The 72,089-nt window shown below is 41.5% G+C and overlaps 1 protein-coding gene across 1 annotated transcript; it reads right to left on the bottom strand.

Annotated features, from left to right (window-relative positions):
• Positions 1 to 26,888: 26,888 nt before the first annotated feature.
• Positions 26,889 to 57,242, bottom strand: LOC309585307 (3'-5' RNA helicase YTHDC2-like). Its single transcript, XM_082301967.1, has 30 exons — positions 57,054 to 57,242; positions 56,712 to 56,802; positions 55,003 to 55,199; positions 53,065 to 53,264; positions 52,234 to 52,400; positions 49,279 to 49,381; positions 47,916 to 48,072; positions 46,017 to 46,124; positions 44,772 to 44,920; positions 44,249 to 44,384; positions 43,735 to 43,861; positions 43,410 to 43,475; positions 42,319 to 42,497; positions 42,048 to 42,144; positions 41,879 to 41,966; positions 41,707 to 41,787; positions 40,700 to 40,782; positions 39,612 to 39,717; positions 39,357 to 39,476; positions 38,720 to 38,992; positions 38,147 to 38,273; positions 36,955 to 37,160; positions 36,339 to 36,534; positions 35,112 to 35,221; positions 32,864 to 33,153; positions 32,282 to 32,459; positions 31,166 to 31,366; positions 29,109 to 29,291; positions 27,801 to 27,904; positions 26,889 to 27,662 (listed from the first exon to the last, which is right to left on the bottom strand). Exons 1-29 carry the CDS (start codon positions 57,232 to 57,234, stop codon positions 27,824 to 27,826), a joined length of 4,281 nt encoding a protein of 1,426 aa, XP_082158093.1. The 5' UTR covers positions 57,235 to 57,242; the 3' UTR covers positions 26,889 to 27,662; positions 27,801 to 27,823.
• Positions 57,243 to 72,089: the final 14,847 nt, after the last annotated feature.

Genomic DNA, 72,089 nt, shown 5'->3' with positions numbered 1-72,089 from the left:
GAACACTCAAAAGAAAGGAATTCCCTTTCAACTACATATGTCTGCTTATTACTTAGCAATCCTTTAATGTTGGTAGTGCTACTACTTTGAAGAACAAGTGCCTACAGAAAGATGGCATAATTTGAAAAGAAGTGCCAAGGGACTCAGTGATTTCTGGAGACAAGTGAACTCAAACAGAAGAAGAGAGGAGCGAGGGAAGGATTTGATTTAGGATGCACTCATCACATGTGGCAGTTCCTTATTTCAATTATCTTAGTAGGACAAATGTGCTTCAGCTTGCCAGGTGTATTTAAAACTAGCAAAAACACATTGCTCATTCTCAAAACGTGCATCCTTTCCTTCCAAGCTGCAGGAGGCTAGAGTTCCAAAAGCAGCAGTTGTACAAAGAGCAGCACACAACAGCAACAGGGAAGTGAGGAGCATCTGGATAAGACATAGTTGTAAAGCAGCTTCCAGTCTATTATTCTTATGCAGCAAGCAGAGAAACTGCTGTATTAGTGGTAGAAAACTGTTTGGCCAGGTACCATAGTTTAACCCCAGCCAGCAACTAAGAATCACACAGCCATTTGATCTCTCCCTCTGCCCCAGGGGGAAGGAGAACCAAAGGAAAAAAAGTAAACCTCATGGGATGATGTAAGAACCATTTAATTATTGAAACAAAATAAAATTTAACAATAGTCCTAACAATATTAATGACTAAAATAGCAATAATTATAATAATATTAATGATAATAATAAAAACAATAATAAATTTAATGAAAACGAGAGAGTAAAACTCAAGAGAAACAAGTGATGCACAATGCAATTATTCACCACCCTCAGACTGATGCCCGGTCCAGACAGCAACTGGCACCCTTCCACATAACTCTCCCCCATTTAATACTGGACATGATGTTCTATGGTATGGAATATCCTTCTAGCCAGTTCAGGTTAGCTGTCCTGGCCATGGTCTCTTCCAGCTTCTTGGGCACCTGCTCACTGGCAGAGCATGGGACACTGGAAAGTCCTTGACTCAGAGTAAACGCTGCTCAGTAACAGCCAAAAGCATCATTGTGTTATCAACATTACTCTCATACTGAATCCAAAACACAGCACTGTACCAGTTACTAAGATGAAAATGAAGTCCATCACAACCAAAACCAGGATAGCATCCACCCCTGATTCCATACAATTTATTTCACACTAGGTCCCACACTTCCTGATAACACATTACCTTTCCTGTCTCTTGGTAATTATAAACATAGATATATAATATGCTTAGTCTATGGACCATCCCTGTAAAAATCCAGTTAGTTAATTTAGACCATGACCTTGGGCTCAGTCTGTCCAGAGCTGTCTGTATCATTATATAGAAGACGGTAGGGCTGTATTTCCACCCCTGGGGCAGGTGATTTCAACTGTATGACACACCCCTCTAAGTGAAGCCAAACTGTGGTCTTCACTGTGCTGCAAAAGGGATTGAGTGATGCATTGTTGCAGCGGGGATTACTGCAACAAGTATATTTCAAACCAGGAGTCCCGTGGAAACCGAAATATATATGGACAGATTCGTGGTAGATGTTTCAGAGATGTTTATTTCTCCAGCCGCATGGCCGAGGCTCAGCTCAGGAACTCTCCGGTCACGGGACCCAAGGGTCCTTGGCCACCCCGGGGAACCCAAACCAACCAATTGGGAATGAGGCTGACCAGGGGCAGGGAGACCCCGTGTCTCCCCCCCAGGGCCCCTCTCCCAGGGCTCCATGGCAGGGGGAGGAGACCCCAACAATGCATCATCAATATCAATTGTAGCACCATTGGGCTACCTTTAACTCCAGTTCATATAGAAGTTCCAGCATGTCCGGTATGGCAGTAGTCAGTGATGGAATGAATTGCGGAATCACGGAATCACAGATTCACAGAGTCACAGAATGGGTAGTGATGGAAGACACCACAGTAGGTCATCTGGTCCCAATGCCCTTCTCAGGCAGGGCCATCCTAGAGCATGTGGCACAGGATTGCATTCAGATGGTTCTTGAATATCTCCAGTGAGGGAGATTCCACAACCTCTTTGGGCAACCTGTTCCAGTGTGGGTCACCCATGCTATAAAGTTCTTCCTCATATTCAGGTGGAATTTCCTGTACATCAGTTTCTGCCTGTTTTCTCTTGTCCTTTTGCTTGGTACCACGAAGAAGAGGCTAGCTCCATCCTCTTGACACCCTTCCTTCAGATACTCATAGACATTGATGGAGTCCCCTCTCAGTCATCTCCTCTCAACATTGAACAGGCCCAGCTCTCTCAGTCTTTCCTCATAAGAAAAATGCTCCAGTCCCTTAATCGCCTTCATAGTTCTCTGCTGGACATGCTCCAGGAGCTCCATGTCTCTCTTTTACTGAGGAGCTCAGAACTGGACACAGCATTCCAGATGTGGCCTTACTAAGGCCAAGATGAGGGGCAAGATCACTTCCCTCGACCTGCTGGTGATGCTCTTTCCTAATGCACCCCAGGCTATTACTGGCCTTGGCCACCAGAGCACACTGCTGGCTCATGGAGAGTTTGTTGTCCACCAGCACCCCCAGCTCCTCCACAGAGCTGCTTTCCAGCAGGTCACCCCCAGCCTGTGCTGGTGCCTGGGGTTGTTCCTCCCCAGGTGCAGGACTCTGCATTTGCCTTTGCTGAATTTCAGAAGGTTCCTCCCCGCCCATCTCTCCAGCCTGTCAAGGTCCTTCTGAAGGGCTGCACAGTACCCTGGGGTATTGGCCAGTCACCCCAGATTTACATTGCCAGTGACACTGCTGAGGAGGCCTCTGCCCCTTCATCCAAGTCATTGATGGGTAAGTTGAACAAGACTGAGCCCACTATTGAACCTTGGGAGACACCACCATGGACAGGCCTCCAGCTAGAGCCTGTGCCACTGATTATGACCTCTGAGGTCTCCTGTTCAGCCAGTTCTCAATCCATCCATCCAGTCCACTCTTCCTGAGTTTGCCTGTGAGATCATTGTTAGAGACAGTGTGAAAGCCTTGAAGTCGAAGTAGACAAGATCCACAGCTCTCCCCTCATCCATCCAGGTAGTTATTTTATTGTGGAAGGCAATCAGGTTGGTCAAGCATGATCTGCCTTTAGTGAATCCATACCGACTACTCCTGATCACCTTCTTGTCCTCCCTGTGGAATAGAGGTGGCCTCCAGAATGAGGTGCTCCATCACCTCTCCAGGGACTGAGGTGAGGCTGACTGGCTGGTAGCTCCCTGAATCCTCCTTGCAATGTTTGAAGACTGGGGTGACATTTGTTTTCTTCAGTCCTCAGGCACCAATCCTTATCTCCATGACCTTTTGAAGATGATCATAAGGAGCATGCTTATGATGTCCATCAGCTGTCTCAGCACTCCTATGTGCATCCTGTCAGGGCCCATGGACTTTCACATGTCAAGTTTGCTCAGGTGTTCTCCAACCCAACCCTTCTTGATCAAGGAATCATCTTTCAGCATTCCTTTACCCTGGTCTCCCAGCTCAGAGATCCCTACAGGCTGGTCTTGCCAGTAAAGACCAAAACAAAGGTGTCATTCATCAACTCTTCCTTCTCTGCATCCTGTTACCATGGTCCCCTTGGCACACATTATCATTAGTTTTCCTTTTGTTATTGATATATTTGAAAAAGCCTTTCTTATTGTTCTTGACATCCTTGGTCATATTTAATTCTATATGGGCCTTGAACTTCCTTGTCTCATTTCTACTTAGTCTTAAAACCTCTCAACATTAATTCTAAGTGGCTTGACCCTGCTTCCATCTCCTGTGTATTTTGTGCTTATACTTGAGTAATGGCAGGAGTTCTTTATTCATCCATGCAGCTGTCTCACCCCTTTGCCCAATTTCTTGCTCATCATGATGTATCATTCTTGAGCCTGAGGAAGCCATCCTTGAATAACCAACTGTCTTGGACCTTCCTTCCCTCCAAAGCCACAATAATCTTCTTTTAGTCTCCATTCTCTGTTAAACTTTCACACTTGCCCTGTGGGACTGCTAAGGGGTAAACATGTCCTGCTGATCACTCCTTGGCTCTCCAGTCAGCAAACCACCTTATGGGCAGGAATTACAGAGTCTCAGTTGGAGCGATCCTCTAACTTGTGCACCTCTGTGGTAGCAATTGGCACCAGCTGTTTTTTAGCCTTCAGCAATCCCACAACAGAAGGGTCCTCCAAGAGACTAGGCAAGGTACACAGCTCCCTAACTTCCTTCATCTTCAAGGCAGGTATACCAAAGGCCAACTCTTATCCTTTTGTGTCCTTGAAATACCCTCTCCTGAGGTAGTTTAAACCAAAGATGCCTCTCAGCCAATCAAAATAAGGCGCTTGTTCCACTCAGTCCCAGTCAGGCTGACTTCAGCCTCCAATAAAGTAGCTGTTGGGATTCCCCTGTCATTCCAGAAGTACAAATGGATTCTGCCCCTGCATAGCTTAATGGCATTAGGGTACATTGTGCACTGGTGTCTACTAGACTCCTGTGGGGCTGATGGGTCAGGCCATCAGATCCACGCAGTCCAGTAAAACCAGTGTCTTTCTCCTCCACCTAGTGGGGCTCAGGCCCCTCTAGTCCTGGTCATGGGATTTCTCACTTACTTCTTTTAAAAACAGATTAGAATTCCTTTCATTATGATCTGGAGGAAGTCGAATCCTTCCACTCTGCCTGGGCAACTATTAACTGGAGCCTGGACCGCAAGTTTTCTGGAAGAACCCTCATTTGTGATTGTTTTCCCCTGAAGTTCAGGTACACATGCCTCTAGGGTTGTGGTAGATTTTCCATCCCACTTACTCATGTACTCTCCAAATACACAGAGTACCCCATGATGTGTATTTTCTATAACCTCTCTCTTGATCAAAAGAAGGCTTCCTGTTGATAGCTGAGATACTGGTCCACACATGGCTCATGTGCACTGGACTTGGTCTGGATCTGTGGGTAGTTTCAGGTTTTTTGTGTGCAAATGGGTAATCTCTAGCACGACTAATTTCCTGAGGTATGGGATACCTCTTTCCCTTGTGATTCTCTTGCCAGGATATCTTCCTTGTGGGGATACCTTTACTTCACGTTTGACCGGAGTCACCTTCAGAGAGTCTGGGGACTTGTGTCCCTTTTCCAATTACTTTGTTGATGCCCCTTTCCCTAGAAGGTAATCCAGCTGCTTGACTTCCCCAGCCTTTTATTCCAGGCTACTGGCCCCACAGTGCCAGCATCCGAGCAGCTAGGTAACAGTACTGGACAGTAGCTGAAACCTTTTTACGCATTACACAGCTCACTTGGGGACAGGGATCAAGTGGTCACTTCTTGTTCTGCCTCTTCCTTCTACCCTCATGATGCCCCTGCTTTGTCCTCCTTTACTAAGCATCCTGCCTTTTGTATCCATTTCTTCATACATATAGGGGCAAAGGATAAAGGCATGGGTTGATTCTCCGGTTCAGTTGCATCACCCATCACTGGGGTATGAGTAGCTGCAGTACCTGTTGCTGGGTTTGAGTAGACAGTGCTTGTCACGAGGGTTTGAGTAGAAGTAGTGCCTGTTGCTGGAATCTGAGTAGCAGCAATGCTTGTCCCACGGTTTGGAGTAGACACAAAATGTTGCTTACCCTACACAAGATCTGAGGTATATTTATGGTTCCTAGCAATAGTGCCATGCTGGTTTGAACACTCCAGGGCTATCCAAAATTTTTAAAATTCTCAAATGCTATAGCATTTGACTTGGAGAAGAAGGAGAAAATGTGTGAAGATGCCTTCTCCATAGGCTGGTTCTTGGAGAAAACGTAAGATGCGCAATTATTAACAGTTTCCAAAAGATGGCTCCTGCAGTACAGACATGACAGCAACACTGAGTACCATTCCAGGTTAATTTCAAGACCACTGATTCTGTAATATCATAAGCCAGTATTACAGAGTACAACAACATGCTAACTTCAGCCCAGCCCTCGGAGGTTATAAACAGCATGACAGGGAACATGTACTGCAAGTAAGCTGTTACATAAAACAACCCTGGGAACAAATGCAACAACTCTGAGAGGAAAAAAGGTCACTATTGTGACCAGCTATTAAACTAATACAATGACTGCTTATAATAATTTTTTTCTGATGTGCTCTGGTCAGATCTGCCATTATCTCAACCCTTTGTGTGCCACACTGGGCACAAAAAAGGACTGTGTTGGTTTAACCCCACCCAGCAACTAAGTGCCATGCTGCCACTCACTCACTCACTCCCTGTGCCTCCCCTCTGGTGGGTTAGGGAGAATTGGTAAAAGGTAAAATCTGTGGGTTGAAATAAGAACAGCTCAATAATTGAAAAAATGTAAAATACAGTTAATACTGCTACTAATACTGCTACTAATACTAATAGCAATGAAAAGGAAAAAGGGAGAGAGGAATAAAATCCTAGAGAAAAAAGCAATGCACAATACAAATCTTCACCACTCACTGACTGATGCCCAGCCTCTCCCTAAGCAGCAATCACTTCCTTATAGCCAACTTCCTCTGGTTTATAATACTGAACATGGCATTCTGTTTTTGGGCAATTCAGGTCAGCTGTCCTTGCTGTTCTCCCTCCCAGTTTCTCGTGCACCTGCTCACTGGCAGAGCATGGACAAACTGAGCAGTCCTTGACTTAGGGTAAGTACTACTTAGCAGCAGCCAAATCAGCATCTTACCAACATTATTCTCACACTGAATCCAAACCACAGCACTGTACCAACTACTAGGAAAAAAAAGCAAGGCTGTATGCTGTGGTCTACTGATAACAGAATTTTTTTACATGAATCAGAGCAGAAAGTAACTGAGATGAGTTAAAGATGGCTTTCACTGTCTCCAGTGCATTTACTAGCAATATAACGATGGATGAAATTCTGCATCAATTAATGCCAAGTACCATGTATGGGAAAAAAGGAAGCTCTTAATGATATACATATGCTATTACAGGCTTTAATTTAGCCATTATCTGCCAGGAAGAAGCTTAGAGCATTTGGGGTAGTTCTATGTAAACATAACATCAATATTTAACAGCAGTCAAAAAGGCAAATAGAACATTAAGAAGTGTTAGGGGAGAAATCAAGTACAGAGCAGGAAATACCACGCTGCTACTGTATAAATATTTTGTGCAGCTTCATCTAATTAAATAATATAATATAATATAATCAATATTATAATACAATAATACAATATAATCTCAAAAAATATCAGAAAAATGTATCTTCTTTTCAGAGAGATATTGCAGAACTTGAAGAGATAAAGCAAATGGTGGTGTAGCTGATCAGTGTTGCAGAAAGGCTCCTGGAGGAAGAAAAGATCAATAGATGAGGATTCCTTGAGCCTTGAAAACAAACAGCTGCTGGGAAAAAATGGTACATGAATGTCAACAAAAAAGATTAACAGGTAATTAACTGATTTGGTGAGGATACAGTTTGGGAAGACACCTTTTGAAATTTAAAAGTAATAGAAAACCAAGCCCTTGTTCCCCAGAACACAAAGTGTAGGCTACTAAGGCCATTGACTGTCATGACTGTAAAAGCAGGGAAATACCAAAGCAAAAAAAAAGAAAAAAGCACAATGTTTTTTCCACACATTGAAATCTGATCATGTGCCAATATGAACTATTTATATGAAAGCTGATCATTGCCCAAATGTCAATGTTAACTCAAACCCTGAAGTACAGCACTGCTTGAAAGTAAAGAAGAATAATTTGTACTTTTGGTATCCATCTCATAACTTAGTTTAGGTTCCAAAGAGCAACACTTGTTTGTGCAGGACACTGGGAAAATGTTCTTTTAACATGACAAGACTTCTCTTGCCAGCTAAATTCACAATAATGCCTGTCCCCAGGCCCCAAATTGTTTTCCTTTCACCTAGTCAGTTGTTCTTCTGTAATTTGTCTTGCAACAAGCTGTTCAGACAACACAGGGGATGCACCACACTCATTCAGGCTTCTGTTCCCCATTGCAAATGGATTTGCATTGCCTCCAGAACAAGGACATCATCAATCAAGTTGATTTTTGCTCTGAGTATCTGGAATAGGTGGTTTTCTTTCTTCCATTTAGCTGTCCTTTAATTTTTGTTAGTATTGCAGTTGACATGAGAGGAAAAAGAAACAGAACTATGATCATAATCAAGTGAGAAAGAGCCGTGGCAACCAGACTGACTGGTGCTTTGTGCTTGGGGAAAACATTTACTATTTTACAATGCTCCCCCAACATTAGTGCGGTGATGCAGCAGTTGCCAAGTGAGATGCATCTGATTTGTACTCTTTCTGAATTTTATATCAATAATAGATGCAGTCTCTTTGAAGTCTCTGCTAAGATTAAGGAATGCATTTAAACGAGTACTGTTTATTTCATCTACTCTTATAAGAAAGATAGCAGTGGAGAAAAGATGTCTTCTTTTTATTTATCTCTATTATAGGATGGGAAGTTCCTCATCTGATGAAAGAAATAATTGTGATGTCAGCTGGCCTACTTAGAAAAAAGATATAAAACAGAATTTAAACCAGCTTAACCTTTTGCCTTCTACTCATTTGTCACATTAAAAGAAAAACTCCTTGGAGCAGGATTGGAAAATAGCTTGGAACTAGTTGCAAATGATCGTGCTTGGAGTAATTTCTTTCTTTGATGAGTCAGAAGGAACTGGGTATACTGAACTACTGCTCCTGGGATGTTTGTATCACATGGAATACAAAAGCATGAGCCACAACAAATACCCTCACCGTTCTGGTGTGGAGTTACTGACAGTGCCCATTTCCTCCTAATGTAATCAGGGTGAGCCTGTGGTTTGTAGAGTATGCTGGAGTTTTCAACAGAGAAGCATTGGTCTCATTTGGGGCAGTTCACTACACACACATACAGAAAGTTTTTGATGTAAGTTTTAAATTCATGAAGCACAAATGCAGCTGAGACTTTGAAATTACAGACAAGATGCCTAGAGATGCTCAGGTCTGCAGCAAGATGCTGTCAACAAAACCTTATTGCTGATATAATTTTGCTGCACACATCAATTCCAGTCTCCCAGCCCACTGTTTTTCTCATCCTCATTCGGTGTTAAAATTTCATCCTTCATTAGATTTAACACTGCAAAAGCAGAAGTTTCTGCTGCTTTATGAGACACTAGGTAAAACCCCAGTAACAAAGATTCCCTCGAAGGGAAGTGAAACAGCAGTTTTAGCCTCCACTATGCACACAAAGCAAGAGGTGCTGGAGGGCTGCAGACCATGTTCTGGGCAGGCTGAAAGTTTCAGCGTATCCAAATTTGACAATTGCCTTTTCCCCAGAGAAAAAGCAAATTTTGAGACAATCTGAACCACCATATGGATTTTCAAGGTCTTAGTTTTTTGACTTTTAAACCAACATCATCTTAGCCGGAGCTGAGAGAGCACTCTACTGTAATTCTTTTAACAATAAAGAGCAGCTAGGGAGTACTGAGAGGCTTGAGCAGCTTGACAATCAGCTAAGAGTAAAGGCTCATTTGTCGTTAGTCCTTTGGGTTTCACAATTTCTGTTGCTGCAGTCTGACTTGCCGCCTAAGGGCCTAAGGCCCAATAACCCTCCAGGAGCTATTGGAAATGGAAAAAATTCACTTAAATTCTTGGGAGAAAGGATGAATCTCAGGTCCCACCACTAAGGGTTGACAGAGAGGACTACAAGAACATGAAGACGATTAAGAGGTAATGATGGAGGCCAAGGAAACAACTGGAAGCTAGCCTCAGCTGGGTGAAACTGGACTGAAGATGAATGGAATTATTCTCAGCAGCAGTGTAAAAACCCTGGTGGGAAGATCTACAGTAGAGTCATGCAAAAGCAGAGACTTAAGTGAGATGCACTGGCAGGACTAACCTTTGACAAATTTGCACCTTGAGGAAGTTCTGACACTGGCTGCTCAGAGTGGGAGGTTGCCCAGGACAATGGGACCCCCTCTAAGAGAAAGACACCTTTAATTGACTTTGGATGTCTTTTTGACCACTTTTCTATGGTTTAACTGTGCTTCAGAGTGATGGGGTGGAGACAAGATTAGGGGGTGTGTTTGAGGAACATAAGGGGTAGAAAACAGCAGTAGTCAATTTGTATGAATGTTTGCCATCTGTTCTTATTAGATGTGCAGTACTTCCATCAGTGTACAAGCCCCAAATCTTAGCACAAAATACATTTGTAGGCAGTTTGCAGTTAGAGAGTCTTACTGGATAGAAATTCTTTTTAGGTGGGCCTCATTTCCTGGTATCTCAGGGTGTGAAAGACTTCCCTTGAATTTCTGGTCCAACTTCAGCAGTAGCAGCAAAGACCCTCATCTCCATTTCAGATGCACAAAAGTTTATCCAAGTTACACTATGATGGCCAGTTTCAGGTTATGTATATATTGGCAATGTATTCTTCCAGATTCAAGAAAAATTTAGGCTTGCTGGGTCCCAAACCCAACACAGACTACCAGTGTAGGATAAAATAGCAAGACCTGAAATGTCTAAGCCGCATTCAGGAGCAGCAAAAGTGGTTCAGCTCTTATTACAGCACAGAAGAACTACTGAGCACTGAAAAAATAGCTGCTCTTATGCTCTTACCTTGAATATTTGTATCCCCTTATATCTCATCTCCTACTGTCTTTTGTGCGTTTTTCAACACTCAGTATTTTAAAGTCTTCTACTTTTCGCTACTATTTGGATTTTTAGCTAACAATTTTTTACCCATAGCAGTGCATATCTTAGTTCTAGGAGAAGTGAAACATAGGAGATATGAAAATTAAGGTGACATTCTGCTTTGGAGGAATAAGACCAAAAGAGTACTAAATAAATCAAAACCTAGCCATATTTTATCAAGCGAAGGCAGAACACTTCAAATAAAAACAGTTTGCCATAAACCAGTTACTTTTTAACTAGTACTATACTAGGCAGTAATATACTTAACTGGATATGTAAATTGAAAACTTACAGCATGTGAAATGACAGGTGTCAAAAAAAGAGTGTCAATATTGGAGTCGGGTATGGGCATGGAAAATAAAAGACTTCTTTTTTGTCCAGACAAATATGCTCTATGAGCACAGTCAGCACAACTGTTCTGTTGTGTTTCATTTAACCTCTCCATAAAAGAGGAAATTGCAGGCACAGCTTATTGCATGGTCAAGCTAATCTACTTAATATTTGTAAAGCTGAGCAGGCAGAAGGCAATATCAAACTGTGGGTTATACATCATGTCAACTAATTCAGTACTGCTCCAATAAATCTGTCTTACTAAATGAATTTCTGTGCTTTAGCCATGTTGCTAGCAATTTGAAATTCTCCTGGAAGATGTAATATATTTGTATGGAAACCAAATCTTTGCACTGCATCATTGCCAAGAAGAAATCAAATATACATCTATTGCAGAAAATGTGTGTTAAAAATTGGATAAATGAAAGTAATAGCTGTGTGCAAACAAGGACTTGAAACAACTAAAAATATCACTTCTTTCAGTGAAGTATTTGAAGCTACATAACCTTGAATCAAAACCTGTGCATAGCAACAGAAGTGATTTTGACAGTCAGCTGTATTTACATTCTGTGCTATTAGCTTTTTGAAGCATAGTTATCTTGCTTTTACCACTCATCTGGTGTAAAACTAATAGGTATAAAAGTTGGGGTTTGATCCTCTTCACCCTTTGACAGAAAGGAAAGGGAGTGCTTGAGCACAAATGCAGTCTTAAGAGCAGAAATGAGGTTTCACAGGAAGGAAAAAAAGGCGGAGGAGAAAGAAAAGAGAGAGGAAAAAAAAGGAGAAAGGACCCAGTTCTCGTTTTGATGTACTGCACTTACTGGTACACTGTTTGACCCCATTGGCAGGTTGGCTCTGCAAAGAGGACAAAGATAGATGTCCTCATTTCTGGAATGGCCCTCTGTCACACTGTGTTGCAGCAGCTTTCAGCCACCGCACTGGTCCGTGGTCACCTGGAGGTCTGAGTATCACTCCCATTGTGTACGTGAAAAGCAAGTAAGAAAAGCAATTCATTGCTCTGAATTCACTTGACTGCTGTCCTCATCCCAGGTGGAAAATTTTCAAGGGTGTGCAGTTAGGAGGATGCTCTATCAGAGCGCCAACTGGCACGAGAGAGCATTGCAGTTGCAGGACAGCACATAGAAGCGTGAGAATCTGCAGAAACAAGTCCCTGGTCAGACCTCGGCTGACCCCATTTCCCTGCCCCATCATCCGAGGCTGCTTTTCAAGCTGAGCTGCTCTGCTGCTGCTCCGTGAGCGAGGCAGGTGAAGAAAATCCGTGTGAATACAGAGTATGGTTGTTCCCTCCTCCCACATATTCAAGCCCCGCTGTTACCATACAGGTGTTGTGCAGATTCAGCCACCTCTCCTGTGGCCGGGTGGAAACAGCCCTCACAAAGCATGTATGGACTGCAGCAGGAGGCAGTGCACCAATGCCGTGCTCAAGCGCTGGGAAACTCTCCCTCTGTGGCAGTTCCAGCAGGGCACTGACCTACCAAAATCAGTTTGATGGATGAAGAGCTCCTCCACCACCACTTACCACCACCTTTATTCCTGCTTTGATCATATTTGTCAGACTTAACTCCCTTCTAGAGGGAAGGATGCTGTGTCCATGACTAATGGCCACTTCTCACAGACACATTGACTGGCCTTACTCATCTCAGTCAGGCTGGGGACCCCCATCCCGACAGAAGGGCAGAGGCTACAGAGGGATTGCAGAGTTTCCTGGGATTTCACCATTAGTACTGTGGTTTTCAGAGCTAAAACCTTGCAGCAATAAACTCAGCAAAATATTGCCAATACCACCAGAGGAACACACACACAAAACTCAGCAAATTGCATAGAGGGCATGCAGAACACAGAATCAGGTTTTCATTTATTTCTTTGTTAGTACCCAACATCAAATCTTGTATTAAGAAAATACTTGGGGCACACAATGGGTATTAGGATGCTCAGAGTACCAAGTCAGGTGAAACACGCTAATCATGATTTAGATTAGTCTTCTACTGTTAGCATAAGTTACATACTTAAACTTGAATTTTTCCTCTTACTTGGGGAAAAAAATCCCAAGTAACTGGAGAGTGAAAGTCCATGTAAATCTTTTAGATTCCATACAGATTTTCCTACTAAAAAGAAAAGGATAATTTTTTTTTTTTTTTCTTAAGAAGATAGTGTCAAGAACAAACCTATCATTAAAAATATGTGCAGCAGACTGGGGATCTCCCAAGTCAGCATCATGCGTCTTCCAGGCGAGAGGAAAACTCCCTGTAAGGCAGACAGGGAGTTTGAATTATTAAAGCTGAAGGAATAATCTACTCAGACTGATCAGAGCAGGGCTCTCTTGAGAGCTGGTGGGGTTTTTCCATTGGCAGGCAGACTATGTTTTGTACGTGAACTGCATTTAAAGCAGTTTATTTCCATATTGCTTTCTCAAGCAGAATTTCTATTGCTGCAAGTAGTTTCCAAAAAAACCTCCACCACTTCACCACCCACACACATACACACATATGCAACACCCCCGTTGTTAGAGATGATCAAAACTCAAATGAGAAACTAATATTAGAGTCTCTAGAAAATAAAAGGTAATTTCTCCATCACTGCACTGATTCCACGGGAAGAATTTGGGGGGAATTTTTTGGTTGAAAATAGTTGCACCTACAAGTACATAATGCAGCAAAATGAAAATCAATGGGCACAGGGTTTCCCAGGCAACCTCTTATCAATTGTCTGTTTCTTTGTGATACTGTTCACTGCAATATAAAACCTTGAACAGCTTCATCTGCCGCAGACTGAAAGAAGGGGGGTGGCAGAGGGAATCACCCAAACGAGAGGCTCATGAATAAATGAATACTTATAAGATTATTTTGTTTTCTCTGAATAATTTCCAAGCTATCTGCATGCAAAGACTGGTTGTCAAGCAATGCATGAAAGTATGAAGAGAATTTATTTTCCTAAATACTGAAGTATTTTTGGTCTCCTACACAAAAAGTATCTTATATTTAAAATAATATTTCCTGGCACCCCTGTGAAATATTTCTGGCTTCTTTCATAATTCAGTTCCATCACTCACATTTATTATGACTTGCACCTCCTGAGGTTTCACACTTGCAGATAGACATAAATAATCACTTTGTTGGAATCAGCCTCAAAGAGACAAGCATCAGGAAAATCCATCTGATGTCCTGACATTCTCTTCTTGCCATGTCAGCTGCTTTGTTTATAAATTCTCCAAGAGAAGGGGAACAGGGAGTTGCTGGGGGCTGTGCTCTCACCTTGCAACTTTGCCTGGCGATATCACAAAGGGCTGGAAGTCCCAGTGAAGCTGAAAGCTTATGAAAGCTATGTTTTGGGTAGGTATTTAAGTGTCACAAAGGTACCCACCTGCATTGAGAAAACAATTTAAAAGTCTCCAATTACTAAACACGAAAGCTTTTCAGGTTACAAGAATGCTGCTAGCCATAAGCCTACCATCCTCACTGTCAAACAACTTGCATAAAAATTCTCTTGTGAATTCCTGCAGTAGCCAGACCTTCACCTCCTCTTTCTCTCCAGCACACTTCCCTGTCCCAGCCTTTGCCTTTTCCCGCCCTTTTCTGTCTATTTGCCTGCATGAAAAACTGACACTTGGGTCAATCCTGCCAAGGTGGGGAAAGAGCAGGTGCCATTAACCTAATATCTACGGAGTCCCTAAGAAATCACAAGCATATTTCAGGAGACACCTTTCAACTCCCATCCTGTTGCATTAGGCCTTGTAGTTCCACAACTGAAACAAGGCAAACCCTGTTGTCTTTTGTCCCTTCATGTTCCTTCAAGAAGATGGTGAAAATGTGTCCCAAATCTTGGCACATACACACAGAAGGAAAGAAATTCTTGATTTTCTCTTATTGTCTCCTCATATGGCAAAAACACTAAAGTCTGTTGTGGGCATACAGCTTTGTGGATTCCTCCCTAGTGTGATTTAGATTGGACATATGATTCAGCTGGGAACCTTCAGATCACTAATAATTAGCAGGGAAGTAAGGAAAGAAATGTATACTGATAAAATAAGAAAGTCAAAAGCTGACACAGTACTTTGAATACTAAATAGATTAGCACTGCCTGGATATGTTCAATTACACTTCCATATTTTTACCGCAGCTTGTTTCCAAATTTTACTTTTAAGTCACAAGGTTAAAGCATTGGAATGTGGGCCACAAAGGAAATGTGGCCCACATTTGGTAACTGCAATAACCGATAAACAGCAAGTGAAGCAGGACACACACCACTGATAGCTTACAGCTCATTGAGATGGAGATTTTGAGACTCCCAAAGTAAAACACAGTAACAGTTACTAAATATTACAAAAGGAGATTGGTTTTATTTGGTACCCATACCAAACACTATGACACAATTTACTCCAACTGTTTATTTGTTGGCTATATGTAAATAGCAGAACACAGAAATAATGAATGTTTTGAAAATAAATTGAAACAGAAGACAAAGAAAATCTGCTAGTCTCATCTACAAAAGCCAAGAGGGAGAGATTAAGCAACACTACTACTTGAACATTGCTAAGCCATTAAAAGTTGTTCTGGAATATTTAACCCACTTTGCAAGACAGTAAAGTAATCCATACTCCGATCAACTTTTTTGCAAGCAGCGCCTCTGTACAGGAGAGCATCCTGCAAGAATTGCTTCTCTATGGCTTAGTCTGGAACAGATTGGCCAGCCTCATGGAGGTAAAGTGCTAGATGGAAGAGATAGCCTGTATGGTCAATATGGGTTTATTCACTAGAATATCACAGGCAAAACCTCTAATTGCAAAACATCACCTCCAGAGAAGCAATTCAGTGTGGAAAGAAGCCTCAGCAACATCAATGCCCTGCCAGTGTCAGAAAGCAAAAGCTCTACTCTCTTATGTGGCACAGCTATGGAAGGCAAGGCAACAGCAATTTTTCAATTTGATAGTAAAATAGACAAAACACTTGAGTGCTTCTCTCCATTCCAGACCTCCAACAAAACTTATTTTATAGTAAGTAGAGATTTTGGACATTTTAATTAAAAAAACCCTCACTGCTCCAGTTTTATTCGCATTTTACTCCACAATACTTGTTTCCATGCAGACAGGACATAGTGCTCCTGACGAAAAACCCTTCACTGTCACCTGCCTTAACTGTTACCTACTGGCCAGTGGGTAATACAGAGCTTACACTCACAGCTAAAGAAATCAAAATTAGAAGTCTTCTTCCTCAATGAAATGAGGGGAAAAATGTGAGATGCACTCCACGATCTAAGCAATATTACTTTTCCCTTGTAAAATATTTTATTAGCTTATGTCGTGGTTACAGGAGAAACAGTACCAATATGGGTATAGCCAAAGTATGTATTCCACACACATTATGCCTGATGAACTGTTAATAGTGGGTCGTTTGCAGCAGCTGTCCCTTGCACATCCCACATATGAGCTGGGTATAGTGTTTTTGTCTTCATGTGATAACCACAGCCAGCCTAAGGGGGGTTATCTCTGCCAATGGGCCATCAAGGACACCCCAAAATATCCTATGACTCATAGGATTACACCATTCCATCGTGAAATTGCCCACCCTGCGGGAGGAATTGAACATTCCTGCCTATATGTAATCTGGGGCTTGGGACACCACCACCACTGGGCATCTGGAGGGGGACCAGACTTTCCACAGGACGACCACTTTTGACAAGACTGCAATCATCTCTCAACAGCACTGAAATCACTGCTTAATCGGACTGAGACCACCACCCTGACCAATAGGGGCCAGGTTGTACTCTGTGGTTTTAAGCCAGTTTTCTGTATTCATTGCATTTAATGTAATCTTTCTATTAAATTGTAACTCCAACTTAAAATCTCTTGCAAGGTGTTTGTGTGGCGTAATTTCTCCTGCTGGCTTACCTTCAAACCAGCACAGCTTATTAAAAAAAAAGACTTACAAAACACTATCTCATTACAGCTGAGTGATCTTAACTCTTCTCCATTTATTTTTGGTATATATCCAGATTGCCATAATCCTTAAAACTCCTCTATTAACTTGATTAGCTGTGCAAAACATGGTAGAAAACAGTTTTTGATGTGCAGAACTCTTTACCTTTCTATCACCAGTTCAGAATTCTGAAGTATCAAAGGACAGACCGCCATCTGATTGCAATTACACAAAAAGGCATGAAATTAACAGCTGTATCCATCCTAGACCCAAAGAGAGTACCCCTCCCAAATGCAAAATCTGGCCACTGTAAACTGTAGCACAAGGTTTCTGTTCCCAGTGAGCAAAGAGTCTATGCTATGCCCTTATTGTATTTGTGGGTTTTGACAAGTTAAAGGACGTGATGCTGATTTCACTATCCTGCTGCAGGCAGAGAGCTCTGCTGTAGGCATAGGTCTGCCTTACGCAACCAGGCATTCCAGAAACAGCCTTCAGACACAGGGTTCCCACAATAGCTTCGTTGGGGCTGGAATTGGCATTACCAGAATGGCTTGACTGCACAGCCATCTCTAGGGGCTTTCATGAATGAAAAAACTAGAAAAACTAAGTAAAAGAACTCTTGTGCTAATCCCACTACTCCCACACCAGGAGAAAAAGCACTTTATGACTGATTTTTGGCAGTAATTTTACCCAGTATTGCCTGAAAGGACTGAAGCAAAAGCAGTTACCTATGCACAACCCTGGCATTAGAATGCTGTTGATGGCTGTTTCCAGTTCCAGAAGTTAACTGAATGCCCACAATCTCCTTTCACTCAAAAGTAGGATCAGTTAAATGTTGGAAGAATGGATGCCATTCTGAATGCATCACAATCAGAGTTAACAGGCTTCAGCATTTTATTACTTTGCAATAAAACCCAAAGAATATTGCTATTACAAGATCTACCATGATTGCTTACAAGAGAAGCAGAACTATTTTACTGAGGGTACAGGCAGGAGCCTCAAAGCTTAAATTGTGGCTTTTTTCCTAATATTTCACAATAAAGGAAAAAGTGTGGCATAACTAAATATATTAAAAATTGGCTTTCTGTCAAAGTAAAAAAAAAATTAACCTAAAAGATCACCATGATTTCAGATGATGTGCATTTATTCCAGATGTGAAGTCTGCAGAGTTCCTAAGTAGAAGCATTAAAAATCTGTACAATTCAAATGTTATTACAGAATTCAGACACTTACAGTGGAAACACAATTTTCAAATATAAATATGAATCCTGAATTTGGTTTTTCAACCAAATCCTAATATTTAATATGGAAAGCATAGCTGAACACCTATTTTTTTCAGAAAATGTAACAGATTTTCCTTACAAGTGAGGACATTTCAAAGGTTATTAGCTGTTCAAAGGACTAAATGCCAGCAGCCTGTGGATTTAAAAATGTTTCCTTGCAAGGGGAATGTACTAGAAAGTGCTGCTTCACTTTCTTATTAAATATTTCTGGTGAAATGAAAAAATGTGCTGGATAACCACAGACTCCCGCTAAATGCTCCTCCCACCTGAAATGCTAAGGACTCATCCTCTGGACCTGATAAACCCAGGTAAGCTGAGGGACAAGCTTCCTCCTCTCCTGTTGGATACAACTTTGTACTTGGCTCTAAAATGAAACCATGAAATTAAAAATGCGTATAATAAACACAGGCATCTTTGTAGTAGTCTCCTAATTTAATTCCACAGCATCCTGCTGGATGTCCAGCAGTTTCTTAAGATTTCAGCATTATAGAGTTGGGATGCCTCTCTTACAGCACTCTTGTCTTCAAGATATGATCAGTAATAGAATCTTGGTATTTTCCACTCCGGAAAAATCTTCCATTTGCAGCATGATTAGACACGGCATAAAACAGACAAAAGCCTTCAGATGGGGCAGTAAGAGCTGTGGAACTGCTCACAGGGTGTGTGTTTTCTGCTAGGAAAAAAGCAAGCCAGCATATTGTGATTTGATTTTTGCCTAAAAGCCACCTCCATATCAGGGGATGTCATCAGTATCCACAGCAATGCTGAAATAGTTACAACATTTAAAAGGGATGAATGCAGAACTTATTAATCACATGAAAATTTGAAGTCACTAATGTCTATCTCATTTTTTGTGTGTTGCCAGTAAGTAAGAAAGAAGCTCCTCTAAAAGGCCTAGTCTATAGCAGATAAAGTTAATGAACCCCCACTGGACAGATACAGCTTACACAGCAAGACTGCCTATGCTGACACAGCTTGTTACTACTGCCACAAATGAAATAAACTGTATTGACTTGTTTGTCAGAATGAGTTGCATTTGCACCAGACATTTACTCTGCTGGTATAAAAATGCTGATTATTTTATTTTTTACCCCACAAGCGTCACAGACATCACTAGAGTTGGAAAAGTTTTTGCACGTACCTACCCAATGCTTTTCCCTCTCCCTCCTCTATTGTCTGCGTTTCAAAACTGACTGTGTTGTTTGTGAGGTTGGTGGGTAGCCATAAGTCTTTGGGCATTTGTTGTTCACTGTCCTTAAAAATGCTTTCTTAGAAAGCATTTTTTAGGGGCAGAGCCAAGGGAGGAAAAAATTTTTTTTTTTTTTAATTTAATGAGACCTCAGAGAATAGTTTTGGAATGCAATTGGCGGGAATGGGATCTGGGTGGAAAATTTTGGTTTACCATTTCACACATGCACAATTCTCAAAAGACTTGTAGGAACTCCCAGACAGTTTGCTGTGGACTCAGGAGACTATTTCCTTCCCCTTGTGCCTATCCAGCCCAAAATATTGTGCTCACAGATTAAAATTCTTGATAATTCACAAGAGCAAGGACGACTATCCAGAAGATTCTTATATTATTTCATAGCTTCCAGTGTGTTTCTGCACCTTCTTAGCCTACATTAAGCAGATTGCAAAGACAAATAACTTTGCAGAAGTAGGAATGGTAGTCACACTAAAGAAAGTATTTGCATTTGTTGGAAAATGAGAGCCACGCTACAGAAAACCATATATCAAAAGGCAGATAGGACTGAATTCACTTATTTTAGCATACAGGTGCTCCATATTCTCGCAAGTTTCGTAACATAAGTTGCAAGCAACCACTGCCAGACAGAAAATAACTAAATGTGTGTTTTCAGCTTCTTTTTAATACGGTGGTAAAGACCAAGAATTCTGTTATACTTTGGAAATGCATATTCTACTCATCTGATCAAAATTTTGGGAGATAACAAGAAATGGGATATTTGGACAACAATTGAAGAGGTTTTAATATCTGTTTCAAAATTATGAAAAGATGATTCTTCTGAAAGTTCAAGTACCCTGTACAATATTGCCTGTGACATACACAACAATTATCCTGTTATTCAAGGGAGGACCATCCTGGTTTTAAGGAACACTTTTGTACCTCCTTATAGATCAGAAAAACATAAAACAAAGCAAATACATTTATGAAAACAGAAATGTCTCATAACTACATGTCAACCTCAGCACTTTATTTACTCCCTTCCATACACCGACTCCAGGCATATTTTTAAACTCGAGCTTTGAAAATGCAGTATCAGGTGCCACCAACCTTCCCAAGATCTTTACAGCACTAGCGTTAACTGCCTGGTGATGGAAGATGCAATTATTCATGTACAAGGCCATTACTCAAGTTAAGGTCCATAACAAATAATTTGTCAAATTGAAATAAATGAACCAGAAAGAGGCTTTTTCCCCCTCTGAACTTACAAATTTTGCAAAACTGTAAAGAAAAAACTACAATTACTAAATAATTGCAATCTCTACATTCTCTGCCTTTTTCATCTTTTATACATGTTCTCACATTCTAAGCTTTTCTTCAGCAGAACATCACCACCTAGTGATCATGTGTGCTTACAGGAGCTTCCAGAAAGCTGATTAGAACCTGAAAACAGAAGGCTGATGGGAAGAAAAAAGAAAATTTAAGTGGGGAACAGTCCTTTTTGTTATTTACATTGGAAACAGTTCCTAAGATGAAATAGGACCTTCTAAAGAAATGTAAGAAGATTTTTAGAGACTGATTAATTGTTTAAGAATTAAGTAATGATATTGGAAAATTTAGCCTTTTAGCCCACATTATCTCAGATCAATTTATTTCAGCAATATCAGATATAATTAGAATTAAATTTACATATAAAATACTGAGAAAGAGGAAATTCAGACATTTTCAGGAAAAGCCTCCCAGCTAGAATCTGGAATAGGCCTGGGTTTCCAGATCTATTAAGTGGAAACAGCATCTTGATTACAATTTATATTCTGAAACTAGGCTGGTACATATCACAGAATTAAACCTCATATTTACCAGCATCTCATATAGTCCAATGGATACGTTCCTTCAGAACTTTTTTTTTACTCTGAGATACCTAAGAATAAAGATAGAGGTCTCCTTTGTAGATATGCTTATCCCAAATAAATCACTTATTATTGCAATCATTATTAAAGTGTTTATATCTGTGAGACCATACCACCGCTCCAGTTACACTCTGTTCACCTTTGCAATAATTTTATAAGGCAGAAATACAAAATAGAGACTAACTCGGTATATATTTTCTAAATATTTTTAAAAAAAAGGAAATATACCAACTTTTTGAAGATTTGTTCAAAGACTTGTAAAATTAAATGCCATTGCTATGTTGAGCTGAATGTAAGTAAAAGGCAACACACATTTAAAAGCCAGACATATTGAGCTGTTCCCAAAAATGTTTCTCAAAGGTGGACATACTTGGAGTTTTCAGCTTGCTCAAACACTGAATACAGCTACAACTTACACTGAGGAGCCTCACAGATTTGTACCACAAGCAAGAAAAGTATTCAGACAACGAAACTACCTTGCAGTCAGTTTAAGCAGAGAAGAATCACCTTGACAAAATGGCCTCTTTTCAGGAAGTTGCCTTCAGCATATTCATAACTGCTTTGCCTCTTAAAAGGCTTGCTAAAGCTTATTCTCCCAAATTCTTCTGCTTAGAATTACATTGGAAGGATCATATTTTTGCCTTTCCTGCCAGTAAAGTTCAGTTCCTGCCCCCATGAGGGGACGGCCTGAGGATTAGTGCCCCACTGCCAGCACCAGGCCAGGCCCCAGCGATGCTGGCTGGCCCTGAGCAGGTGGAGAATCCCAGAAGATAAGAGGCCAGTGTATGTGTCTACAACACTGATAGCCAGATGGCTGTGGAGTCAGCCAAGGACTCTTGGTAAAAACATGCGAGAGCTGTGTTGGGGGGAACCCAGCACTGTTGGTAATAACCGGACATGAGAAAGAACAAGTTGTGACTGGAGAAGGGAGCCGTGTGGAGGGAGGACACCACTTCTCTGGGACAGACATCCTTGTTCTAGTTCCTGGAAGTAAACAATGCAGTACAGCAAAAGAGCAGGAATGAAGCCAAGAAGTGAATGTGGACTGTAGGGCAGAATCAAGACCATGCAAGAGTCACAAAGCCTCTGACCCATTTCCAGAAACGTCTCAAAGAAAGGAGTGTGCATGACAGCTAATTGGCATAGGAAGCAAGAAACCTGTCTTCAGGACCCCACTCAAGCCTGGGCAGTGCTCCCAGGACATGGACATCCCATCACCTGCATCAATGATGGAACCAGGACTGACATCCTCTCAGCTGGATGGACACTGGAAGTAGGAGTGCAATCCCATCATCTGGATCCATACTGGACCAGGACTGATATCCCATCAGTGGGATGGATGCTGAAACCAGGACTGACATTGCATCAGCTGGATCAAGTCTGGTATCAGGAATGATACCCCATCATCTGGATTGATGCTGGAACCAGGACTGCTAGTCTTTTTTTCTCTCCCTTTCACCCTACCCCTTTCTCCCAAACCCTCTGCCATGTGTATATAGGGTAGGCTAGGGTCTAACATAGCAATTTCCATGCCAAGTGTGTAAGTTACTAATAAAACTTGGTGAGTTTTTGCAGACCCTGTGACTTCTGTTGTTCCTTTTGATCATGAGCATTACGAGTCTTGGATGCTTCCTTCCCCTTAAGGGGGGATTCACAAGGGGTGGTTTCACCATGGATACACTAATGGAAGTTCTGTCTCAAGAAGTTTTCCTCCAGTCATTTTTGGGAATCTCCTGGACTGGTCCTGCAGGAGAGGACCACAGAGATGCCAATGGAGGAGAAGGCGAACTCCAACTGTTGAGGAAACTGCAGTGAGCAGGGCACAGCCACAAGCTCTCAGAGCCTGGGGCCACACTGCACTGCACCTCATCCCGTGACACATACACGGTGTACCGGAGCCGTATTTCTGTACAAGTCTCCCGTGTGGTCTCTGTTGGGATCCAGAGGCCCAGCCAGCAGTCAGTAGTCACGCAGGACCAGGCACACAGCCTGCCTGTGGCAGCTTCCCTGGGCAACCAGGAACCAGCACTGTCATTGCCCCACATGGAAGAGAACATCAACAGCATGCCTCTACCACGCCCTGAGAAGAATGAGAAGGATCTGACTGTCGTCTCCCAAACAGAGCCTTCTCACATACTGAAGACCTGCAGCCTGGTAGGCTACTGTGCATCCCAGGAGACCTACATCAACTACAGGAGCTACATCACACAAAATAACCCTCAAAAGCAACAACCAGGACCTAATTATTTGGACTAGCTCCCTGACATTACTCCCCAGTTGAATCTGGTATATGCACCCTTTTCCACACCTGATACAATCCTGAGGAGTTTTTAGCAGATATTCTCTAAGCTTTCACCATACTTCTCTAGGAAGGTCTATTTGTTTTGCCTGCCACAATAGGCCAATTCACACATTATACTTCATTTAGGCCTTGGATCATCACCAAAAGTTAGACAGCTGATTTTTTCCTCTAATTTTAGCATTTCCAGAAACAGTGCATCAGCCAGATTCACCCCTCTGTATTTGGTATTAATCACCTGCAATCCAGCCAGAGTACAAAAGCCCAGCTGCAGCAGGATTCACAGACTACAAGTAAGTAAAGGAAAGACAGAGATATCTACTTTAACAAACACACCAAGCAAGAACCACTGTGGAACTCAGCATCTCTCCAGCTTGGATCTGGATCTTAGCTCCATGCTGTATTTATCCCCACCTGAAATTAAGCAAGGAGGTCCTTAGATCATCCATATTCAGATATACTATTTTGTTCTACCTCTATTACTCAGCACTTTCTCTCCACCAGTAGATGTGAACCAAACCCAAACTTTTATGGTTCCATTAAACAGTAAACAGATACATCCCAGTGGCCTGTGGGGCCAAGAATGCTCCAGGAGACTGCAGAACAACTGCAGAGCCACTTCAGGCAACATCAATACAAATGCTTTTATCTATTGTTTCATTACATAATGCTTCACACATCTTATTGGACAGCATGAAGACAAAAAAGAAAAAAAAAACCTGAAAGATAGAGAAAGGCACCAAGTCCACAAAATCCAGTTTCTGCCAAATAAAAGTACCTTGTGCAATGGGAACACTCAGAAGCTGAACACTTTAGTACAGATTTTCTCCCTCCTTTCATTCAGTTTCAATCTAGGGAGAAAAAGACACATGCCAGCTGCTACTCTTACAAAGAAGTAAGTTTACCTCTTGTAATCAGGATTCCTCCAAATGCCATGTTAATGAACAGCAATGACCACTTTGGTCATGTAGAGAGAAAGGGTTGCAGTCAGAGTGGACATGACTAGCACCTTAGTTTTCACGACCAAACTATATGCTCAACATATGCTCAGTATCTTGGTTTAAAGTGTATAAAGCAATGTTTGTAAAAAGTTTACCAATTTCTTCTTCCAACTTCAATAGACAGCTGATGCAGCGAAATCACAGGGAAAAGAATTACCACACATGATCACTGTTTCAGCGGCAAGGAAGATCCTCCTCACCATATTCCTGCTGTCAGATCCAGATAAAAAACACAAGTTACCCAAGATAAGGAAAACATAGAGACAAATCATAGTAACCTTCATACAAAGATAGTAACAGTACAGCCATTTTCAAAATAAATGCAAAAAACTTTCTCCATATAATAAGCTGCTGTTTCTCTCCCATTCCAATCCAGGGAATGAGAAGGCTTCTGACATGCTAGTCAGAAACACTTCCCTTTATCCCAATATCTGGCATGGCTTTTCGTAATGTCTGTTCTGCAGATGTCACTTTGTTGTTTTCCCTAGTGATACAGATCATCATTCAACTTCCCTTTTAAAAAGAGGAAATCTTCGGATAGCCAAACTGCTTCTGCCCTCAAGAGATGATAAAGGGAGAGTTGGTGTCACATTGAATACTCATCAAAGGCCCAAAGTGATTGTGTTACCCCGGAAGTGGCAAAACAAGTGATGGAGGTCAAGGATTATGAGTCTTCAGAAACAATGTGGTAAGAGGGCAAATCAAAAGTCTTCAAAGCAGATGTTCAGTTGTCATTTCCCTTCATCATGTACCAGTCATTTTCTTCACCTGCAAAGAAAGGCTTGAATACTAGAAACTGTTTTGTGAACACATCCATGCCAAAAGTCTGGCAACAGAGAAAGGCTGACCCTTTCTGAGCTTTCAACATTGGTGGGAACATTCTACAGGTGAAAAACAAAACTTCCAGTAATTCCACAGAATATACAACCATCATGTCCTCTCTATGGCTCACATTAAACATAGTTCAAGTGTGAAATGAAACAAAACAATGAAGAAGTCATGAGTGGTCCCGGAAAAACTAAAGCAGTAGAGAACCAATCTATCTTCATTTGTGCAGAAACCTCAGAAATATTTCTTACAATAAGCATCAGAAAATGGGTGTGATTTCCTGTTTATTTTTTTCAATAAATTAATCACAAATATCTTCCCCAATCTTACTTATGCTAAAAACTAATTAAAAGTTTATATCTTTTGTACTTACTGAAAATTTGAGAGCAGACTAGCAGGTTAGGTACCTAAGTTGGCTGATTTTTTATTTTCCTACAGACATTTAGTACACATCCAACCAATTATTTTCTTGTTTTTCAGCCTGCTATGTTGGCATCTTCTACTAAGTAAATGTGTTATTTTTCTTTTCTTGATCTGGTGGGTCTTTTGTTCCTTTTTCATTCTCATTAGATAGTCCCCATTTTTCACTTTCAGCATCCTCAACAACTAACTCTCATTTAATGATTAAGTGGCTAAGAGCTGGAATCAATGAACTTAAAAGTCTTTTCCAACCTAAACAACTCCATCCATGATTCTATAAAAAACTGACAGAACGCATTCCCACTGAGAGAGACAGTTTTCCTACAACTGATTTGAGAGACAATGGTTGCAGTGCAGCTAAAAACAAATCCATCTGCTGTCTCAGCCAGAACATGGATTTGAGCAGAATCTGCCGTGCACAGCTTTTCCTGGGGAGGCCTGTTTACAAAATGCAGGGATCTTGTAGGTTATCTTGACTATTTTTATATAAATTGAGTGCTAAAGTAGTAATGTCTCCCATGAAAAAAAAAGAGACAGAGATGGATTTTAAAGAACAGTACTTAGTTCAAAGGAGTCTTCAGTTCTGGATTCAAGATGAAAACGCATACATTTTTAATTTTTTTTTTTCCATGTCTAAAGATTCCTTTTTTAAAAAATCTTTGGATACCTTTTTCATCTCCTTCTCTTTCACAGCCATTTATATCCTTGGCAGCCTTTTTACTGACTGCACCAGGTCCTGCAGTAGCCTGTTTTAGGTCTAACTTAAGTTTCTAATGATGCTATGCCAGAGTTATTGAATACCTGGCACAGTCTGAACTGTGAGAACATCCTGAGAAGACATGAGAAACTAAGTAGAAGCTCAGACACAGAAAAAGCTCTTGGTTTAACCTAAGAATGAGCACATTTTTGCTGACAGTGAGCAGATTGAATTGGTAACAGCCTTACATTACAGTAAATTAATGACTAAGGAAAAGCCCAATAAACCAAAACAACAGTAGTACAGAAGAAAGAAAAGAACTTGAAAGACGAGGTATAGAAAGAAAAATTGAAGACTACATTGAAAGATGAAGGAAGTTGTACTGGTAATTATTTTTTATTTTTTATAAAAGAAGTAGAAATCTTATAACAATGATCAAGTTAATGACAGCATTTGGCCACAGGCCTCTCAAAGACTGTTTCACCTTGTCAAAGTGTGAGTATTTTTAAGGGCAAAAAAAAAGATTGAAAGTGGAAACACCACTGGACCAACCCACACTCTAAAGTTTCACGCTCCTTTCCCTTCTGTATTTAAATTAAAATTCAAAAATTAGCATTCTCCAGCTGTCTAATTGTCTGCATGAATATATCCTTCTTTCTTGTACTGTGCATACAGAAGTTCACCAAACAGCTAGGGAATCTCCCAACATATCTGGAGACATCTATTCTCTATTTATTTATTTTATTCAAACTGCAAGAATGATTAATTAACATTAAACTGTTTTTTTCATACATTTACTGGATTTAGAACACTTTAAATGTAAACTGTCTGCTGTGCTATTTTAAACCCACAAACAACTTACATGTAGTGCACCGATTTAAACTTAGTTTTGAACTTTACCACACTTTTAAATATCTGCACACTACTGTAGAAAAAATAATTCAGTCAAAAAAAGATTGGTGGATAACCTTATTGACATTTTTTACAACAAGGAAACACTGAAACAAACATAATTCCCTCTTTTTTTTCCACTGCTATCTGCACATTATGATCAACAGCTTCAGGAGTTAGTTTGTTGCGCCATCTTGTTCCTTGTCTTGGTATTGTAGGCATGCTGCTGGTTCTAGTGGTTAGAGCTGATGTTTCAACAATGTCAGCTAGAAAAAATCAAAAGGAAGAAAATACTTAGTCTTTCGTGTACCTGCTCTTCCACAAGCTACAAATGATAGTACTGTAATGATACAGCGCATGTCGATACTATAAAACCAGAAAGCAATACATGAAACAGTAACTACCTCTATCACATTATCTGACACGCTTAATCAGTTGAGCTTTTTCCTTCCAAAGGAATATGGTCCCAAAGCTGCAGCAACTGCTCTCCAACTTGTGGTTCCAGCTCCTAGAAATGATCAGGAAATTAGAAAAGTTATTAGCACTGCTGCCCCTGTGCATATAAAAACTATTTATTACAAAATACTTGCAAGAGGTTGCTGGTGAACACTTCCAGTCTTTCTGAAAGAGTTGTTACTTTTGCTATTGTAACACATATTAGGAGTATGTTACACATATTAGGAGTATCCCTCAAACAAGTGCTCAACAGCAGATTAAAAACTTTCATAAGCAACCCTGGCTTACAGGTTGTTTGGGGCTTTTTGGTTCAGGCAAGATGTCAGTTACCACAAAAGAATTCCCAATTAACACACCACAAGAACAGTGCACCATATTAATTCATGCCTTCCACAGGTCACTTCCTTATTAACTAAAGATCATTATTCTCCACGTCTTTTAAGTTTAATTCCATTAAGTGCAGTGGAGAATGTGATAAGGCAGGTCACAGATAAAGCAGTGGCTCTTGGTGGAATCACAGATATTAATATAAATCACTTATTTTCAATATTGTTGACATTCTTTAGGTCTTAAAAGCCACTTAGAATAGAAGCACTGTCAACTTCAATATGTGCTATGTTCCTTTCCTTGTTCTTACAGTATGATACTTTCCTCGTTTTAACAACTGGAGAGGTTTTGGGGAAGCAGTGAGAAGACAATACAAAAAATTTAGCTCTAGAATCTTGTACCAAGGAGATGTTTTGGGAGGAGAGTGAGGAAAATGCAGAAACTGCCACAGAGAATTCCTGGCCAATTCTTTTCTGGCTTTTTGTAGTAGAATTTAGCTTTAACAAATTGGAGAACAGTATTAAGCTTTATTCTGCCTCAAATATCAAGATTCTCTTCAGGCTTTATGGAAAACACAAACCTGTTATTATGAACAGTTATTTGGGTATGACAGACTATCTCATCTCGAAGAACACATCTGAATCAAACAGGAAACAAACCTCCACAAATTAAAAAAAAAACAACAAAACACATTTATTTTGGAAAAATCCAGCTTTAAATATTTTTTTAAACAACATTACGCAAGAAACTCGTTTAACAAATCCACTACTTCAACAGTAATTCTGCATTAGCAGAAGGTACAATGAGTACCAAGGAACTGTGATTCAGATTAACAGATACATGAGCACAGCTGAGTTCACAGATGAACAAGCTAACAAACAAAACACAGTTCTACCAAGTAAAGAAGACTTTGTAAGAGGAAAAACTACCTGGCCATCTCTGCTTATTTGTACTTTCTTATTGCCATTCCAAGGGTTGAGCAAATGGTGTGCAAACTGAAAAGGAATGCTTTCTTTGCGTATCCACTCCACCTTAAATACACCTCCAAATCCAGCAGATCCCCAGTCCTGACTTTTCTCACATCCTATTGATGAACCCATTCTAGCAAAACCCTGGAAGAAAAATCAAAATATGAAAGAACAGACATAATGAGAGCGTATCTATTTATCCCGGAATTAAATAAATGAGTGGACTTCATATGAAACTTTCAAATTAGTTTCAAAGCGATTCAAACACTCACCCACACAAAGCTGGATCTTCCAAAATACTTACACCTAGAAAGTTAGAAGTATGATTTGTTTTTTCCACTTCAAATATACCTTCTAGAATTTGACTGCAAAGGATGTCTTTCAATTCATCTCTCACACTTACCACTCAAGGGGTTTTTTAAGCTCTGTACCAGAGGTTGAAAAGTTATTGTAAAAACATTTAAAGTGCAAGGTATCAAAGATGAATGTTCTATGTCCATCAGCTATTCCTTGCTACCTGTACAAAATTCTTTCAAAAATCCATTCCTTCCTTCCCTTGTTCCCTCTTTGTTAACGAACTTTCATATACAATTAGAAGTATGTAGCTGCTCTTCAAAGAAAGAAGTCAAAGCTGCCTAAAATTCCTTCTTCAATGAAGCTGAAAGAAATTCCAACAAAAGTATTCAGGAAGAAAATGAGAGAAACCACAAATCCAAGACTGCATCTAACTTATCTAAGGATGCCCCTTAAATATACACACACACACCCCCCAAAGAAACCAAAACTAAACCCAGGACACGCACAATTTATCAACTGTTCAGGCAAATTTACTCGAGTTATGACTTAGGAGTCCAAGAGATGCAGTGCACTGCCTGAAGTTACCAGTACACACTGCTGCTAGTCATGAAGTCTTCGACAGCTCAAGCCTTAAATGAAAATCAATGCAAATTAATAAAAGAAACAGAGGAAAAATAAAGGTGGAAAGTAAAGAGACGCCTGAGACAAGGAATATTATTAAGAATGTTAATCTCACATTTCGATGAAGGTCCAGTGCATTGTCAAAACTGGGAAGGCAAGGCAACATGATCCACCTACATCCTGACTTCAGTGTGTCTTCCCCTCCCAGCTTTCTTGTCTAAGAGCTCCAATACAACAGCCCGTTTTCAGATTCAACTGGCATGCTGAAAATTAGTTTCCAGTATGGCATCTGCATTTGCCAAATCATTGTACATATATGTACATTTCACCACAGTCCTTCAGTGGTATCACCAAGATTTCTGCATTTCAACTGGTTCATTAAATTTTAAGTTCAGCTGACTTCTACGAATAGTTTATAACATACGAAGAGATAAATTGAACTTTCTTTACTTGGAATAATTGAGTTTAGCAGTCTCTACAACACAGCTAATCTGCAACTTTGCACTAGCAGGTCAAGTCTTTAAACTGGCCACAAATTTGTCAGCAAATTCTTGATAAATACCTCACTAAATGTGAACTCAAGACAGTTTTGGAAGAATCATGGCCGTGACTTTCCAGTTTCATAACTTTGAGAAACTGTAGTTCCAGCAAAACAGTTTTTATTAAAATTTGTTTTAAAGACATATGAGTTCCCTGGCCTTAGAAAGCTGTGACTTGATTGTATCTTCTTGTTCACTTACAATTATTTATTTTGGCATGCAAAAAAAAAGGCAGCAATCCCCTGATTTGTATAGATTTTTTTGTTTGCTCCATTGTTGCTGTTTTAAAGCATTTATGTAGGGTAGAAGCATTATTCTGACTCATTATGTTTGGAGGCAATTTAGCTTTACCCTTTGAGGGACAAACTGAGTTCTTTAAAAGGGACTATTTTGGAGAAGAAAAAAGTACTCTTTCTTCAGCAACCAGAGACACTGGCCAATACTCTACCTATCAGAAAGTCAGAAGCCATTAGCAAAGCCCTCCATACTATACACAGCCATTTGCTGCACTCTCCTAAACCATCAACCAGCACCAACAGTTGGTATCAGCTAAGGACTCACCTGGAAGTGTCCAGACCCTTGAACAGAAAATATTAAGTAAACTACGCTCTCCCAAAAGGCTCCATTCAGTTTTTGTTCGTTACTTGGCGTAGTGGACCATATACCCTTCTGCTGAGAAATATCAATGTTCTGGAAGTTGCTACTTTTCATTATAAAGTACCGAACTGGCATATATTGTCTTGGTGAAGGTGATTTAGAACCCTGAAAGAATTAAATTAAATTAAATTAATTAATACAATAAAATAAACTGGGCTTTAGTTCTGAAGTTTTACACACATGCAGACAGACCCTTCACTGAGCTCTTCCTCTCTTCTCCAAGATTGTACAAGAAACATGCTATCTATCAGCTGTTCCTGTCAGAATTGACCTAAAAGTGTATTTTCCATCTATTTTACATTTTTACACACTTTTCAAAATTATAATTCATTCCTGAGGGGCAGCATACAATTACAGCAGAACAGGCCTAATAGTCTAGTGATTAATTACAATTCTTTGAAGTCTGAGACACCTTCAGATGACACAAAATTAATCACCCTAGACTACAGCCTGCAGCACACTAGTTGCATTTCCATTTTCAGAAAAACAAATTTTCTCCCTGTAACACTGGCTGAATTTAAAAAATATTCATGAGATTTATGAAAATAACCTCACTAAAAATGTATACTTTATTAAAATAATCATCAAAAAAACTGCCAAGCAGTCATAATGAGGCAGATAACACAAAAATTAAGAGAATCAGTACCAATGTATGCTATTACAGAAACAGAAGATAGAATCCACAGAGTTCATGTTACTGTATACACTGTCACTATTTATACCAAGTTTCAAAAAGAAAAACAAAACAAAAACTCCCCGAAATTTGGATGTTTTTTCTACTTTGAATAGCCTTACTTCAGAAGTCTAAAAAGAATAATATTTTTACTATATTAAACTAGTATAACAAGGATATCTATTCTTGGTTTTCAGTTCCAAAAGAAACTTTATGCAGTTGTTAACAATGAAAATCTAAGTTATGTTCTTAATTTATCACTACAATACCTGATAGCTGCTGAAAGATACCAGCAAGAGATTGCATTAATTTTGAAGAACAGGGTAATATATTTATGAGAACTCTACCTTTCCAGATATTGGAGAGGATGGGCTAGCACAGGGGCTAGGGAAGCTACTGCTGTCTGCAGACTTCATTGATGACTGATCTGATCTGTCATCTGAAGTTTGTTTGGAGTGCAAAATGTTTCTTCGTTTGTACTGCTTTGGCTGATGAAGCATGGGACGTGGAGACTTCATTAGAACTCTAAAAAGTAAACGTAGATACACGACAGACTGTGAGTTTTGCAAGAGGTCACAGAAAAATCTGTATCTACTTATCAGCCTACTGGATGACCACATATATTACAGTAATTCCAAAACATATTAAACACTAAATTAAAAAAGCATGCATTTATTCTGAGTGTTATGGTTACACCTCTTCTGCTACTTCCCAAGCAGCATGTCATGGACACTATTTCTGATTGCTCTCCCAAACAGCCAGCATATATACAAAATACTTCTCAGTGAAATCACAGCACAGGATGGTATCAAAGCTTTCAGCTGTATTTTTATAGCTTCTTTCTTCTTAATACTAGCAGAAATTCAAGTGATGCTTTTATAGGTAAATAAATGACAAGCTACAGTCTCCGGAAGATCTCAACAGCTTACTTTTCAGCATTAGAGGAGTCAGAGAATTCAGTTTCTGCTGTACTTTTTCTGCTGTTAGTTGACCTCCATGCAGATGCTAAAAGATGATCTTCAGAAGCCATAGGTCTTGGTCTCTGACCAATTCCTGAAGGCTGCTGCAGACCTGCAGACTGTTCTTCAGCAGTTAAAACAGCTACAACTGCTCTTACAGTTGCTTCATCAACTTGAGACCACGATTTAGATGGAGTTCGCATACGACGCAGAAATAAGCTATGCCACTTTTGTCGGAGTTGCAACAGCAAACCAGCAGCCTGCAATAAATTTCAGTTCTGTTAAAGTCTAATAAAAGTTATTACTTAGGCAAAGGGTATGCTATGTCTTTCCCATCAGGCAGCAGCTGGCATTCTGGCAAACTGAAAGGCAAGACTAAAGTCTCAGGGAAGGGAAGAAAACCTCATGTTTAAATTAAGCTGTTATCTTTTCTTTCTGCAGGTGCAAGGTAATTCCTAAAACATTTCCTGCAGCTCTGCACAAAACTTAAAACTCTATTGTAAATACACAGGATTTTTCACTTTTCATTTTAGAAATTTATGTTTTCTTTAAAAGCAGTTTCTTCATGTCTAATGCCCTTCCTGCCAATTCAGTCTGTATTTATGGGCTTGTAGGAACCCAGAGTGCCGAGAATACTTCTCTGCTTGTTTTTAAGGGTTCTTACCCCCCTGAACAACACTGTTTTAGCCTCTAACCTTGGAAAAAATTACCAACAGTCAGACAAGAACTAGAAAATACAGTGGTGTGAATTAGGTGATAGACTACTATGTAAGATTGTCACAGGGTGAAAAATTTAGAGGTTTTGGGCTTCTCTTTGTAGTAAATAGATAAGAGTAAGAAATATCAAAATGGAGGATTGTTGTTGTGCTCTAAACCTTCTTCTCCTTCTTCTACTACTCCATGTTCTGCAGTAAAAGTAGTTTGGAATGATTGGATAGAGAATTCCGCAGTTCCTGCCCATGTTACTGAATAACTGGTAGCATAGTGAAAATAATGTACGTTTTTAGTAACTATTGGTTAAAGTATCTTTAAAAGGCTGTGTAAATCTTGATAGAGAGGCCTCACTCCTGCTTTTCTGTGGTCTGTGCTGTACCTGGGTCACGCGAATGGCTCTATTCCTCTGATAAGACTTAATAAACAACTATTTGGAAGCATTGAAACTCAAGGAAAAGTCTCCGTTTATCTTTGAAACTCCTTGCAAGGACTTTCAGCAAATTCTCTCCCATCCGGAGGGACTTGATTAACGGCATGGTTCAGTGTCATGGGCTCTTTAGTCATACTTGATGGAAAAGATCTCTGGTTACTCTATCTTCTAACACAGTCAGAGCTTCTCAACAACTGGAAAACTTGTGTCTTCAAAGGTTGGGGCTTTTTTCTTCTTTTTATAAAATGTGACAGCAATTTCAGCAGTTGCAGTTTCAGGTGCTCCATTTAAGTCAAGCAACTTGAGTCACCCTCTCAGAAAAGGAAATACACAATATGCCATTTTGACTGTTCTCTCAACTCCTCCTCAAATTTTGGTTAATCCAGTTCAAGCTAAGGCCTAGTGTGCTGGGAGCACCACACAGGCAATACAGGGGTCCACAAAGAACCGAAGGGCCATTATGCAGCCACTACCACCCGCAGCTTGCTGTTCCCTGCAGCCGTTTCCTTTTGTCTGGCAGTTTCTTTATAATCTGCTAACCTATGGAAATGGATCAAACTGCCAAGATGGAAATTATAAAACATCAGCTTACTCAAAGTGCTTCTGAAGTAGATCCAAACAGCAGCTGACTGCTGAGGCTTTCCTGCTTCCCAGTGTGATATGTGGGACAACCGCACCATGACAGAGGAAGAGGGATGAGCACTCTCACAGTTGGCTAGGTAACTAATTCTTTGTTCCTTTTTGCTCGCAGGTGCAAAATTTAAGAGTTATGGGTTGTTACAACCCATAGGAAGCCCTACAACTTGGATGCTGAATATGTGAATTCACACAACTGACTAGCCTGGGCAAAAGGAGATTGAGCCTGTATGCTTTTCATATTTCTTACTGAACTCATGAAATAAAGGTTAACTCACATAGTACATTCTCCTGTAAATTTGAGAGACCTGAAGGGACCATGACAGCCATTCTTACAGTAAAATTTTGGTTATCCAACTGTTTTAAAAATCATTTTAGGATGATATGGCATAAATATTCTTCTACACGAAACAAGCATGACAGTGATAGATTACTTACTTCAGAGTCCAGTTTGAGGTGGAGCCATTCATCTAGCTTCAGTAGTGATACATTAGAAGTCTTTCTGTCCTCCATCTCACTGTCACTGCTATCACTGGATACCCCATCTCCTGAATTAAGTACAAAAAGTGCATTAACATTTCTGTATTATTTACACTTACATACGAAAACTTGAACATTACTGTATTACCAGCAATAAACTAATCTTCCTTCTAAATTTTCATTTAAAAAGTAAACATTTGTAAACACACTTTTCCATTTCTGCATATACACCCCAGTGAAAGTCTTTGCTTCAGTTAAGAGAACAAGTTCCCAGACCTCTTAAGGGCCCTACTATGTAAACACCTGCACTGATGTAATCTGATTCTTTCATGTACCTTCATCAATAATAAGCCACTATCAATTTTTTGCCTGAAGTTATTTATAAAACCACACATTGCTCTATGCTTTATATCCTAGCATAACAGTATATTTAAAGCCCCATAAAGAAAAAAAAAATAATATATACACGTGGCTATTTAGGATTCCTTTTTCAAAGTGCAATTCCATCAGCATTAACACCATTTTAAAGGTAACCGTTTAGGAGCAGGACAGGAAAGCTTCAAAACAGCTTGGACTCTTACTTCAATTCAAACTAATATTTCTACAGAACTGACAATAGATAGATTATTTTTGCATCTATTCTTACAGCACTCCATTTAAATATGAAAAAAATGTTAATTTCAATAAATTCTCTACTACTTCTAGATAATCATATGGCTAATTGACAATGAAAGTTATCACTAGAAAATAATCTTTAAAATGCAGGTGTCAGCTGGAAGTAACATGATTATTTGCCATATTAATTGTAACTACATTACTCAGTTTGAATCATCTGGTTCAAAATAACAATTAAACTAGGCTATAGAAAAAACATACATAGTACACTTCTCAGCATTAGTACTGTCTTTAAATATTTTGGTTGCATTTTTTCTTTAAAAACTATAGCGTAATTTCTGAGACTCCAGAACTGTAGAAGTTGAATTTATAAACTTACAAGGATTCACAAAACTCAAGAGATTTGTTACAGAACCTACAAACTACTGAACAGCTACAGGAACTACATATAGATCTGCCGTTTTAAGGATTAGCCAAAACATGCAGAAAATATACTTAAAAAATAAGTTCGCCAAATCACATACTAGTATAACACCAACGTAAACGTTCCAAATCCAGACTTCAGTATACCTTGACAGGATGAAGATGCCTGTAAAGCATTACTTGGTAACCTAGCTGGTCCACAGAAGAGTGCCACAGTGATGGGCGTTACAGCAGAACAGCACCTGATGTTTGCTATCCTGTGAGCTCTCGTCATTTCGTCATATATAAGCCAGTCTGTAGGGAGTGCCTGAACAGCTGCACTTTGGCCATTCACTGGGGGAATCTGTGCAGGAGCAAATAAGACTAGGCTATTTATCCTCTATGTGTACTTAAAATAAACTTTAACTTAAGTCTTATTTTATGTATGTAGAAATAAATACATAAATATTTACATATACATGAATAAAAAAAGCACAAGAAAATTCAACCTCACAACTTACTCTATCACCTTGAAACAAAATATTTTGCTTTTAAAAAGGATCTAAAGAAATACCAGCTTCAGAGCAGAACTTTTTCCTCATAGCAATAAGTAGAGATTGTTACATCTTCAAAATACTTTTAAAACTAGCTTTTTCTTTTTACCATTTTGTCTTGTTCCACTTAGCAGGACTAACTGAAATATTGGAAAAACAAACCAACTCCAATTTTTCATTCTATCACCTGCCAGAAAAAATATTTTCTACAAAGTTCAAAGTGGCTTTACCTTTTTATACTGAGGTTGACTGAGAACAGAGGTAGGATGAAATTGCACTTTCTTCTCCTTTGGTGCAGTTAAAACCAGGCTCCCTCTGTCTACATGCACAAGATTGGGATACATCCCAGCCACTAAGGCAGCTTTAACTACAGCCCAGTTTTCAGAATTAGCATTAACATCTCTAATATCAGCTCCTCCTCTGGCTCTAACAAAACCTGAAAAAGAAAGAGGTCAAAACTATGTTATACTTGTTTGTATTTAAGATGTATTTTTTTGCTTCTCAGAAGGAATTTGAAAAAAAAAAGAAATGAAATAAACTAAAAATTAGTTGCATTTTTCACAACTGCCAACACTAACAGCACCAAGAAGAAACCATTACACTGAAATCCTTCCTGGTAAGGGGTTTCATACCAATGTGGAACAGAATTCCTTTTTACAATATTTCTTTACTTAACAGAATATTAGACATGGTGTAGTTTAAGTGTAATTGTAACTTGCTTACAGCTTAGCATGAGTGAGCCCTGCTCAAAACCTAGCGTAGGTGAATTTTAAATGAACTGTTTGTTAGCATGAATGGCTAAGCAGGGAAAGAAACAGAGAAAGACAGGATACCTTTGGATAAAGGATGAGACCTTGGAGGGTCCCAAGGCTGGCTCAAGCTGGACTGTAAGACCAGCTAAGGAGCTGCCCACATTGGACATGGAGAAAGAATCCAGTGAGGCAGTAGAAGACCCCAGACCATAAACTGCCACTGGATCAAGAGGAATGTGCGAGGCACAAGCAGGGCACGTGAAGACTGGGCACACTGACAGTAAGGCTATAAAGGCCCAGGGATTTCTTTATTCAGGACACTCTCCAGGAACATCCAGCTTGAGCTGAAATTAACTGACTCTGCCTCAGAACCTAGGGTCTGAAAGTTTCAACAACTGCCTGAAGAAAAAATTTACTAGAACATAAAAACTGAAGGAAACATGCCTCACACTGCAACACAGCAGGATGGTGAACAATCACAGTGCTTTCAGTTATGCCAGCTGTTCCCCAGCCATGTTTCCTCATCCTAGCATGTCCACCATGCCCAACATGAGTATGTATTGGTCTTTTCCAACTTAAGGAAGGAAAATGACAAGTGAACACTATTCTTGTTACAATTTGTATACACTTAACTCTAAAATTATGTCAGAACTTTTTCCAATATGTTTACCTGAGGCCCTAAGCTGGCCAAGCAATTGTGTTCTCATTCCTGCGATGATTTGCATTGTGGCTTGAGACAGGAAGTTCTTTTCACAGAAGGCTCTCTCCCAGCCATCACTGCGTGCCTTTTGCCATGCCTGTAAAGCATATTTTTTTAACATTTGCCTATTAATTGAAGCATCTAAAACTAAAAAATGCATAGGTTTAAAAATTACATTTAGATCAATAAAATTAACCTGAGTATCAAACTTGATTTTTTTAACTACTAGATTTTTTCCTCATTCCCTAACCTAAACATAATGATAATTATGTTATTTTAAGCTTATGATGTTATTAAAGAGATCGTTATGTCAAGATCGCTTTTTTTAAGTTACCCATGTAGCAGGATATAAAGCAGCATCTTGCTAGAACTTTCAAAATTTAACCAGCTTTGAAAAGATCAGAGAAAATGTGTTCCCTCAGAAATCTTGTGAGTCCAATATACAGGAAAGCCATAGTCTACCACTCTACATCCAGTTTGGTCGGTACATCATTTACTCTGATGTGTGGTTTCTTGTGAACAGTCCTTGCTCTGAAAGGATACCTGAAAAGCCCTGAGAAGCACCATGTGGTCGCTGAATGTTCCTGCAGTGAAACGTTTCCTACACAGCATGGCTGCACGCTTCTGAGAGGCCAGCGTGGGGAGCACAAAAGGGTCTCGGTAGGCAAGAGCACAAGCAATGGTAAGAACAGGATCCAGGCACTTCAAAACAACAGCACACAACACCATTTTACCCAGGTGTGGCTCCACTGGCAATTCAGTGAGATGATAACCAAGTTCAGTGAGATCTTCCCAAGGGTCCATGGCATCTATAGCCTGTTTGAAGAAAGAGAAAAGGGAGAGATGTAGGGACAAGGGGCAGAAGGGGTAAGGGGACAAAATTAATTTACAATGAAAGCAGAAAGGATACAAATATTGGACATTACCTAGGCTTGCTCCCAAACACTAAAGAAGCAAGTCAAATTAGTTTCAGTTCAAGACAAGATTTTACAGTAGTCCTTTCCCTTAACATGGGAAAATACATACACACACACATGCAAAATGAAAACAAACAAAAATTCAAAGCATCCTTAAGTAATTGAACAAGACTTTCAGTATAATTAAAAGTCAGTAAGATATGTTACCACACCACAAATACTGATTAAACACAGTTCCCATCTAAACCAATTCCTCTGCTGACCTTGAGCATTTGCAGAGCATTTTTCACAATTAAAGCTGGTGGAGGATCAGGAGCTTTCATAAGAAAGTCAACAACTGGACAACTACTTGGAGCCAGAAGTTTTGTGTGTAAACAAAGCTCCTACAAGTTAAAAAGAAAAAAAAATACCATTAAGGTTTGGGAAAAAGAAAACAGATACACATTTTTTTGGAGTTACTAGTATAGTCTGATGATAACACATTTTTTAAAAGTTGTAACTTCTAAGTGAATACCCACCTGAAGTGGCATTCTTAGAAGTTCTGGAGTCTGAAATTCCAACATATTCTCAAATCGGAGCTTACTGAAGAGACGAAAACAGACTCCAGGCTGACAGCGCCCAGCCCTGGAAAATAAAATATTGGAAGCTGTGAAAATCAAAATTTTTTTTTCAAAAAACCCAACCAAAGAAACAACCCACCCAAACTTAGAAGGCAAATACAGAAGACAGCCTAAGAGAATGGTAACTTTGTTGTTAAGAGGAAGTCCCACAGATGAATTTGACAGTATGTAAATTTATATAATTTTATTATTAAAAAATATTTTAAATAATTATTATAATTTTAACCCTACACTAAAAAAACTGGAGAATAAAAATAAGGCCTATCTAAATAAAGTGATATCATTTTTTTGCTAACTTGAGATCAATCCAAATCTCAGCCATCTTGTGCCATTAGGAATCTAAGTCGCAAACTTTGTTTCTTCCTCTTCACGTTCCCTAGATGAAAATGGTAGAATGAAGACCATACAACGTGTAAATGAAGGAACAGAGACAGCAAATGCTCACAATTCAGGCTCAAAAACCTGGAGGATAATGACAATATCATGTCTCCAAACAGGCATTTATTGCTATTTACATAAGTAACTTCTCAGCCCTCACTCACTGTGCCTGATCATGGCCTGTTAAGTCATGAAGACTTTGGAGACGGTCAATAAGGAATCACTGCTCAGTGTCACTTCTAAAGAAGGGATGCCATGGTATCAATCAAAAACTAGCACAAGGCAATCCTTTGCCCACAGACAAGTTACTGTGGCTGTTTGTGCTACATGGCAGAAAGAGGAAAAGTTCATGGGGGAGCAGCAACCTAGACGTAATTCAAGTTCTGGGATATTCCTGAGTGTCACTTTTCTATATCTTGGGAAATTACTGCAAGGAAATACATGCTGACTTAATTTACTGCAGAGAAGAAGTATTAGCCATTGTTCAACATGATACTGGCCTAGGCTAGAAACATTATGCTGTGTGGCTGCTGTAGATCTGTACTTTACTCTTAACATACGGGATGTGGACATTTGCAAAATAAAAATCAGTATGAAGCATTTATTACCTGCCTTTTCTCTGGATAGCACTGGCTCTTGAAATCCACACCATTTTTAGCATTGTAACACAACTCAGTGCATCAAAAGACTTCTGTAAAAGCAGAGCAAGGAACATAAAACCACAATTAAACATGATACATGAAATAAAAGTTATTAATGAGCTATTAACAGAAGTTCTCTAAAAAATAGAAAGAATAATTTGAACAAACACTAGCAGCTTTTGGCTCAAACGTATGCTCTGAAGTACTTGCTTGCAACTGAATTTACCATACCTGTTTTGCATTATCTATGTGCTAGTTTCCTAAGTGGAAGTTTTCTAGTCTGTAGGTAATTGAGTAAATAAAAGATATGGACTGTGTTTTGAATTATCACAAATCAGGAGAAAAAATGTTATTATATTGATTAAAGTCTTCTTCTTTGTCTCACCTGGAAAATACATCCTTATTTTCCTGCATTTGATGCAAAGTTACAGAAAAAATATATTACCATGAGAACTTTACAAATTTGGTATGGATCTCCCCTATGAAATCCAACTTCATTTTCAAAGACATATAATAGGTCTTAAACTACATCATTATATTATCTCACTTCTCCTTAGAAAGTATTTGGGAATAGGCATTCAACACATCAGAAACAATACTTAAAAACTTAATGGATTAGATTTGGACTTGACACAATAGTAGGACAAAGGGAACTCCCAATGCTCTCTTAAGTCTCAGGAAGACGGCGGTCTAAACAGATGCACTTGTTTTAAAAAAACTAACAGAAACTCTAAATTTAAAAAAGGAAGATCAACATTTCTATCTACAACAGTTTTTAGGTTTACTAACAGCTAATTATTTACAGTATTTGTCATACAACAAATGAATGTCAAAACTTCTCAGTGATCTTTGTTATTTGACATGCACTAACTCTCAGCCTACTATAAAAAAATATTACTCTAAAATTTACTTATTGCGTATTACAGAATAACACTGGGAAGTTTACTTGCCACAGGAGTTTTAACCAATCATACCTCTTTCACCTTGCCTGAGTCAATAACAAATACAACATCATTGACTGTAATGCTGGTTTCTGCAATATTTGTAGAAAGAATCTGCGAATAAAATAAGAAACAACCAAACTGTAGTTAAAAGCAAAGACAAAATAGATTAATATAATATCTGATGAAGTCCTCTAAAACTTACTATTTTGCGCACTCCAGGAGGTGGACTTTTAAGCACTTTCTTCTGATCCGAAGTCTGCATATTTGAATGAAGCATGAAAACCTGATATCTAATGCAAGACAAAGAGCACATGTAAGTGCACATTAAAAGAAGCAATGAAAACCTCAACCATAGGAACTACAAGCTTTACCTGTGAGCATTGTCAGCAAATCTCCTGTCATCAAAAAGAATACGGTCCCTCAGGCTAACTATCTCATCATATCCAGGAAGAAATATTAAAATTGCTCCTGAAAAAGAAGCAGGCTTGCAGAGTTAAGCAGCAAATTCACTTAAAATATACATCAGTACTGTGTAGACTAGCACTTGGAAGGTTTTACTCATTTCGTATTTCCCAAAGAAGGGCAGGATTCATCAAAGGCTGAATGTACAGTAATTTACTGGGAGTGTGTGTTTATACTTACCAGTTTCACAACTATGACAGATGTTATAAAGCAAGTGCATAATGAGGTCCAGATCCACTTTTTCATCATCAAAGCTGTGATGATAAGCTGTCAACAGTTCTCTGTCCTCTGCACTAAGGTCACCACCACTTGTTCGGACTAGCGAACTTTCATCCAGATTTCCAAATCCTGCTGAAGCACTATAATAGACAAATGCAGACCAGCATCAAGGCTGTTCATTTCAGGTTTGTATTCACCCACCAACTAAACTTAGATCAACACCAACAAGACTACTCCTTTCAAATTTTAAAGAGTAGCAGAATGGCAACTCCAAAATACTATTACTGTTCACTGTTTTAAGTGCAATCCAAGAAAGCATGAAACTCCAATTTTTAGCATTAACTTTCACCTTCTTACTCTTCATTGAAACACAACCAGAAACAAAGTGTCAGAACTCAAAGTACAGACACCACCTGTTTACCTGTTAAAAGAAATGTATTTCCCAAACATCTTCCTCCCATAAGCAGGTACTATACAAACAGAAACTGCATTAAGAAGTGCTATAAAAATATTGCTCTCTACAAAATGGTAACAAAACTATAACTGTAAATTAATCAAAAAACAATTCTTGAATGACCCCAGTGTCAATGTTACTTCTGTAAGGTTTCTTTAATATGGCAAATAAGGTATAGATAAAAACACAACTGATTTGTTTCTAAAATAAGCATCTGAAATTAAAATGGTACATGGCAGAATCAGCATCTCTGTCGATTTATGTAAGTTACTATACTCACATCCTGCCTAGACACATAATCATGACAGCAATGCCAACATCAAAATAATAAAAGATAATGACATGAAAGAAGTCTACACCACTCTAACTATATTTATCTTAGGATCTGCACCAACATAATCACTATGACACTGAATACAAACACACCATTTTTTAAAAAAAGTGTGGTTTTGAAATATACCTAGTCTCAAATAAATCCTGCTATTTAGGTCAGATTTAAAGGCATAAAAAGCAAAAAACTGTTCTGATTAGAAGACAAAACGCAAATTTCCCTTCAATATTTCCCTTCAACTGTTTCTGCAAAGTAGCTATAGCTTACCTGTAGGATTCTAACAGGTCAACAACCTCTGTCTGTCCAAAGCGCTTAGCCCAGTCCACAGCCATCCTGAAAGAGTTACACAGCAATCTTTTTTAAATTTCTCACTTCAAAAGACACACAGCCCAAGACTCTGAATTAAGAATTCAACTTTTAATTTCCAGAATACAATGTGATGAACACAAATTAAAATGTTTCAACTGTCAAAACTTACTATTGCTTACAGCAGTCTGCTAAGTTAGCAATTAGTTTAAATGCTATAGAAATTTCTCTCTCATTTGTATATTGACAAATAAATCTATGTTTCGGTTTGTCTGTTTGTTTTTACCAGCCATTAGATGATCTGCAGTGGATACTTGCTCCCATACTGATCAGCTGCTCTACTTGACTCAAAAAGCCTCTCCCTGAAGCAATCATTAGTGCAGTTGCACTGGTTTCACTGTGCCTATAATCAACTGAGAAGTAAAAATAAATAAATAAACAAATAAACCAGCAAACCAAACAAAAACATTCTTACTTTTTCATCTAAATATGGTACGAATGTGACCTATGTGACATTTAAAATCCAGGCCAGAGAGAATTTGTTTTCTGACTTCATCCCACCACTCAGTTCATGTGACTTTAACACTGCTTTAGACACGCCATAACATCTGTTAATACTTCAAAACAAGTACAAATGAACAATAACTAAACAATTCATTAACTCTGCTAGTTCCATCCACTTTTTCAAAAGGCATCAGAATTCAAACGTAACAGTGTCTGAAACTGGAAATAAAGTAGTCACGGAAATTCAAGTAATTTTGTTACTATTTTTTTCTTACATAACAAGATGATAAACTTACCACTGACATTTTCAGTTAAAATGAGATGGAACACCTGAGCAAAGGCATCAATATCTTTATGCAACCAGATGTCAGAAAGACAAGAATCCATCTCTTTTATTAACCATGGTTCAAGGCAGTTCACATCTTTTTCAGTCTGAAGAGAAAACAAGTATTGAAAGACAGATGTCTTCCAAGACTTATCTTTATTTTCATATATTACACATGAAGAAACTGAACGGTTGCTTTTCCAAGTAACAATCAGAAATCCAGCATCACAGCATATATTGCAGCTAGAGCATTTATTGTATCATATGCAAATACTTTAAGAAATGGCAGTTCAGCCATTTAATCTGAAGAAATGTTATGCACAAACCATTGTAATTGACAAGCACGCTTCAGCTAGAGTAGTTCATGATAATTAGAAAAAAATCATCTATAAAATATGTTAATATCCTTCGAGAAATTCTACAGGAGCAGTACCTTTAGAAAATAGTTTTTAAAGCAGATTTAAGCATATCTCCCAACAAAAGGAAAAACTTACCAGTTGATTAAATACTGTGTCACCACCATCACCCAACAGATAACACTCTTCAGTTGCCCTTGAGACAGATCTTGGTCTCTCAGGTTCCAGCTTACTACTGCTCTCTTGAGTAGAACACCACTCAGTAAGAGTGCTTTGCTGTTTTTCTTCTAGAATGCATACAGGATTTCCATGAAAAGTTTTACAGTCATCCTAATTATCCATTATTTTAAGTTTTTAAAAAAAAGCTATATCAAGTCTTTAACAAAGTTAAAACTATTAGATCTCTTATTTAATCTAGAACATTTTTACCAGTCCAATATAAATTCCATGATTAAGGGCACCCAAAGCATACCACTGAAAACATCTACTATAAGAACAAGGTAAGAAATATCACTTGGTCGCTTAACCCATTAAGCCTCCAACTTGCTGCATTCAAATGAGTTTCCTAACTTCTACACAGTTCTCAGTCCAGACCTTCCTCCAGAAGTGAAATACCAAAGAGTGATATAACTCTTGCATGTAACAACTAATTTCTGTGTACAAGCAAAAGAAACAGTAGAAGCCATCGGGGCCTGAACTGAGCTTTTCTACCCACAGCGATCAGAGCTGAGCACGATGACAAATGTGCAGTTAGGACTGCATGTTACAGCTTTGAGGTTGCCCTTTTTTATTTTTTTTTAAAACTCATTGGGATCATTACTTTCAGCTGCCAGGAAAACTTCTCAAATACTGCAATCAATATACTAAAATACTTAATCAATTGAAAAGAACCTCCTATATCTGGTTCAAGTGTGTTAATGCTCCTGAGCTAAATATGTTACATGCATCCATGTCTAAAGAATGCACTGAAAAATGTTAATAACAGAAACCACTTCTGTACAAGATGTACAAAATCCTGCCTTCTCGAATGGCTGCATTTTAATTTGCACCTAAAATGTCAGCATATTGTATCTTATGTTTGTATCGTTTTCATGTGGGCAAAGCCCCCAGCTGTACGTAATTCTGCTTCATAATAATTAGGGAAAATATAACATTTATCAACTGAAAGAAGTAAGAGTATAACCACTGAAAGTAAAAATATTTTTTTAAATCACAATTTATGTCAACAACGTTAAGCACAGAATTTTAAAGATACTTGCTGTCATCTAATCATGTCTCATTTAACAATCTGACCTCAGAATTTTAAAGAGAATCATCCTATTTGTTGTTCAATCAATCAATGAGACTCATTACCAAGCCATTACAATTAACAAGTTCACCAACCTTGCTGCTTCTCTTTTTTGTACTTTACCATCTCTTTGTTTGTATATCCAGTACTTCGTAAAATGTCCTCCAAAAACATCTCCTTAACTTCAAAAGGTCTTCCTTGGACTAAAAGTAGAAACAATTCATGAAGGATTAAATACTCCCTAGATTCACTTTAAGAATATTAGCTCTTAAAAACAGTTTTTATAGACAGGAAAGTGAATTAAACATGATTAAGGCCTGATTTAATGAATTCTTATATGCCTTGGGAAGTCTTGTAAGAGTATCTTCACTTGAGTTTATTTTCTTTAAGTGATTGGGCCACAAAAAAAAAATTAAGGAAATGTCAGCTGCATACCTTGCTTCTCATTAACCTCTTCAATTCTATTAAGTGTTCATAGCAAGAGATGTAAGATTGACAGTTATTTACTGCAATTTTATCAAATGAGAAGAAGAAAATAGCCACTTTTGTGTAGGTGTACAAAGAAGAATTCATTGTATCAGCCATCTGAATTACATAATATAAGAGCAATTAAAACAATTTTAGTGTAAGATCCCACAAGTAGGCTGCCATGTTTGTATTCAACTACCTTCTTTCAGGAGAAGTACATGAGGAGATGGACTTCTCTCGAAGTCCTCAATTAGCACAGCCAGTTTTGGCTTTCTTTACCAACTACTTCTCATGTTCTTCCTCTCTTAAGAGCTTACCCTGATTTCTCTTTTAACATCACTGTTTTCCAGACCTTATTTATGGACATCAAATTATTTTTTTACACAGGAAGAACTAATACCTGTTTTTGGTTCCTTAGCAGACACTTACCACAACTAAGTTCACATCACCTAGGACTTCCTCTCCTTCAGAAAGGACAAGCTACAATGCATGTATTTTTAGAAGCCGTCATGAAGGAAGTCTTCTAACACTGATCACAAACTCGGTGTACTACAGAACCCACAACTAAAAAATGTTGGTTTCTGTGGTCAGGATTGTGTCAGCTATACTGCTGAAGAATCAACCTTTTTCATGACATTAATAGACAAACTATCTTCTTTTTAATTCTTAAATTAACAAAATTGGAAAAAGCATCTTTTCAACTGTGATTATCCTGTGAAGTCCAGTATGTGATAACAGTACAACCACTGTAGTAAACTGAGGAGACAGTAGTCAGAATTTCCAAAATAAATCTATTGATCTAAAAGGATGAGATGCTGCAAAAAAAAGTAAACTGCAAAGCCAGACAAAATTTACAAAGAGGTTTTTCTTCTCCAAAAAAAATTGCCCAATATTAAAATCATGTGTAACTTTCAGATTCCTGCCCCCAACAAGCTGCAAGCCTTATTTTCCTAGGCAACAATTCAAAACTGAAAACCAGAAATGAACACTTTTATGTGTGAATAAGAAAAAATAACTTTCTTGTGAACATCCCCTAAAATTAACCCATGATTCATAGAGAAAATTCTACATGAAGCAAAGAATCATGTGATTGAAACATAAATCCCAATTTGCCTAGGACTGTATTTCTGAAATTAACAGATAGAGTTATCCAAGTTTTATCCAGCAACTAATAGCAATCTCTGAAGCCAGAATAAGAATCTACTGGAATATACCAATAGGTATCACACTCTTGTAAATCCCAGGGTCTGTGGCACTATGCAGACCAGCACTTTAAGAACCTTTTCCTCCTTCTTGGATTGAACATCCCTGCACTTACAGAACATCCACTGATAAAAACACCTCTCTCTGAGGCAGATGCAAATAGTTAAGAAACAACAAACATAAGTAAACAAAGAACAACCAGTGCTGTAACTGTCAGTGTATTTATCATGTGCCTTTATTCAGAATGGTTTGGTATAGTTAAGATCTGGGCAGGTATACTGAGATTTAAGAGTTCACTTAAATGTAGTCAAGAGTTTACTTACTGTGTATTACTGGGCAACATCCAAAATACCTAATAAAGAGATCTGCATCTAGAGCAGCACTAGAAATAATTAGTTTCAAATTAGCGTGGCTTTGCAGTACATCTCTCAGTTTTATTAGCAAGAAGTCACTGAACCTATCCCTCTCATGTACTTCATCCTGTAAGAAAGGAAAGAAAACCAAAAAGAAAAAGAACAGATAAACATCACAGATTCAAGATCGTAACTTTTCACAAATATGAATTTTCTAAAAACTAAAATATGTAATTTGGTGGTGCACTATAGAGGTATTAAAATGTTTAAGTTTAGCTTAAGAAGGATTTTTAAAAAAACTATCCAAAAGTAAAAAAAATACTTCAAAAAGTTTTATAAGGACATCAGAGACATAAAATGTCATAAAGACACTGTAATGCACAACCCACACAGACCTTAATTTCAGAGATCAAAATGAGTATCTGTAATTTCTCTAATTCTTGCACTTGAATCTCATTTTCAAGACAATGCCGCAAACTGCAAATCCTACAAATCTTATTTAAATAAAATCTCCCTTCACAACTGATGAGCATTAAAATAACCACATAATGAGAGAAAAAGATTTCTTAAATCCATTAAATCATGCACAAAGCTTATCATTAAGACATGAATGATTAAACATCTTTATCTATCTTCTGTTTAGTTTTATATTCTGAATGTATGAATCAAGAACTGAAACACGAGATTTGCAGGCTGAAGTCAAGAATGCACAAACTGTTCTTGAGCTTTTTTCCTCCTTGGTAAACAGACAGGCACCTAAAATGACCACGTTTTTTTCTGTTTTCAGCAGTGAAGAGCTTGCAGTAAACATTCTGGTTCCACTGATTTATCAAACGCCACAACAGGAAATCCACATAATCATACATGAAAACAAATAATTTGTTAGAAATTAGACTGCATTTTATCTTGAACACATTGTGAAAACAAAAGGGACTACAAACTTGGTACTGCAAAATCAAGTACATGAAAACAAGCAATTCTGACACACTCACATTGAACCATTTCTACGTAAGCCTTCCTAAGGCTTTTCTGTTGAGGAAATTCAGAAAAATTCAGACCTCTGCCCTCCACAATCACATCACAATTCCAAAATTAATTATTAGCAGGAACCTAAAATAAGATGCTTTTACAAGAAAAAAAAAAAACAAGAAACCCCAGAAAAATTTGCAAATTACAATAAAAAAAAAGAGTAACTCGTTAGAGTTAATTCAGATTCTAACTTAACAAAAACACCTTAAATGTTCATCAAATTAATACAGAAAACTAGGATCTCATCTTCCAATTAAGAAACAATATATACTGCTCCAACTCACACAAAATACAAGATCCTTACCACAATAACATGTGTCACAGTTGATAGGGTGCTGTCTCCTGCCATCAGCGTGCGAAGCAGTATGCCATTAGTGCAAAAGGTTACCAGTGTCTTTGGAGAAACCCTAGTGAACAGTTCACAAAGATGCTTCAGCTTTTTTCACCATTTAAATGCTGCCAGCTCTCCACTATTTACTGAAAATTAAAGATTGAACAGCTCCTCGCCAGAATTGGAATCACAGTTCTGTCACCAAAGAGCTCATGCATACTATTTGTTTATAAACTATGCCCGTCTCCTAGGAGTTCCTAAGAATTCTTAGTGCTAAGGCTCCAAAACTTCTGACAAGGGATTAATTAATAAGGTGAGATTCATTTTTTTCTAAATTAATAAGGAAGTGAAACAGAACTTTGAGAACCTCACCGTGTTGTATTAATTTACTGGAAAATTCAGTGTGGACTGCCTCGAAAAAACAGGTTTCAATTCTTCAGAACATCCTCAGATACAGCCTTTGTATTTGTCTACATGTGGAAGGCTGACCTTGGCTGAATGCCAGGCACCCACCCAGGCTGCTCTATCCCTCTCCCCCTCAGCTGGACAGGGGAGAAGTAACACAACAAAAGGCTCATGGGTCAAGGTACGGTCAGGTATGTCCCGACATATCACTTACCAGTTACTATCATCATGGGCAAAACCGACTTGACTTGTGCAATTTAATTTAGTGTACTACAAATTAAATCCAAGCAGGCTGATGAGAGACAGAATCAAATGTTACAGTGCCTTCCCCCACCCCACCCTTCTTAATTGGCTTAACTTCCAATTTTCTCTAATTCCTACCCCTCAGTGCACAGGGGGACAGGGAATGGGGGCTGTGGTCACTTCACCACATCCTGTCTCTGCTGCTCCTTCCTCCTCAGGTGGTGGATTTCTCACACTCTTCACAAATGGCTCCAGTGTAGGTCCCTCGCATGTGGTGCAGTCCTGCAGGAACAGACTGCTCCAGCACGGGACCCCCCACGGGTCCACAAGTCCCACCAGCAAAAATGCTCCAGTGAAAACTCCACTCTTCGTGGGGCAACAGTGAAAACTCCACTCTTCGTGGGGCAACAGGTCCTGTCAGGAGCCTGTTCCAGCACAGGCTTCCCACAGGGTCACAGCCTCCTTTGGGCAACCACCTGCTCTGGTATTGGGGTCCTCCACAGGCTGCAGGTGGATATGTGCTCCACTGTGGATGTCCATGGGCTGCAGGGGCACATCCTGCCTCACCACAATCTGCACCACAGGCTGCAGGGGAATCTCTGCTCTGGCTTCTGGAGCATCTCCTTCTTCCTCCTCTACACTGACCTTGGTGTTTGCAGAACTGTCCCGCTCACATATTCTCACTCCTCTCCTTGTACTGCTGCGCAGAATTTTTGTTCTTCTCAAATGTTATTCCAGAGTCATGCCCACTGTTGCCAATGGGCTCAGCCTCAGGTAGAGGCCGTTCTCTCTTACAGCCAGCTGGCAGAGGCTTTATCAGATATGTGGGAAGCCTCTTCTCACAAAAAACACCCCTCTCACTACCAAAACCTTGCCACACAAACCCAATACACTATACTTGACTGAATCACAAAGACATCAGCTGAACCTTTTCAAATGCTTTGACTTTTCAATAATTTAAAATTTTTTTAAAGTATCTACGACCTGTGGCAGTGCTAGCTGTGCAAGCAAAAACAGGAACTGCCTCTACTTCCTCCAACATTGCCAATTTAAGTACTAAAAACTTCTAGAAAAAATGTAGACTACTATACAAAGGAACACACACACGTGTGTGCATTTCTTTTCAAGTTTGGAATTTTTTCTGCATTTCAAAAATACTCTTACACATTGAATTCAAGGAATGCATACCAGATGGAAGTGCTTTACTTTTTTAATCTCTACTCCCCTCTCTTTTTCAGCAGCCTTCTAGAAATCACCACTACTGTCTAATGAACACTAAAAGATCGGTTTCTGTGTTACTACAAACATTTCCATTTAACACTTTTGCCAAAACAGAAACATTGCCATCTCTCCGTTTTGCACTTTCTCAAGCGAACTTTTTGATTCTTCTGCACTGCTTCCAGTAATTCTTCCATCTAACCTATATTTTTCCTTCATTCAGCATAATCCTTCCACACACGAATCATCCACCTTATCAGCAATTCATCTTTACTTGCTCTTTTAATCCATTAATAACCTTGTAACCTTTGGTATGCATATTAAAATTCTTTAACTTGGCTTTGATATTCAAGTGAATTCATTTTCATTAGAAATGTATTATCTTCACCCATATAAGCAACATAACCAGCCATATCTTTTGCCATCTTCTCAAGTGTATCCCAACTGCCACCCGTTCCTGAAAATCCCACTCTTTACACAATTCAAGGAGTTTAGAAACCACACACAATCTTCACACTTTCATCCATCCATGCTCTGCTTTAGGAACAAATTCCTCAGGTCATCTAGAATTCCTGCTTCTGCTTTAAACATAAAGCTGAAACAGAGTAAATTTAACCCAAAGTAGATTGTTAATGCTCAGCATCATCATTCACTTTCCAATTTTGTTGTTTTCCCTTCAATGCCCTATCAACTCTCACTATATAGATTTTGTTACAGCATGCTAGCCTTCCTACCTATTTTCAAAGCTTGCAGAAATTTTGGATTTACATGTATTTAAAGTAGAGAGGACAAGGATATCCACAGACATACTCCCTAGAAGAAATCAGGAGAAAGCACTTGCAGTTCAGTTCTACAGAACAACTCACTGCATGAAGCTGCAAAATACAGGAGAAAAAACGTCCTTTTCAACTCTTAAACATTCATTACCAAAAATAACACATCCTACCTATACGCACTGGTATTTTACTGGGCTGCATCCCAAATACACTGTAGTTTAAATATTCACATGACTAAAGACACTGACACCAGATCAACTGACTTTAAAAGAAATTTCATCAGTACCTGCTCTCTAAACGGATCTGATAACCAACCGTCTGGCCAATCTTTTCTCTTCTTTCTGCTGCCACTCTTTCAGCCACAGCAAGTGCTGCCAAACGTCTCGGCTGAGTGCAAAATATACGACAGGGAGTTCCATTTCTGTGACAGTCATCAAGAATAAACTGGGGGATCTGTAAAGAAGTGGTTTAAATTTACTTTTTCATTTGATAAACTCGTAATTTTTATCACAGTGAAACAATTTAACTGCACCTCACTATCACACAGGTTGCAAAATGACTCACAATAAGATTATCATTGCAAATGTACCTGAAGTGGCAAAAAAGGCCACAAAAATCAATTTCTGCTATAAAGTTTGATCTGTTTCAAACAAAACACAACAACAAAAACAAAACTAAAAAGTCCCGACTAACCAACTAACCAAAAAAAGTTGAAGCTTCTCTCTCCTGCTTCAAGGAAATCTATTAAAAAAACCCTTCAGCTAATCTTTGATTTTAACAAAATAATACTCTAGATACTAGGAGCAGAACTAGCTTTAGAAGGAAAAAGGGTATACAAAACTATAGTTACTTTCCCTTCAATATTCTATGATTATTTTAATGAAAAGCTGTTATCCATCAGAAAATTGTGCAGAACCATTTATGCTTTTAATATGTATCTGCTAACTTAGCATTGCAAAAGCAAAAAAATTAACTGAAACACAAGACTTTGAACCACATAGGAAAACAAAAGCCTTAAAACTAGAATAAAAAAATTCCTTATTACAGAAATATTACAGATTTAGCATCAGTTTGGTATAAATACTGTTATGTTTTTTATTTCATTAAAGAAACATACTTGAGTAGTTTTTCCTGATCCAGTCTCTCCTACAATCAAAACAACTTTATGGTCCTTTATTATTTTGACAATTTCTTCCTGTTTTTCAAAAACTGGTAGTGATTGTCTGAAGGAATCAAACTCTGATTCCCCTCTTTTCACAGGAACCTGGGGGATACCATCGCTAAGTCGTCCGCTTGTCTTGTTCACTTCTTTGTTTTCTGTGAAGAGAAGTCAATAAATTACAAAGGAAGGTCATTAAAGCACTGCTTAAAAATGTACTTAGAAATGAACACTCCTGATTTTATTAGCGTCCCTGTTGATCGAGCGAGAACCTATGACATACTTAAAAGTCATTTTCATGGTAACTGATCCTGTTATGGTGCTTGAAATAAATATAGTTCAAAGGATTTTTTACTTTCATTGAAATTTTCAACACAACTGAACTATTCCAGTGTATTGCTCGAGTCTAAAAAAAGGCATGAAGAGCTTAAAGAGAAATAGAAACTAAACCCAAGAAAAAAAGCCCGGGCACATTTTCTTGGCCTTTGTATCTGTTTCCACATTGCCATCTCAAGAGTCTGCCTACAAAAATCCACCATAAACATTTCCAAATTCACAAGCATGTTTTCCAACAAAAGGTCAGCTTTACTGTGATTCATATGCCTTCTTTCACATCCTAATTAGTCTTTTAAAACCTCATTTCAGTCAGTCAGACAAAACCTAATAGTCTTGTCCCTTAAACTTGTCTTAAGGTGTACTAACTGAAACACAATGTATCGAGAGTCCTGGAGTGTACCAGAAAGCAATGCATAAGTAGCTGAAAAACCTGAAGTCTTCTGTGGAGGCTACTTCAACATCAGTATTGTAAATGCTACTCTATAATTCCTCAATAATTATTTTCCAGAAGAATGAGAAGCTCACTCTAAACTCAATTTTAATGCAATTATATAGGCATAATGCAATTATTTAATGCAATTAACAGATTCACATATTAAACTACAAACACTGTTTTACCAAGACAAACACAGACTAAAAGACAAAAGGAGCTAAAGCCCATTGTGGAGAAGTCAAGAAAGATATTTTACACTATTCATTAATTTATACCCTACATCCCTAAGAAATTGCTTTTTTGGTACTTCTATTACAGTTACCCTCTGTTCACTAAACAATCCTATTAAACAAATGAAAACAACTGAAAAAGAAAACTAGCAAGGGAAGCACTTAAAGCACAAACATAATGATCAGAAATATCCATCAAAACAAGGCATCCTGCTATGTTTTCTGTTCACTACAGCCAGCTTTGTACGCAGAAATGCAAGAGAACTTCCACAGCCATAACTGTTAAAGCAACACCCACGTTAAAAGCATTGTTTAAAAAACCCATCTTATATCGGTTTGTCTTCCAGAGAACTTTACATACTCTATAAATCAAGACTTTTACGTAATATCCTTAGTTTACTTAATAGCTCTTAGAGACTGAATCTATTTTAGAAGATGACAAAACAAAATATGAGTTCCTTATTTTATCAAGAACATGGATTTCTAAAGGCACAACAGCCACTCTCATTTTCTCTTAAGGGTGTTCTTACACAGAGTGATGGTAACACTTGTCTCTTCAATCTTACCCCCCGGAACTTGCAGGAATCCACATTTCACAATTGTATTTAAAAAAAAATCTGGCTGAAATTGGCTCAAAGAATCAAAATTAACTTGGTACAAGGGAGACATTGCAATGTGGGTGACATGACTGCCTGAGCACCTCATGACACCGATTTTAAAAGACCCTACATTAACAATTAAGAGTCAAGAAAATTAATAGGTTTGATTGAAAAGAAGGGTGTCAGGACAGAAGAGGAGACAGAACATAGAGGGGTTTGTTTTGTAGCTGGGTTGTGGGTTGTTTTTTAGAGTCCTGTTGACTTTTCAAGTCCATATCACAAGACACACTGAACATACCAGATTGAACAGCATAGGCATTTCCTCGTTCTGTCTTGGGCAGAAGTTCTGTTCGTTCTTTATTTGTGACAGGAAAATTCCGAATTAAAGTATGAACAGCATGTTTTGTACCAGGAGTTAAGGCACAAGTCATTACTGCACGTTTTAGTTCTGATCCATCCTTTTTTCTTACAGTTAGGTATCGATTTGTTCCTTTTCTGGGAGAAAGAAAAAAAAAAAGGCATTTTAGGAATAAGCAAACTAGTTGCCTCTGTGTAACGGTCTTTGACAATAATTCTTTCAATTCAGCTTATTTTCAAATAAAATGTCATAACTGGAATCTTCCAAATAATGTCCTAAGTAGCATAATGCAACATTCACAACAGTCATCATCAAAAGCACCCACTTTTCATAGGGGGTAGTGCAGAACATGTCACTGAAGACATTGGATGACTGTACCCAGGTTATCACTGCATTCATCTCCCAAAATACAGCCAGCTCTACCAATCATCTTACCAATCAATACTGAGTTATGACACCAAACTGACTTCTAGACTAACTTGAAACTTTTAAAAGTTAAAAATCAACAAATCGGCAGAATAGACAAAAAAGCTCCCTGCTAGTAACACTCCAAACCTTAACAAAACCCAGTAAAATATATCAGATCTCAGGATGTTCATTATCAAAGATTTATTATGTAGAAATTGAGCCAAAACACTTAACCATAACACTGCACTACTTCTCAGACTGAACTCTGACACGAAAGTGACAAAGAATTGTTGTAAATATATTTGAAATGGAACGAACTTGTCCCTGGGCTACAACCGACATATCAACCCTTTCAAAATTACTTCTCAGGGTAAGAACAAAAGGTCACACTAAGAGCCCAGTGGCCTGTCCCTGGCAGGGATGGAAGACTGGTGCAGGAGCGCAGGTGCTGGCAGGGGCAGCCTCTGTGAGGAGAGTCACAGCCACCTCCAGCAGCCCCAGGCTCTGTCCTCTTTACATCCTCATTCCAAGTATTTATATACACTGTTGAGACGCCCTTGAACCTTGTTTTCTCCAGGCTGAACAGTCCTAGCACTCTGGCCCTTTCTGTACAGAGGAGATGCTCCATCCCCTTCATCGGTTTGTTGGTCCTCCACTGAACTTTCTCCAGTCTAGGTCTCTGTCCTCCTGGTGAGGACACCAGGAGGTGTTGCGTACAACTCCTGGTGTTGTATGTGTCCAGCACTGGACAGACACAACACTCCCAGTGCAGCCTAATCAGTGCTGAGTAGAGGCGAAGGATGATCTCCCTCTGCCTGCTGGCAACACTCGAACCCTCTCCTATGCTTCCCAACAGAAGCATTCTTTTGAACGTGCTACTCTAAGTTACACTTTAGCTGTCAATGTAGGAGATTCTATGCAAAACCTCTGAACACGCATTACTGCAATGAAAAAAGTAAAAACGACAGATCTTCATGAGGAGTCTTTTCTATGCACATGAAATTCACAAAACTGCATCGCAAACTAGCACGTCACAAGTTTTTTTACTCAGACATCAAGCAAAGCACAGAGATGCTTGTTCTCATATCTACTTTTTAAAGTTTCTTCTCTAGTACCATTCCTTGCAACAGCGCAGGATAAGCTAAAAAAGAAAATACAGGTCGTTTTAACACTGATAGTGAAATCCTATAAATTTGCACCAAAAAGAGAAAATAATACAGAAAAATGAGAGTCAAACTTACCCTTTACTTTTAGATATAAGTCCAAGAGAATGACAGAGCCGGTGAACAAACGCTCTTTCAGTTCTAGTGAAAGAAGATGGAAATTCCATTTCTGGAAAGATAATTTGAAAAATAAAATCCCCAGCGTAAAAACTCAACAGGCAGTACCCCTGACGTATGACCTCGATGCTGCGAGTTTATCAGTCCCCAAACCCACCCCGCTCGCCGTGCACACCGGGACTGGCGGCAGCGCGGTTCCCTCGCACCCGTACGGGACACGGCCCCCCAGGGGCGAGACGCTCCTGCCTGAAGAGCCCGCGGGCCCCGCTGCCCGGCCCTCCCCGCGCCGGCTGCCCCACGCACCCCTGTCTTCGCCATAGCGGAACCGCTCCAGAGCGAGGTTCACCGCGATCTCCACCTCCTCGTCCACGCGGATATCCCTCAGACCTCTGCCTCCTCGGCCGCGGCCCGGCGCGGGTGGGGCGCCCGAGCCCGCCGTGCCCCCGCCGGACTGCCGCGGCGGGACGTTCCTGGGCCGCGACATGGCTCCGCGGCACACCGGGGGCTCCGCGACAGGCGGGGGACAGCAGCAGCGGCCCCCGCGGCAGCAGCGCCGCCGACGCAGCAGAGGCGCCGGGCCGGCGCGGAGCCTTTGACGTCCGGCCCAGCTCCGGGCGGCAGCGGGCGGAGCTGACACCGGCGCTGCGGCTGCGGCAGGCGGAGCCGCCTGACAAGCGGAAGGAAGCGCCCCGGGTGTGTTTGTCCCCGGTAGAGTGTTACGGTGTGTGTCGGGGCCGTGGTGTTGCGCAATAGTGTCATAGTCGGCCGTGAGTGAAGAAGTAGCACTGATACCTGCCCGGTCACGAATCATGCTGTTTAATTGAGTGACGTTCAGTGTAGGTGGTAATATCATCGCAGTCTTCAGCCTTGTTTTGAATGTTTTACGGAGTCACCAAGATCTTCCTTCTCTTTCTCTCTTTTCCGTGTTTATTTCTCTCCTCTCTTGTTATGTCTTGGCAAAGTATGGCTATCATATTCTACCCCCTGCTTTGTACCAAAGTCTGTGGTGAGGACGGGAAGGTTGTTAGTTCTAAAAGTTGAGAGCTTGTTAGCCAACCCTTTTACAGTTATATGGTGGGCCAGTTGTTGGATTTTAGGTGACTATACAGTTAGAGGATAAAAGTCCCAGACAGGTGGACTGGTGTCTTTGTCCAAGTGAACAAATAATTTACAGCAAACATCATGTCCCCAGCGAAATGGATTGTGACATGGTCACATAGGGAAGTTTTCTTAACAATTTGGCAATCCAAATGGGACACTAGGCCATCATCTTCACAGCCCCCCTTCTTCAAACATCCAATTGCCGTGGAGTTCATGGGGAGCTTTGTGAGTTCACCTGAGAACTTTGAAGCAGGGAGGATCCAAAGGATGAATGTTAGAATTCCCAGAGTGTATTCAACATAAACTATAAGGGTCTCAAATTATTTTTAATAAAATTCTTAAATTATTTCAGACTTCCCATTGCTGCAAAATTATGTACATAGTTGGTGAAATTACTTCAGTGTGTTGAGTATCGGTGCACAGTCTGATCAGCAAAAGGCACATGTAAAGGGGTTTTTAGGGTCTCTCCCAGGTTTCACAGGGGACTGAGGTCACCTGTAAGGTGTGCAGGAGAGGTTGAGGCCCCTTGTAAGGCAGGGGGTGGGGTCCCTCATAAGGCATGCAGGGGGTTGAAGTTTAGGCTCAGCTGTTGAACGTGGGTCAGTCGGTCCTAAACACCAGAAAAAAGCTGTTCAGAACAGATGGATCGTGATCTCTGCTGCTCTTCACCAGCTGGAGTGGGGAGATGAATTCACATGCCCAAATCCAGAGTGGCAGAGACAGGTGTCGCGAGGCACCCAGTGTGGTGATGTAACCCATCCCAGAGAAGCCATCAGGAGCTCCAGGGAGAATTTCTACAGTACCCAGTGAGCTGTCACCAGCCTGTGGCCATCCAGGGGAAGGGAAAGTCCACGTCAGACAGCACCCATATCCACAGCAGGTCTCCAAGGTGAATTGTTCATCTCCAGCATTGCTCTGTGAACATTGACGAATGATTTGGGGGAATTAACTAAACTTGGCATAGGAAGAAAAGATTGGTAGGAGAGTTGTTAAGCATTTTGAAAGATTAAGTAGGAAATTACTTTAAAAACTGTGCTCTATCACGTGCAAGAAACAGTGTTTCAATGTCTGGTGATTCCTTCAACACACTTCAAGAGTTTATTTTGCAACTAGAAAATAGGCAATTGGTGCACAGATGGACCACACCTCCGGAAAGCGCACGCACTGAAGGAGTTATTCACTCTGCATTGCTGCTGTATGCACATAGAGTCTCTTCAAAGAGGGGGACCCATGGAGATCTGATAGAGGTACACTCAGCTTCAAACCATATGCTCTTTGTGACTATTTGAATTGATTGTTGTAGTGTAAATTTGAAATACTATGCCAAAGAGAAGGTTCTTCAGGAGTTATGCTGAAATGCTACGTTATTTTTTGTATGTGTATGACTAGTACTTGCTTGTAATGGTGGTAATTCTGTGTATATCTAAAAACAATGGTTATAAACCCACATTTTTCTACATGTACATTTATTTTAGGTAAGAGGATGGTAAACATGTAAATAATATTTGAAGACTTCCTCCAGAATAGGGAAAACTGTTGCAGTTGTTTGGTAAGATTTGCTATTCATAAACAATGGACATTTTCAGTGGCCTGCTTTACTGCCATTGTTATAAGTGGTTTGGTCCCCGTTATCAATAATATTAATGAGCTAATTGGCTGAGTTGGTGGACTGTTTTGGGTTGGGGGTTCAGGTGTAGTTGGTTGTTAACGGAACTTCAATGTTGGAAATTGATTTGTATTTGGAGTAGCACTTATGTATCACTATTGGATGGTGCATGGGACCGGTCAGTAGGTTGGAGTATCTGGAAAGTTCTGAGGGGAACATTACATCATTGCTTACTGCACCGGAGAGGACACAGACTGGACTGTAAGACCAAACAATGAGATTGCCTGGTGGCCAAATGATTGGTCAAGAACGCACCTCTAAAAGAGCCAGTGACAGCAAGGATCAGAATCCGGATCAGACCAATCCGGAGCAGGCCAAAAGACTATATAAACTGTTCCGGTGCCGGGAACCGGGTCCTGCTTTGCTGCCGTGCTTGTCAGAGGAGCACCCAGCGTTGCGCACGCGCTGCTTCATCTGCCTCGTCATTCTGGGTTCTTGAGCTACTCTCAGTTCCTGTTCTCAGTCACTGTTAATAAAACCAATTAAAATGAGCAACATTGTCAGCCTGTTTCTGACAGCATGGTCACAGGAGCAGAAAATCTTTTTAGAATTCAAAAAAATGTTTTATCTACTAACTTGGGGAATACTGTTGCATTTTTGTTCCAGGAGGACAATATGCAAAGAGTACTGCCTGAGCAAGAAGCTGTCTCTGTTGCCTATTGTTTTGTATTGCTCCTGTGGTGAAAAAAGAAAGGAAAAGCTGCTGTTTAAAAAAAATAGTGTATGAGAAAATGTTTTTACCTTTAGGAGGTAGGCTAGGCCTCTTGAATCTGCAGAGACTTTTGCACTTAATGCATGGCAATTAAGATACGAAATTACTGGAATCAGATCTTGTACAAACAGTTCATGTAGGTGATTTGTCATTAGCAAATTGTGGTGAGAAAGAGGTTGTATACTAGACTGTGTTGCCCTAGCAGAAAGGGAACAGAGTGCATCTCCGCCCACATTTCAGCTGTGTCAAAAGGAAAGTTAAATATTTAGGCTGTATTTTGGGGAAGGGGCAATAAATGATAATGAAGAGGGGCCGTAATTAAGCTCCCATGTCTGATCACAAAAAGTAGGCATGAGGTTTTCTCAGAGCTGGGGGATTTGAGAGCCACAGATTCCTAGGTTACGAGGATTGACTAAGTCTTTTACTGAGACAACTGAGAACGTAGAAACAGATAATGGCTAGTGGAGAGGTAATGCAGAAATTAGGACCTCATGAGAGATGGATTGCAACTAGATACAGTTGCAGCAGGAGTGCCAGCCTGTATTAACTCAGTGGCAGCAGCAGGAGGAACCCAGAGTTGTAACACCACAACAGATACATAGATATAACTTACAAAAGATCTTAACACCTTTATTGCAAAAACCTAATAGCACTACCTGATGATGGAGAAGAACATCACCAGTGTGAGCAAGCGATGCACATTTAGAGTAAAGCACAGACTGATTTAACTGATGTTCCCTCATATAACCCAGATCTAGCTCTATTTGCAGATGGCCCATCCCACTCCCTGCAAGGGCAGCAACAGACTGGCTGTGCTGTGGTGAGCTGCAGACAGGAAACAGAAGCAGAACCACTGCCAGCAAGGATGAGCACACAAGTAGCAGAACTAGTAGCTTTGATGCATGCAGCACATACGGAAAGAGGGAAATCTGTGAACATCTGTACAGATTCTTGGTATGCTTTTGGGATATGTCACGCAACAGGGGTGTTACGGGAAAAACATGGATTTTGACATCACCTGGCATAATGTACTGTTGTGGCTCTGATGGCTGACCAGAGAAAATGCCAAATTTGATAGACCCTAAGACAGTGTATGAGAAGGACTGCTCCACAGAAGAAGAGATATAATGGGATAAAATGAAAGGCAACTAAAAATGATGATGGGATGTGGACAATTGGGGGAATACCAATTCTGACAAAGAATATTTAGTAACTGTGGCTAGATGGTTTCATGCTAAATCCCATGGAGGGACACAGGCAATAGTTATCCAAGTACAAAAAAACATGGCCAGCTCCAGGAATTTATGCCACCACAAAAAAGAATCACGAATGGCTGCCCAACTTGAAATGAGTTTTCAAGTAGCAGACTGAGCTCACAGTTAGGAGGGTGACCATGGACTGATTTCCCTTTTCAGGGACATTTCTGCAAAGAGACCCTGCGGACATGCCACCCATGTCTAGGTGGTAGAAGACCAGCTGTCAGGCTTTCCAACAAGAAAGACTTCTTCAGGAGGAATAATAAAAGCCTTCATAAAGAAATCAGTACTCATTTTATAGCAAATACAATACCAAAATTTTCCAGGTAGAAACTTTCCACAACAGTTTTGAGTATTAGAAAGCAGGCCTTCTTTATTGCAGCACACTAGTCACTCAGAGGATCCTTCCTCTAATTAATTGCCCTGTCAGGTAAATAGAGTTTTTATCATACACACTGATTTACATATTTGTTAGCTATCCCTGCTTACTTGATGTATATGTTTTACTTTATTTTACATAATCACACCCCTTATTGGAAGTCCTTATATGGTTCTTCAGGGGTCTTCTTCCGTGGTCTTCAACATCTGGTATCCTTTTTAGGTGGCTGCTCCTCGATCCCTGCTTTAGAGTAAGCACAATATTGTTTATAACTCCTGATTTGTCAGCCTTGCAGAGCTTAGCTGGCATCCTGCTTGTGTTTTGCATGATTTTTGTTTGCCTAAGTTACATCCTGTTTTTATTTCTCCAAGGCTATGCTGTTCTGTTCTACTGTCCTTATCAAATACAATCAATCAGCTTGCTAGTAACACCAAGGTGACGTGTTCAATCCCCGTATGAGCCATTTATTTAAAGAGTTGGCCTCAATGATCATCGTAGGTCCCTTCCAATCCAGAATATTCTCTGTGTGAACTTATGTCCCAGTTAAGACCTGTTAGATGGAGTTGAATGCTTGACACAGTATGTTAACAAGTAGAGAAGGATCAACCTCTTGATCAGTAATTGACTTTTGAGAATCTGTTTTGGTTTCATATTGATAAATATTTCTGTCCTACGATGTTCTTGTTAGCCTTAATTCTGTTGAGTTTGTTACTTGTTATAATACTCTATGTAAGAGCAGCGGTTAAATGCCTTGAAACTTCTTTTTTCCCCTCTTAGTATATTAGCAGGTATGCTCAATTAAAACATGGGTGGCAGTGTTGGGATATATGATCAGTGCAGATGGCTCAAGGTGCAGCTGCAGTGCCAGCTGCAGATTGGGCTCTGAGTGGCAGGAGCCGGAGGAAAGAGATTGTGAACTAATGCCTCTATTTGCATTCAAAAGTTTCCTTAAAAGGGGTGAAGAAAAGTGATCTGAGAGAAGAGCTGTCCTGTGGGTTGGGAAAGGCCAGAAGCCACCTAATACTTCTTGCCCATTCAGATGGCCCTGAGACCTCCTGGGATCAGTTGTGCAGGGACCTCCACCAGCGTACCCAGACAGTTTCCCAGAGAGAAGGCCAGCCATTTTCCAAGAGAGAAGCTTGCCTCCTCATGGATCTGGTTTTGCAGCAGCCTGAATCTGGAGTAAGGATTTCTCTCTTCAATTCTTAGAAAGTCCAAGATTTGAGTTGCGAGGTTTAAGATGGAGGAGCTACAGTTATTTGTTGTGCCTTGAAGGGCTGGAATAGAGAGCAACAGAGACAGGGTCAGAGCGCAGACATTTGCAGACCCTAGGAATCCCTCCCTCAGGGCAGCCTCACCCTTTCCCACCCCACCCAATCCCAGCTCTTCCCATGGCCAGAAGGGAGCTGGAGCTAAGAGGATAAGCCCTAAGGTGCTTGCCATGAATACCTCATGTATTCCTTAAATCTCTGTCTGCTCTGACCACACCACCCCTCGTGTGGACTGAGAGCAGAGCCCTGCCCAGGATCTTCCATGCATTCACGCCTATCCCTTCTGACATCCCACTGCCCTCATTCATCCTCACAGGTGACCTGGAGCAATCCTGCTACCTGCTCAAGTGGCAGCTGCTGAGCACTAGGGACACCAAGCCTGTCACCACCCCAGTGGCACAGCTCGCCAACACCAGTGCTGCAAGCCTGGCCACATGTCCTCCTCCCCTTGGCAGGGCTGAGCCATGTATAAAGCGCAAGGGCAAGGGTGGGAGACAGTGGCAGTGTGCCCTGAGGCATAGCCAGGGTACCACAGCCGCTGGGCTGAGTCCTGCTGCTGGGGCTGGGGCCAGGCTGCAGTAGGGCAGCAAGGGACCCTGAGGGTTTTGGCTCACCAATGAGCCTGATGGCTGCCTCTCGTATGGACTTCTGTGGGCTCTGAAGGTACATCACGGACTGGCGCAGGTACCCATCTGCTCTGTCTCTCTCCTCTTCCAGCTGGAGAGAGCACAAGGGGACAGAGGGAAGGGTTGGCACTGGCTCTTCCCCTTGGATGGGTGGCCCCTGCATCCAGGACTAGCATCCCTGCATGGACACCCCTGATGGCCAGCTAACAGGCTGGCTGGTGACAGGGTTTGGAGGGAGCAGAAAGATGGTTACTCCACAGGGAGCCTCAGTGCTGTCCCAATGCCAAAGCACAGGTGTTTTGGGGCTCTCTTGGCAGCCTGGCTCAGGGAAGGACAGGAGCCTGGAGAAGAGCCTGCTGGGCCATACACCAGAGGGAAGTAGTGTGTGGGGAGCAGGCTGTTGGTAATGGGTGCAGCAGTAGGCAGGCACCATAGCTGCCAGCCCCTCACACTGGGGATTGAGAGCAGAGAGCTTGTTCACATGGAGTCTGGGGCTTTAAGGCCACCCTTACCAGACACTCGCCAAACCTCCACAGCTCTTCTGTCTCCAGCAGCTTCTCAAGATTCCTCTTCTTCAGGAATATTGTTGCTTGAAGCAGGGCTTCCCAAGAGGCCTGCAGAGAGCAGACTGGGAGATGGCACAGCATGCCAGGGCACAGGACTACCCAAAGGCCAGACAGAGGCAGGAGTGCTGTGGTCTTTGAGGCATTAGAGCAGAAGACAGCTGAACCTGCTCAAGGGGGGCACCAGTATCTCAGTGTCCTCACCTCTGCCACAAACTGGTTCTCATCATACATGTGGTAGAAGAGCGGGAGCAGGCTCTGCCGCACGCAGTCCTTCAGGGGCCTTTTTCCCTCTTCCTCTACCAACTCCATGACCACTTGAAAGAGGCGAATGGAGAGCACCTGCACGTGGCTGTCATCCTAGTGAAAGGAAGAGAGCAAGAACCTCAGCACTGACTGCTCCAGGCCCATTTGGGCGTGGAAATGAAAATCCACATGGGAGCAGTTTCTTGGCAGCACTCAGTATCTGTGGTGGGGGGCACAGAGCCTTACATTGTCAAAGAGTGGCCGGAATGTCTCAACCAACTGCAGAGCGAGGGAACTGGCAATTGGCACATCTCTGTTCAGGAGCATCTCACTGAGCACAGAGAGGGTCATCCCCACCACCTCTCTGTCTTCATCCTTCAGCACCTCTGTGAGGCTTTCAGTCAGGGCCCACATTGTGTTGGCCTGTGTGGAACATAATGCAATTCTGTGAAGCCATGAAAGGCTCCATTGCCAGAACCACTCAAGCAGTTCAATCCCGTGCTGCTGCCTCAGAGCCCAGAAGCCAAAGGCCTGTGTTCCAATGGAGTCTGGTAGATGAATGGGCAGTCATGAGAGCTGGAAGCAGCTGCCCATCTTCTGAAGCCCATCCAAGTGCAAGCTACTGTGTTTTTCTGCCCCACACTGCCTGCACAGCTACAGCTGGGTGACTGCTCCTCACCGTAGAGGGTCTCTTGCAGAGCACCATGAGGCATCTGAGCACCAGGAGACGCATCACCTTGCACTCCCTTCGTAGGTAGATTGGGAAAAGCTGTAGGATGCGTTCATGCCATACCTTTATGTTAAGGCAGGGCAGGAGCTGAAACACACAAAGCAGTGACAGGGATGCACAGCTGATAAAACCCCATCACTGCACCGGGCTAGGTACAGAAAGCAATTAAGGGCATATGCAAGATCCAAGGCAGCAGAGCCCAAAGGTAGTAGAGGCTGCAGAGCACCCCTGGGCTTCCACTGCCCTGCAGAGGTTGCTCACTTGCTCCACTCTGTGTCCCCCAGCTCTTGGCAGCCTTCAATATCTTGGCCTTGAGAAGGCATGATGGAAGAAGGGGGGCTGATGCAAGGACAGCACAAACCATAGCTATGGATAAGTGTCACCCCAGCAACAAGGGACAAGGGGCACACAGCAGAGCCCAGCCTCTGCTCCTCCTTCACCAACTGGACTCCCCTGCAGCTGCATCTCCAGTGCAGAGTGGTGGGACACAGCTTGGCAAGGCAGTGCTCGCCATCAGGCTCACCTCAACAAGGAAGGCCATGGCAGAGATCTCCCAGCGTGCCCCCTCTCTGCGGAGCAGCCTGAACAGGTAGCGCGCAATCCGGTAACACAAGGACTGTGAGATCCTGAACATTGCTCTGGCAGGGGAAAAAAGACATTGTTGACTCTGAGCAGGGCAGGCAAACTTCCTGTGACTGACACAGAGGCTGCTTCTTTTGCCACTACGTCATACAAGGAGAAAGGTGGAGCTGAACACCAGCAGGCTCATTTCAGGAATGAAGAGGCTGAAAAAACACCCATTCTACCCACGGGACAGTCCTGTCCCCCAGGCTGTCATTAGCCCTCGATGCAACCTCCCTGTTCCCAGCAGGCTGTCCTCAGTGAGGCTGCCTGCAGACGAGCTCTTGCTCTGTGCCATCAACACAGGCATCATGGGAAGAGATGCTGGCACTTTGGGTTGTGGCTGCTTCAGTGCACCCAGCCCTTCAAGGTTTTTTCACTCTGCTGCACCATCCCTCAGTAACAAGTCCCTCTCACGCATGATCACAGGGCTTATGTAGAGGCTGTGGAGAAATAACAGGTGGAGCAGGGAGAATGGAGCTCTCACCTGGCCAGAAGACCCATTGTATAGTGGTGGGTGTCAGTGTTGAGGAGTGTGTCCCAGCCACACTCACGTTCAACTTCAGACACCATATCCTCATAGTCAAGATGACAGAGCAGTGTTTTCATGGTCAGCAGTGCAAATCTGTGGTGCAGGGCAAAGCCCAGGTCATGCCAGGAATCCTGGCCCCAGCTCCAAGGGCATTGAGGAGATGGGAGGACCAGAAAGGAGCACCTTTTGGGGTTGGTGGGCAGGCAGTGCTTGTGCTGGCATCGCCTCCAGAAGGCCTTGACCTCCACTGGCATCTTCTCTGTGCTGGAGAAAACTTGGAAGAGCAGGGCCACAAAGAGGCGGGGGAAATACATAATCAATACCTCTGGGCACTGGGGCAGGTGAATGATCTCCCACAGTGCTCTGGTTGCCTGCAAAAAGCAAATCAGCCAGAGACCACGTTCAGCACTGAGACGTCTCTGTGGCAGAGCCCAGCCATGGGAGGATGAGGTCAGGCCTTCCTCTGTGCCAGGGCAGATGCAGGGGGAGCATCTGCCCTGGCTGCCTCTGAACCTGCCACTAGCCCAGGCTTCTAGCACACCGTGTGAGGCCAGGGTTGCAATGGTGGGGGAGAAAGGATGGAGAGGTGCCAGAGAGGCAGCCCTTGAGGATGTGCTTGGGTCTAGTCCACAAACTCACGGCCAGGGAAAAGACATCTGAGTTGTCGTTATCGGAGGTGGATGTGCTGTGCAGCGGCCAGTCCTCCAGCACACAGAGGAGCTCTGGCAGCACCTTCTCCGCAGTTCTGCTTGAGGAGACAATCACCCTCCACATGGTCACAGCAGCTCTGCATGCCCAGAACTCTGTGTCAGTGGGGTCTTGGCCACAACACCATGACCTGGGTCCCCAGCAGGGACCCTGCAGGGTCGCCAGCTGGCCACCAGCTCTGCCTCTGCCCATTGTCCCTCTCCAGTTGCACCCAGCCAGACTGCTCCTGTGGGTAGCAGGTGGCCAAGTGATGGTGCCTTGAGGGGCAGGGAAGAGCATGGCAGCAGGCTCTCAGGCCAACATGCCATGACTGGGAAGCAGAAGGGTCAGAGTGGCCTGAAAATCTTCGTCTTTCTGCCAGCACATGTGGGGCAGGATCTACGGGTTGATGGCCTCTAAGGCTGATAAATCCTGAGCCCTCCAGCCAGGTGCTCCTTGTACCTGTCACATGATGGGGCACACCGCAGGAGGGTCACCACCACATCATGTGTCTGTGCAAGGGTCATCTCCTGCAGGGTCTTATCCAGTCTGTGCTCAATAGACACATCCGTGATGAATGAGAGCCATTGGTACGTGTCCCTCACAATGGTCGGCACCTGGAGGAGACATGGCAGAGAATTGGAGTGCCACTAGAGCGAGCCATATCCCCAGCTTACCCTCAAGAAGTGCTTCCCTTTGCAATACACTGTGCTGGCCTTAAAAGGCATTGTCCAGGCTGAGTCTGGGGCTTATAGTCCATTCTTACCAAGCACTTGTCACCTCTCCATTTTCCTTCCAACAAATGCTTGAGCTTCCTTTCCTGCAGGAATGTGTTAGCTTGAAGCAGAGTTTCCCAAGAGGCCTGTAGAACAGCAGATACCAGGAGATTTAACCACTGCTGTGAGCACAGAACCTGTATCCCCTGCACCTGGGAAAGGCTCAGGGCCTTTCCTGGCCCTTAGTGGGAAGATGCAGCAACTGGGGAACCAAATCCATGAGTGGATTTGGTGCCTGGGCAGAGTGATGGGTCCACCCCCATCCCAGGCACCTAGTACTGCCAGGACAGCAGAAAAGAGGTAGCCCAGAACTGCTGCTCTCTAGCTAAGAGCAGGAGAATTCAGGGACCATTGGCTCCACATGGCATCAGCACAGGAGGCAGCCAAGTCACCTCCAAATTGGACACCAGCTTTTCAGAAGTTCTAACCTCTGCCACAAACTGGTTCTTGTCACGCAAGTGGCGGAACAATGAGAACAGGCTCTGGTGTACATTTGTCTCTAGGGGCCTTTTTCCCTCTTCCTCTACCAACTCCATGACCACTTGAAAGAGGCGAATGGAGAGCACCTGCACGTGGCTGTCATCCTAATGAAAAGGAAGAGAGCAAGAACTTCAGCACTGACTGCTCCAGGCCCACTTGGGCGTGGAAATGAAAATCCACATGGGAGCAGTTTCTTGGCAGCACTCAGTATCTGTGGTGGGGGGCACAGAGCCTTACATTGTCAAAGAGTGGCCGGAATGTCTCAACCAACTGCAGAGCGAGGGAACTGGCAATTGGCACATCTCTGTTCAGGAGCATCTCACTGAGCACAGAGAGGGTCATCCCCACCACCTCTCTGTCTTCATCCTTCAGCACCTCTGTGAGGCTTTCAGTCAGGGCCCACATTGTGTTGGCCTGTGTGGAACATAATGCAATTCTGTGAAGCCATGAAAGGCTCCATTGCCAGAACCACTCAAGCAGTTCAATCCCGTGCTGCTGCCTCAGAGCCCAGAAGCCAAAGGCCTGTGTTCCAATGGAGTCTGGTAGATGAATGGGCAGTCATGAGAGCTGGAAGCAGCTGCCCATCTTCTGAAGCCCATCCAAGTGCAAGCTACTGTGTTTTTCTGCCCCACACTGCCTGCACAGCTACAGCTGGGTGACTGCTCCTCACCGTAGAGGGTCTCTTGCAGAGCACCATGAGGCATCTGAGCACCAGGAGACGCATCACCTTGCACTCCCTCCGTAGGTAGATTGGGAAAAGCTGTAGGATGCGTTCACGCCATACCTTTATGTTAAGGCAGGGCAGGAGCTGAAACACACAAAGCAGTGACAGGGATGCACAGCTGATAAAACCCCATCACTGCACCAGGCTAGGTACAGAAAGCAATTAAGGGCACATGCAAGATCCAAGGCAGCAGAGCCCAAAGGTAGTAGAGGCTGCAGAGCACCCCTGGGCTTCCACTGCCCTGCAGAGGTTGCTCACTTGCTCCACTCTGTGTCCCCCAGCTCTTGGCAGCCTTCAATATCTTGGCCTTGAGAAGGCATGATGGAAGAAGGGGGGCTGATGCAAGGACAGCACAAACCATAGCTATGGATAAGTGTCACCCCAGCAACAAGGGACAAGGGGCACACAGCAGAGCCCAGCCTCTGCTCCTCCTTCACCAACTGGACTCCCCTGCAGCTGCATCTCCAAGAGTGCAGAGTGGTGGGACACAGCTTGGCAAGGCAGTGCTCGCCATCAGGCTCACCTCAACAAGGAAGGCCATGGCAGAGATCTCCCAGCGTGCCCCCTCTCTGCGGAGCAGCCTGAACAGGTAGCGCGCAATCCGGTAACACAAGGACTGTGAGATCCTGAACATTGCTCTGGCAGGGGAAAAAAGACATTGTTGACTCTGAGCAGGGCAGGCAAACTTCCTGTGACTGACACAGAGGCTGCTTCTTTTGCCACTACGTCATACAAGGAGAAAGGTGGAGCTGAACACCAGCAGGCTCATTTCAGGAATGAAGAGGCTGAAAAAACACCCATTCTACCCACGGGACAGTCCTGTCCCCCAGGCTGTCATTAGCCCTCGATGCAACCTCCCTGTTCCCAGCAGGCTGTCCTCAGTGAGGCTGCCTGCAGACGAGCTCTTGCTCTGTGCCATCAACACAGGCATCACGGGAAGAGATGCTGGCACTTTGGGTTGTGGCTGCTTCAGTGCACCCAGCCCTTCAAGGTTTTTTCGTTCTGCTGCACCATCCCTCAGTAACAAGTCCCTCTCACGCATGATCACAGGGCTTATGTAGAGGCTGTGGAGAAATACCAGGTGGAGCAGGGAGAATGGAGCTCTCACCTGGCCAGAAGACTCATTGTATAGTGGTGGTTGTCAGTGTTGAGGAGTGTGTCCCAGCCACACTCACGTTCAACTTCAGACACCATATCCTCATAGTCAAGATGACAGAGCAGTGTTTTCATGGTCAGCAGTGCAAATCTGTGGTGCAGGGCAAAGCCCAGGTCATGCCAGGAATCCTGGCCCCAGCTCCAAGGGCATTGAGGAGATGGGAGGACCAGAAAGGAGCACCTTTTGGGGTTGGTGGGCAGGCAGTGCTTGTGCTGGCATCGCCTCCAGAAGGCCTTGACCTCCGCTGGCATCTTCTCTGTGCTGGAGAAAACTTGGAAGAGCAGGGCCACAAAGAGGCGGGGGAAATACATAATCAATACCTCTGGGCACTGGGGCAGGTGAATGATCTCCCACAGTGCTCTGGTTGCCTGCAAAAAGCAAATCAGCCAGAGACCACGTTCAGCACTGAGACGTCTCTGTGGCAGAGCCCAGCCATGGGAGGATGAGGTCAGGCCTTCCTCTGTGCCAGGGCAGATGCAGGGGGAGCATCTGCCCTGGCTGCCTCTGAACCTGCCACTAGCCCAGGCTTCTAGCACACCGTGTGAGGCCAGGGTTGCAATGGTGGGGGAGAAAGGATGGAGAGGTGCCAAAGAGGCAGCCCTTGAGGATGTGCTTGGGTCTAGTCCACAAACTCACGGCCAGGGAAAAGACATCTGAGTTGTCGTTATCGGAGGTGGATGTGCTGTGCAGCGGCCAGTCCTCCAGCACACAGAGGAGCTCTGGCAGCACCTTCTCCGCAGTTCTGCTTGAGGAGACAATCACCCTCCACATGGTCACAGCAGCTCTGCATGCCCAGAACTCTGTGTCAGTGGGGTCTTGGCCACAACACCATGACCTGGGTCCCCAGCAGGGACCCTGCAGGGTCGCCAGCTGGCCACCAGCTCTGCCTCTGCCCATTGTCCCTCTCCAGTTGCACCCAGCCAGACTGCTCCTGTGGGTAGCAGGTGGCCAAGTGATGGTGCCTTGAGGGGCAGGGAAGAGCGTGGCAGCAGGCTCTCAGGCCAACATGCCATGACTGGGAAGCAGAAGGGTCAGAGTGGCCTGAAAATCTTCGTCTTTCTGCCAGCACATGTGGGCAGGATCTACGGGTTGATGGCCTCTAAGGCTGATAAATCCTGAGCCCTCCAGCCAGGTGCTCCTTGTACCTGTCACATGATGGGGCACACCGCAGGAGGGTCACCACCACATCATGTGTCTGTGCAAGGGTCATCTCCTGCAGGGTCTTATCCAGTCTGTGCTCAATAGACACATCCGTGATGAATGAGAGCCATTGGTACATGTCCCTCACAATGGTCGGCACCTGGAGGAGACATGGCAGAGAATTGGAGTGCCACTAGAGCGAGCCATATCCCCAGCTTACCCTCAAGAAGTGCTTCCTTTTCTAGCATGGTTTGCTGTCCTAAAAGTCTGTTCGATGCCCAGTAGACCCAACTTGAGAATGTACACATTTGCTGGTTGGCCAAGCCCTTGCCATAGATGACTTACTTTCTTCAGTCTGGAGGGGCCACTTCCCATGATCACATCCAGCATTGCAGCACAGTCCTCTGCTTTATAGGAGTCAGCATTTGCCATGCCCTCAGGGGCCGTGGCGGTATTGTCTTCATGATCAATAGGCTTTTGGAAGTCCAGAAACATCTTAGAACAGGGAAAAGAGGAATGTCACATCCCATGCTCTGCAGCAGTGCTTGGCTGAGCAGCGACAGCAGGTCCAGCCCAGGCAGGGAAGTCTGCAAGTACCTGTGCACTCCTGTGGAAGCGGTAATGGGTGTGCTCCTTCTCTTCTGGGTGTTTCTCTACTGGATTTGGCAAAAAA

Source organism: Coloeus monedula, assembly GCF_965178545.1.
Source record: "Coloeus monedula genome assembly, chromosome: Z".
Lineage (NCBI taxonomy): Eukaryota > Metazoa > Chordata > Aves > Passeriformes > Corvidae > Coloeus > Coloeus monedula.
The sequence above is the reverse complement of the archived record's forward strand: the minus strand, read 5'-3'. Positions and strand labels throughout refer to the sequence as shown.

Bases quoted from the DNA above. Each gene is read 5' to 3' on its own strand.
- LOC309585307 (XM_082301967.1), bottom strand. From the start codon at position 57,234: ATGTCGCGGCCCAGGAACGTCCCGCCGCGGCAGTCCGGCGGGGGCACG. The intron at 41,788-41,878 runs GTAAGTTTTAGA...TTTTATTCGCAG, and splicing joins CTCCTGGAGTGCGCAAAATA to ATTCTTTCTACAAATATTGC. The intron at 39,477-39,611 runs GTGGGTATTCAC...TTTAACTTGTAG, and splicing joins TTCTAAGAATGCCACTTCAG to GAGCTTTGTTTACACACAAA.